The sequence below is a fragment of the Apis laboriosa genome, unplaced genomic scaffold (genome assembly GCF_014066325.1).
Source record: "Apis laboriosa isolate Shangri-la unplaced genomic scaffold, ASM1406632v1 scaffold34_cov151, whole genome shotgun sequence".
Classification (NCBI taxonomy): Eukaryota; Metazoa; Arthropoda; class Insecta; order Hymenoptera; family Apidae; genus Apis; species Apis laboriosa.
In genome coordinates this window covers 5,798,662-5,867,795 of record NW_025222928.1, presented here as the reverse complement: position 1 = coordinate 5,867,795, position 69,134 = coordinate 5,798,662, and the positions used below count along the sequence as shown (strand labels likewise).

Below are 69,134 nucleotides of genomic sequence, written 5' to 3'. Positions count from 1 at the left end.
AAAAAAAAAAAAAAAAAAAAAGAAACGCGTTGAATCTGTTGCACAATCGTAATAAGCGAGACGATTTTTTCGGCCAATTTGAGACATGTTTCAAGCCGAACGATTTCCATCCGCTCGATCAAAAAGTATACAGATGCCATCATGTAGTCACAGCAACGCGTGTGACAAGTACAATCTGACAGTGAGAATATTTTTTTATCGTCACCATAGATTAAACGAGAAAGAAATATATTATTTTACTGTTCTATTTCTACTTCGACGGGAAAAACGAGGAAAAAGTATCACGTGATCACGAGAAATGAAACATACAGTCTGTTTTCGTCGTTCTGAATGGAAAAGCATAAAAGTAAAAAAAAAAAAAAAAAAAAAAAAAAAAAAAAAAAAAAAAAAAAAAAAAAAAAAAAAAATTATGAGAAAGGAAAAAAGAACCGTGTTTTGCGTAGAGAACAGAAAAATTTAACATATATATACATATATATATATATATATATTCGTGGCCGCTCCTTTGACTCGATCCATGTTTGTCAATTGGCAATTATCATATTGCCATTACTCTTTATCCCAGTTTTGGTCCTTTCCTTGCTCTGCCTGCGCCATTTTTGTGATATTACTATTTTTTATAATTACTTAAGGGCTTGGAAGTAAACAAAAGTATAAAGAAAAAAAAAATCGAGCCACGTGCAATTTCTCGACTTGAGTCTACAAATTTTCTCTATCTAGATTTCACAGAAATATTTGAAAAAGTATATATTCATTATCATTATTATTCTTATTATTAATATTATAATTATTATTATTAGCAGTCTTATTACTATTACCTGTTTTTATTATATTCAACATTGTATTGTAAATAATACATATGAAACAAACATCATTGCTAAGATCATTTCTTCACTTTGTCACACTATCTCTGTCGCTGAATTGACTAGTGTTTAAATAATATATTCGATTTGATGCAAACATACACACAAAAGCACGAGATATATATTTATATATACATATATATTTTTTAAATAGTTCCTAAGCTAGAGAATGTTTTTCAGTGATACACAAACAAACACACATTTGAATGGACATTTACATGAAATATATTTATAATAGATATCTCTCTCTCAGGTTTCCCTATTCAATTTTATACTTAACAATTAAATGGAATTTTCGATAAAAGAATATTTGATACATATTGTCGTAGCATCTTGTGTATCATTGTAAATATATGGTACTATGTATAATTTGTCGAGTAAAAGAAATATTTTGTGAACGACTTCCGTCGAGATTTCACGTGGCTCGCAAATTATTTATTATTATTGCTCGGAACTTTCACTCAATATAAGGACATGGAGAAAATTTATAATGAAGTACGACAATGAATGGAAAATAAGTAGTGTCGTGAACAAAAAAGAAATAGAATCGTCTATTTATACATAATATTATATTAAAATAAATTAATTATAAAAGAGAGAGAGAGAGAGAGAAAGAAGAAGAGAAGTTGATTGATATTTGACAAATTTCCAAGTTTTTTCTATTTGCAAAGAGAGAGAGAGAAAGAGAGGGAGAGAGAGAGAAAGAGTAGAAGAATGCGTGAAAAAAAATCCAGAGAATGATTGCGAAAGCGAATAAATAAACATAGAAGAAAGAAGTGAAAATGAATAAGTAAAGTATAATTAAATGAGACAAACATAAGTAAATATATTGTTGTATCTTTATTGTTGTTGTTGCATGAGACTAGCGTAATAGACTGAGCCATTACACGTGGTTAAATAACTATTAACGTAATATTTCTTAATTAATACTATATTATTGTAATTATTATACGATGTGTATTATATTTAATCGTAATGTTTCGTGCGGGCAGTGTTCGGAGGGAGTTCCCATCCTTTAGGACATTTTTAAAAAAACGCATGTATTCACTTACTATATAATAATTAATAGTAGCTTTGCCATTTTTAATCCATGATAGCCTTTTATCGTATCTATTATCGTTCTCTAAAAATTACAACATTTTTTTAATTCTGGATTACGTTTTAATATGTTATGATATCGTAGAGGATAGTCCACGATTGATTAATTTAATTTCTTATAACGTGATCAATCATGGCCGTATCAAATGTCATTTTAAATTATAGAAAACGTAGACGTGATCCTATATAATATCTTTATATATATATATATATATATAATATATATGTATGCGTGCGTGTGTGTTTGTGCGTTGTGTGTGTATCTGTGTACGCACGTATGTTGTGTGTAGTGTGTACATATATAATATATAAATTTTCCCATTCCAATCGAGAAGTATAGAAACGTGTGTCGTATAAGTATTTAATTTTTTCATTTGTCAATTTCTCGTTTGTTAACACGTTCAGGATGGCTTGTTTATTGTTGAGTCATGTGATCGATGTGATATCCACCAATTATTTATCCATTACTCGTGTATGGACGATTAAACAAAATTAGAAGATTGTGGATTATCGCATTTTTTTGTATCGTCTTTTATAAAAAAAAAAAAAGAAAGAAAGATACACGTATATTTAATAAACGCTTGGATTAAATTGTTGAATCATCCGATGATCCTAAACGTGTTAAACGATTTAAATATTGTATAATAATCTAATGTAAGGATAATAGGCAAAAAAGGCATATGGCATGATAAACATCTTATAGTTTAATAATGATGAGAAATGTCTCTGTAGGTTGTCAAATCCTTCTCGATTGGATCGCGTGAACAAAGAAGAGAAAAAGAGGAGATAAGGTAAAGAATCTTTTTCTTTCGCCTAAAGGATCGGAACTTCGTGGGGCTGTTCCTAGTACCTGATTATCCTATCCTTGCGGCACGAAAACTCTTTTCTTTCCATTGACGAAACAAAAACAAAAACAAAAAAAAAACAGCAACAACAAGAAAAACCATCCTCGTGATAATCGAGTTCTCTGTTCTCTCGCGTCTCGCAAGCGCCAGCGAATTCCTCTGTCCAGTGTTCACACTCGGTATAGAGAAAGAAAAAAAATATCGTAAAACGGTGTTCTTTTTATTGTTGCATACCTTGACTGCCTAGTACTTAAGTATACATAATACATGCATATATATATACATATAGGTATATATATATATATATATGTGTATGTATACATATTAACACATCTGATAGATAAAGAAAACTCGAGATTAGAGATCGCAAAAAAAAAAAAAAAAAAAAAATGAGTTTTCTTCGCATGAAATTTTCTTATAAATATTGAATATAGAGAGAGACTGCTCTTCGTAATTTTTCTTCTTTCTTGACACGTTAATATGCATACACATGAACACGATGCTTGTCAAGGTGCAACGAAAGGTGCTGACGAATGCTTGTTTGCGAAATTTTTGTACGTTGAAAACGTGGAAAACGAAACTTTTCAACTCGTTCGTTCTCCTCGACCCGATGGTGCGAATTTCCAAATCTCGCACAACGAACTGAACGAATAGAGAAAGAGAATAATCATCGCGACGGCGAAAGTACGAACAAGAATTCAAGAAAAGGGAAAAAGACAACCAAAAAAAATAAATAAATAAATAAATAAATAAATAAAGTAAAATAAAACGAGTGAGAGGAAACGAGGTGAAAGTGATGAAAAAAGCCGAGAGAAAACTTTGAAACACGCCACTCTTGACTTTTTATTCAGTATTGTAATATCGATATGATAAGCTTCTGGCAATCGTCTCATTGTGATCGGTGAAAATCTTATTTTAAATGCTATATCGTGTTTGACACTTTATTACTATTATTACGATTATTATTATTATTATTGTTGTTGTAATCAACGAACGGAAGGATTCATCGTTCGACTTTTTATCGGTAGGAATTGCGATCCTCGGGGCCCAGAATCAAAAAGAAAAAAAAAAGAAAAAAAGAAAGTCGGCTTTTTATTGTAATACGAAGCAAAAAAGAAAAAAAAAGAAAAAAAAGACAAAAACAAGTAAATAAAGAAGAACAAAGAGGAAGAATATTAAAAAAAAATAATAAATAAATAAATAAAACGAAGCGAAAACCAAACAAATAACAAAAAAAAAAAAAGAAATGGAACAAAAGAGAAGCCATAGAGAAAAAAAAAAGCGTCACGTGAGCACGCAAAGACCGCTTAGGAAGATATCGATCAAATAGATGCGAATAATTTCTATTTTTCATTTTCTCTACGCGTGTGTTTCGCGTTTACGAAACAATATTATTACGAGAAGAAATAATCATGGCGCGCCAAGAGAACATTTGTCACTTTTCTTTTCGTTCTTCTAGCGTTAAGAGATCGAAGAAATTCTTTGTGATCGAAGAAGTGTATCGTTGCGTTTTACGATTATCCCCACTGTGTGGAGAAAGCATCCATCGATCCTTCGCTCGAGAGGAGTAATATTCTGATCCAGTCAGAGACCTCCATTGCTCTCCTCTTCGTCGATACACGAGTAATATTGTACCTCGACATATGCACGCGCACAAAATCGATCCGTCTCTCGATTATTTTCTCTTGGCTCTCTGTGTGCTACGTGACCATGCCATTGGAAATAAATCTTGAGGAATAATAGCATAAAAGACAACCTATACGAGTGTCCCTTCACTGTCCAGATTTTTCTATCGAATGTAATCTTTCTTAATTATTATTCTCTCTCTCTCTCTCTCTCTCTCTCTCTCTCTCTCTCTCTCTCTCTCTCTCTTTTCTCCCTCCCTCCCCCTTTTCGCTTGTAAATATTTCTCGTATCGCGTGCTGTTCCATCTTTTAGATCCGTTAGATTATTGTGTCATTTACTTTTTTTCATTTTAATTTACGAGTGATATTTATTAGATAGCGTAAAACTTGACATTCCCCTGTTACGTTTTTTTATTTATTTTATTTATTTCAAAGAAATAAGCATATAGCATAGCTCGTTTGAATAAAAGATATTGAATGTANTTTTTTTTTTTTTTTTCTTTTTTTTTTAAGGAAAAATGTTTCTTTTATCCGTTTGGTTTTAAAAAATCGTCAAGCTTCTTTTTTATCAGTGTTTTATTTGCGAAGATACTCTTTTATTCGTAAATATAATAAGTTTGAACTGTCTTTTTTCAAATAAATGTATGTAAAAAAAAAAAAAAAAAAAAAAAAAAAAAGATTATTATATTTCAGTTTTTCGACAACATTTCAAGAATTACAACGTGTTATTTCCAAAATCAATTGATCGTTCGCAATAAAAAAAAAAAGAAATAATTAAATGACACAACGAATATCACATATATCATTTAACGAACGATAAATTGATCTTGGAATGAACAAGTGCCATTCCAGAAACCTTGACCCTCTTATAAATCACTCTCGACTCACCCTCTTCAAGATCGACAGACACTCTTCTTACCAACACATTTCCGTCTCTCAATCGGAAAAAGATAAATACCGCGAATTTCGATTTTTTTCGAAAAATTCGAAGAATCAAAAAAAAAAAAAAGAAAGAAACTTAACTTAAGATTCATTCGCAATAAATGATCGTTGAACGGCATCGTTCCATCGATTCAAATTTCCCGTTCGAGGGGAAAGAAAATTCGCTCGTAAAGATCGCGAGAGGCGATCACGAGCGTCCCATTGGATGGCGGTGTCCCATTCGAGGGCAGTAAAACGACCGTAAACGTTTCTGGCTTATAAAAGCGTGGATAAAACGCGTTTCCCACGCGTCCAATCGGTCTAACGGCCGGCTTAAGTGATTGCTTCTCTTCATTAGAGGCACGATAGAGTCCATCTCCTCTCTCTCTCTCTCTCTCTCTCTCTCTCTCTCTCTCTCTATCTTCTCTCGAGAGAAACTTGAGGGACAGGTGCGGTAATGGCCCGTATCCGAGCTGGATATCCGCGTCTCTCTCTCTTTTCCTCTCGCTGGGAAAGGGGAAAGGGACGAGGAAGGCAGTTGCAGTCGATTTAACCCCTGCGCTCTTCCCCACCACCCCAGAGACTATTACGCGAATTGATTCGGCATCGACTCTCCGTTGGCCGGGGTGGGCAAGCATCGTTTAGCTCCTCGTTTCTTCCATTCTCTCCTCCCCTCCCCTTCCTTGTCCTAACGCGAAGATTGTTTCTTTTGGGGGAGAAGGGGGGAGTCTGTTTGCACGGTGAATCTGTTCTTTCTTTTCCTTTTTCTTTTTGAACGATTTTAACATCGACAAAATTTTAATATGGATTNTTTTTTTTTTTTTTTTTTTTTTTTAATTCGTAACTCGCCGGTATTTTGGATAAAGATAAAGAATTTTTTCCTCTCCTTCTTTTTCTTTCAAAGATTTTTCTGTCAGAGGTGAAGGGAAAGTTTGGAATTGAAGATAGAATTTAAGAATCCTCTTAGAATGGAAGATCTTGAAAAAAGAAGATTAACATTTGAATTTTCCATTAGTTAAGATATTAATATACGGATGATTGGAGCAACACGTAAGAGGGAGGGGGGAAAGGTAGGCGAGAACACTGGAACAGTAGAAAATGTAGAGATCAATCGTGGAAACGGAAAGGGTGTTGGAGAAGTGGAAAAATAATTCACGCGGGCACGCGGCTACCCTTGGTACGGCACTGACTGGCGGGCCAAGGGGCTGGTTGGCTGCACCTTCCTTCCTTCCTTCCCCCCGCCCCTTAATCTAATCCAAGGATAATCTAAAATTCATGACACACATAACTGCCAGGCGATGATATATCTGGTGGGGGTGTAGAGGCAACGTCTTTCCTCTTGCATCCCTTGGTCCATCCGCTACCACCCAACCCCTCCCAACAACTCGACCTGGCACAGCTATAGCTATATATGATTCCGAGTTTCTCGCAATCACTGGTATTATTATTTAATGCATCATGGTCGGGTACATGCTCGCCCTCCGGTAAATCGCGATATCGCGCGGCTCTCTCCTATTCATCAACCGCGAAATGGCGCCATTTTTTTTTTCCTCCCCGCCTCTTTCCCACCTCCGGATTTGGAAAAGGTGAGAATATTTATTTTTATGAAACTCTTCAAGAATATGTAATACTCTTATTACGTTAATAGTAATAATAGTATACGATGGGCACAATGTTTATGATGTAGATAATATTATTTTTTCTTTTTTTAAGAATATTAGAGTTAATTCTTGCGCGAAATATGTATGATTATTACTTTGAAAGACGAAGAAGAAAGGAATATTTGTGAATTTAACTTTTATCGAAAAATCTATAGCAAAAAAGTGAATATATAAAGAAACGTATATAAATATTGAATTTCTGATGAACAATATTTTCTTACCGAAAAAAAAAATATATATATATATATATAACGAATACAGAGATTCCAGATTTAAATCTTGAAGAATTAAAAAACACGATTAAGAATTGAACGTATTTCAAATCATTTTAACCTCGAGAAACATATTTCTTTCCTTCCGTTGAAAGAAGATGGCGAAAGAAGCAAGAATCGAATCGATCAACGTTAATCGCGTAAATCGATCGGATTACCGCGAATAAGGGAATGGATAATTGTTTTATCGTTTTCCCGGTTTATTTGGCCGCGGGACACGTTCTTTTCCATCGCTCTCCGTCGAAATAGAATCACGCTCGAATCGAGTTAATCGACGGTGTGCAATTTGAATAATTTATTCGAGCCCGACTAACCGAATTGTTGCTCATTACGCGTTCATGGCTTGTCGGTTAACCGATTGATTATCCTGGAACGGTGGTACACGCTACTCGAAAATCGGGTAAACACCACCCGATTTAACAGTGACGGGCTCTCCGATGGAGGTCGCCTTCGTCGTTGATAATTATTCTCGCTGCGTTGTGAACACAGGATTCCGAATTATCGACCGTGGGGAGTGCAATATTTAATCGCGAATTATTGGTCTGGTTCGATGATTCGTTTACGTCGTTAATTCATTAATCCTCGTGGACGCGTCCACGGCTCATCTCTGATTTTATATATAAGAAATTACACGCCATTAAACGGTGACCGCCATTTTCAAATTATTATTCGAAATGAATTTTTTATGATTATTGGACTCTTTTCGATTCGACTCGATTCGAAAATTGTTGTGGGAAAAAATTATTACTATTTTTTCTTTTTTTTTCTTTTTGGTCGAGTCGATTCGTGATTCGGGCGAAATAAATAAATTCGCGATCGAATCATGAATTATGGAGGAGGGGGGAGGGGTCAAGTAACGACGTTTACATGGCGCAAATAACGTGATCAGCCATAAGGGGCCGCGATAACCGCGACGATCCATTTTCATTCCCCGCGTGATTATTCTACGCTCGTCGACTCGTCGACTTTTCGACGAAGGGCAGCTGGTAATTGATGATCGCCACTGGTTTTCGCGGCCCATTATATCTCAGTTACCCACGCCACCGACAGGATGGCGGAGCGGTTTCAATCGTCCTTTCCTTTATGCGCAATAAACACCGTCTGATGATTAAATATTTCCACCTAAAGATCTTTAAATTAATCGTATCGGCGAAACGTTTTAATAGCACGAACGGAATTAAATTGAACAGTGATTTGATCTGGAAAAATATGAATGGCGAGGAAAAATTTGTTTGAAACAAAGTGAGTATATGATTTAATTTTATTTTAATTGTCAAGTAAAAAAAACGATTATTATCGATGCTTCGAATTTTTCTTATTATTAAAAGAATATACCGAGGATCGTTCTTCGACAGATTTTAATTTTTTTTTTTTTTTTTTACTCGAAATAATTTTAATCTAAACGCATATCGAAATTTATAAATTTAACACTATTATTTTTTAAATTGATCGCGAGGAATCGCGCGTGTCACGATACGATCCCAAATACAATTGAGACTTGTGAGTGTTCTCGATCCAGTGCAATCAGACACGAAATATCAATATCATTAACGATCAGATCGATCAAGATCCCTGGAAACAGGGACATTTCTACGAACGTATATACGTAAATAGGTAGAATCGCGTCGGTTCCTCGATAGAGGAGTCGAGGAGGGAGAGACGCACGTCAGAGGAGATTTTCACGGCACCCCTTGGCGCCCAGACAAACGACGGCCAATTTACGAGCAAAAGAGAAACTTCTTTAAACTCGGATTAAAATAAGCGACGAAAATGCCTTTTCTTCTCCCTCCTCCTCTTCCCTTTCGCTCCAACCTTCTCTCATATCCACCCTCGAAATTCATTTCGCCGCTGAGACATTATTTTATTCGTCGCTACGAAGGGGGAGGAAGGGGGAGGGGGACAGTTTTCGGTGACGTTAAATTGATGCAGGGTCAGCTATATTATACAATATGATTATACAAATGATCCATACTTGATATTTCGTTAAATATCCTCCGCGTATTTTTGGATCGTTGTTGGTACAAGTTTTATCAACGTCGTATCGATCGCAATTTCGTTAATAAATATTCTCCACCAATTTTGGATTATTCTTAATAAAAAATGGCGATCGAACGATGATGAATCTCGTAACTCTTGCGAATTCTTCTCTCAGAAGAAATTAAATTACATTTGTGTGGATAAGACACAAAAGAGAATCGTGGAAAAGATGGAAATCGAACGAAATCCGGAACACCGATACCGAATCCAATTCTTTCTCGTCCCACGCGTTTATAATAAAATTTTTTCACTCAGAAACATCCCCTAAACTCGAAATACGTAGCCGATAAATTCGTGCGAATTCTCAGAATCCCCCTTCATCCCCCTTCCTCCATACCAACACGCTTCTCGTGTACGCAGGGGAGGGGGGAGGAGAGATTTGTTCACACGTACTCGAGTTCCAGTTCGGGATTATAGTTTGAAAACCGAGCAGTGGAGCAGTGGCGATGCGCGGGAATCGTTTTGTTTTTTAATCAGATGGCGCGTATCGAGCGAGAACGGGACGGGCGCGGCGGCAGGATAGGACAATAACGACGCCCTCGGGAGCGTCCAGGATGAATCCCGGCTAACGCGATTAAGCGACGCGCAACTGATTTCGCCAACTGGTTGATTTACCTGGGAAACGCGTGCACGCCGGGCCGGCCATCCACAATTAAAATACATTAACGGAAAACGAATGGCCGGCGATCGAAGGTTCGACCTTCGCGTGATTGATGAGGAGAAAAGAAAATTTTTCCCTGCGCTGTGTATCAGGAATTTTTATTAACGAGTTGTATCGTATCGATGATGGAGTTGGAGTTGGCGTTGGATATATTTAAGTCGATTTGGATTGATTGTTGATTAAAATTGGCGAGTTTTGAAAATATCTTTGATCTAGGAGAAAATTATAAAAAGATAAAAATTATATTTTCGTAGAAAATCTATTTTAAGAGGTTAAGGAAATATGGTGAAATGTAATCATATCTTGTACTGGGCATACTATCCTAAATTTTATTAACGAGTTGTATCGTATCGATGATGGAGTTGGAATTGGCGTTGGATATATTTAAGTCGATTTGGATTGATTGTTGATTAAAATTGGCGAGTTTTGAAAATATCTTTGATCTAGGAGAAAATTATAAAAAGATAAAAATTATATTTTCGTAGAAAATCTATTTTAAGAGGTTAAGGAAATATCGTGAAATATAAATATAATAATAAATATAATAATAAATATAATAAAATATATTTTTGCAGAAAATCCATTTCAAGAGGTTAAGGAAATATGATAAAATGTAATCATATCTTGTACTGGGCATACTATCCTGAATTTTATGAACGAGTTATATCGTATCGATGATGGAGTTCGAATTGGACAATATTTAAGTCGATTTGGATTGATTATTGATAATTGGAATTGATTAAAATTGGCGAATTTTGAAAATATCTTTGATCTAGGAGAAAATTATAAAAAGATAAAAATTATATTTTTGCAGAAAATCTATTTTAAGAGGTTAAGAGGAAATATTGTGAAATATAATCATATCTTGTGCTATCCTGAATTTTATGAACGAGTTATATCGTATCGATGATGGAGTTTGAATTGGACAATATTTAAGTCGATTTGGATTGATTGTTGATTAAAATTGGCGAGTTTTGAAAATATCTTTGATCTAGGAGAAAATTACAAAAAGATAAAAATTATATTTTCGCAGAAAATCTGTTTCAAGAGATTAAGAAAATATTGTGAAACATAAGAAGAAATTCGTCTTAGAAGCTACGATAGATAAATTCAAAAATTCAAAATCTCGAAGAAAGATCCTTTTTTAAACTAAGAAATTAAAAAAATAGTACTACGAAATATAGAAGAAACTTTAACCTCTTATGTTTTTTTTTACATAAAAATCCTCTCACAAACGATAAAAAAGATCGCGAGATTTTTCTTTTCACCTTCCACCCACTTTTGAAAAAAAAATTAAACAAATATCCAAGTATAAAGTAAAATACCGTAAAAATATCATCAAGAAGCCTCTACCTTTTTCTTTACAACGTCTCTTCAAACCTAAAATAAACGGATAGATAAAAATCGGAAATGGAGAACGGTGAAAAGTGAAACTGATAATTAAAAAAAAAAAAAAAAAAAAAAAAAAAAAAAGAACGAAGCTTAAAGAAATATTATTGTAACGCGGGAGCGCGAGGTGGATGGTAATGGCGCCCGAGGGACGAGAGGGGTAACGCGATTAGACCGGGTGGAACGATTCGGCCAGCTTGATTTATCCGCGTACCAACGCGTTATTGCATTAGCGCCCCGGCGACGATGCCACTGGCCAGGGCATCGTCCCGGGGACGGAAACCCGTGGCCACCGCACAAGGTCCAGCCGTCCGTGAATCATCCCTAAGAATTATGTCTTGGACGATGGTGCCAGGACAAGCCGATTTGTCGGCTGGCCGTAGAGCTTCCTTAACTTCGTAACACCAGAGAAATGGAGGATTATAAGCGAGTTTAGAAGCGAATTTCCTCCTCCCTTCTTGCTTCGACCGTGGAGCAAGAATCGGATCGTTCGTTTCCTCGAGCAAGGAGATGGAGTTACAGTGAAAGAAACAAACTTTTTCGCAGAAATTTTTTTCTTCTCGAAAAGGGCGAAATGTATGAAAATGGTGAAAACGGTGTTTTGGATCGGATTACACGTGGTGAGAGAAAGAAAAGAAGAGGGGATCGAGAAGATGATGTTTTCTGAAAGTTTCTTCGTCGCATCGACGAAAGATTTCGTCCGGGATGAGCATCGAACCGCTTCTCTCTCTCTCTCTCTCTCTCTCTCTCGCCGGGGTAATAATGAGCAATAAACAACCCACGTTTCGATGATTCAAGTTTATATATTTTAAAGCTAATAGTATACAGTGACAATCATGTATCCAAGAAACAGTCTCGCCAAAATCGAGTCCATTTTTCAATTTAATCCGCGTCGAAATTTCGAATATCCCGCGTCGCTGCGAATTTTCGAAAATTCTCGAACCGGTTCCCTCCCCGAAGCTTGAGAAAAATGTAATCGAAATTTAATCAATAGGATAACTTTCTATGGTCGCGAAACCAGAGATCCCCATTCCCCGCTCGCTTCCAAGCCACCCCCCACTCTCTACTACGAATCTCCTCTGCTATTTATATTTATATTTATATTTATATTTATATTTATATTTATATATATATAATACTTTATATTGTATAATACACACTTCACCCCGAATCGTTCACTTTATACACATCGAGACTTCCGTTTGTACTTGTCGGACACGCAGACGTGACGAGTATCCTTACAAATTTATCACCATCCTTTCAACGAACGAATAAACGACGATATTCTCTCGAGACAACCAATATCCAGAAATTATCATTCCCTATATGTGTATATATATATATATCGATCACCAACACTGTTCAACAACGATGGCGAGTCCCAAATCAAACGTTGCCAATTTTCAAGACAATTTTCTATCCATCTCTCCCCAATTTCGATTTCCAACATTGATCTTAAACTTGAAATTAAAATTCTCATCCCTCTTACACGTCCATCTCACGCACAAGATAATGATCTCTCGTTGAAACGTACGAAACCCCTCCTCCCCTCCCCTCGATACTCACCACCGTGACGAAGAAGACTCTTGAGAGAGAGAGAGAGAGAGAGAGAGAGAGAGGGGAGGGAAGGATAGAGAGATCGGCGATTCGTCCGTTTTTACGCGGGCCTGTCGAGTCCAAGGGCCTCCTGGTGACGTCTCGCCTTCAACCTGAGATCGGCGATGCTGCTGTTCTTGGAGCGCGCCGCGGCCGCGGCCAACGAGGCCGCGAGGCTGAGGGGGTGGGGGGGATGGTGGCTGGCGGCGGGTGGCGGGGGCGGTGGGGGCGGGAGGCAGAAGAGGCCGCCGGCAGCCGCGTAATGGAGGACGGCCGGATCGAAGGCAGAGGCTGGTGCGGTCGTTATGTTGCCACCTGCACCCTGGATCGGGGGGTGCAACCTCAACGCGGGAAGGTAGGGCGCCACTCGACACGGTTCCAACGTAGCCGGGGGGCTGCGAGGCGCCAGCACCATTCCACCTGCAACGCCTTCCATTCCAACCAACGTGTGGGTTATTTCGTGTGTTGTGGTAGTGTAATGTGGTAATAATGTAGTGTATGTGCGTGTTGTAATGTAAACGATTGTTTATTTCATTTTTTTTTTTTTTTTTTTAGTATTATTTAATCAGTTATTATTTAGTCAGGCATGAGAATGTTTCTTGTGAGGAGAGAAGAAATCTATGAGTTTTCTTTCGAAAACTAAGCTAAGCTGGATTTCTATTTTTCTTTTTTAATAAAAGGTTGTTATATTTATATGATATTATATATCGTGTTATCGTTGTCGTCTATGTTAAACGACAATAATTAGAATTTTTCGCTTTTAAAATTTTGTTATTATTATTATTAGTTTCTTCTAGAGGAAAATAATTATTGTGATATTTGTTTGGATAGGAAAGTGGATGAAAAACGAATGGTCGGGTTCGTTTTACCTTTGTGCAATTGGCTCTCGTGCTTGCGACACTTGGCACGCCTGTTCTGGAACCAAACTTGAACCCTCGCCTCGCTTAAACCGAGTCTCTGGCTAAGTTCTTCCCTCATGAACGCGTCGGGATAATGAGTCTCGTCGAACAATCTTTCCAATTCGGCCAATTGTTCCAAAGTGAAATTCGTTCGAGATCTTCTCTGTTTCCCGTTCCCGTTGCCGCTGTTCCGGCAATTCGACCCTGGAGAAAAAATATATTTTCAAAACTGTGGGTGATTCTAGAGAGGAAAGTTAGAAAGAAAATTAATCGATCGAGTTTTCTCGAGTAATAATTTTTCTAATTCTACCTCCTCTTTTTCGTTCCAGGGATTTTTACGAGGATCTTTAAATCGCGGGAGCGGTCAAGAGGAAATTCGAAATTTAATCACCGCATAATCGTTCACAGGTCATTTCTTCAGGCCCGGCGACATCAACATAAATTCCTTCCTTTTTACGAGGATCTTATTCAAATTACGCGGCGAGAAGAAGTTTCGATTAGTCGAAATCAGAGAGACGTCTCGTCGGAATACGATTTACATCTCTCTTCGCGAAAAACATTGAAAAACTCTTCTTCCTCCTTGGTGGAATTAACATAATTACTCCAATTTTGGATTTTTGGATTAAAAAAAACGAGGAATTTTCCGTATTTTATCGCCAAACCCGTTCTATTTTATAATTTAAAAAAACCTTTGTGCGATTATTTGATCGAGTCGATTTTTGAAATATTCAAAAATTTAGGAAAAATCAATACCACAGTTTATGCCATAGAAAATGAAAAATTTCACGTGGACCAGATCGACATGCAAAAATTTGATCGAGTTAAAATTTTCGAAATATTCAAAAATTTAAGAAAAACCATCATCACAATTTATGCCATAGAAAATGAAAAATTTCACGTGGACCAAATCGATATGCAAAAATTTGATCGAGTTAAAATTTTCGAAATATTCAAAAATTTAAGAAAAACCATCACCACAGTTTACACCATGGAATATTGATTAACAAGATGAAGAATTTTCTATTTCACGTATTCAGATCAATCGTGCGATAATTCGATCGATTTTACGATTTTTGAAATATTCAAAAATTCAGAATACAAAAATTCAAAATAAAAATTCAGAATGGAATATGATTAACACACCACGAGAGGATGAAGAATTTCCTAATTTCGGATCGGCGGTCGGTATCCTCCTCATAATTACTCCGCTAACAAATACTTACAAACCCAACAGTCTCTTAGGAAAGGTCCAATTATCCCCCACCCCAACCCCCTACCCCCCGTCAACTAATTTCTCCTGTCCATCCCAGATCTTAAAAACTGTTCGAGAAGCCTCGAAAGGAGCCGCAACTTGCTAGCCTCCGCTGTTTGGAAGAAGGGGGAGGGGAGGGGAGGCTGCGGGATAATTAACGGGCGTACGATTTAATTAACGGCTGCTTAATGCAAAGTAACTACCTAGAAGTACTCGCGAAGGTGTTTCCAATGGGGTGTTTCCTTGCGGGGGTGGTCCGTGGCCTTGGTCACGAGCAGGGACTGAGAGGGGGGAGTGGAGAGAGGGTTTGGAGGGGTGGATTAAGCGCCTCGCGTAACAGCCCTTGACGAAGGGGACGTGATTTATATAATTTAGCAAAGTGGTGAGCAGCTACGCAGCCTTGTACAGGGTCGTTAGTTACCCTTCCGTCCCCTCCTTCTGTTTAGTCTCTCTCTGTCTTTCTGATCGCATCTCTCTCTCTCTCTCTCTCGTCTTTCTACCGTCTGTCCGCCAAGATTTCCTATCTTTCTGATAAGATGGATCTTACACTTACGTGTAATCGTTTGTAATGATAATTAAGATAATTGAGAGAATTAAGAGGAATCGTTTCGTGATGATAATCTTTCGAATTGATTAATAAATTTCCACATATTCTGTAAATAAATAGATGGAATAAATTTCTAAGGATTATTTGTATGTACAGAGAATGAAATAATATTTCTAGGAGAATATTTTTGATCGTGATTGAAATCTTAGAAACGAAATTACCATTCGATTAACGATACTTTAACACCGATAACTTTATACCAACTCGATTACAATCGGTTACCAATCCATTCTCCCCCCTTCTCCCCCCCCCCCCCCCTCAATGACCGACATCCTCCTCTCGTTATCCGCGTGAAATGTATGTGAAATCTCGTTGGTCGATTTTCGTTTCGCGCTCGGAGATTTTGGGACGAGATAAAAGTGAAGAACGAAATTGCAGAAGAGAGGGGGGTGAAAAAATAAGGGGAAAAACGAGGTCTCGATTAAAACTCGAGGAGAAGTTGCAAGGATCACGATGAAGTATCGCGCTTTAATCAATTAGCGCGTAGCTACGGTAATCCAATCGGAGGCATGGCAGAGCGGATCCCCCCCCTCCCCCATATGTATATCCATATGTACAGCGGTTTAAAACCCCCTCCTGGTAAAATAACTCGCGCGGTTTCCGTTCTCGTTCCAATCATCCGCCCCTTCATCGTCAAACTACCCCCGCCGCTCCCTTTCACCCCCACCACCCGTCTGGATTTCTCCCGTTGTCGATCGTTTTGACGATATCTGCCGCCACTCGATATCTGCCCGTTATATCCATGCTTTGCGATCTCATGACCGATTTCTCCCCTTCTTTTTTTTTTTCTTTTTTGGAATTTTTCGAATATTTTCTTTTTTTTTAAATCTCCATTTTACGAAAGTTATTCCTTGGAAATCTGGATCATTCTATTTTACAGAATGTAGATATATTTTGGGATATATACGTACCCACGAATGTTATCGAAACTTTTGATTTCTTTTTTTTTTTAATAAAAATCCAAACACGAATTCGAAGTAATAATACAGTGAGATTGTTAAGTCTTGTCCAAACTAGTCATCAGAATTCCCCTTTCGAAGATTTTTCAAGCACGTTCTACGTTTCAACTAATAAAATCAGCAATGCAAGAGCATATCCTTTTACTCGTTATCTCGAGTAAAAAAAGTAAATATGGAAGAGCGGACATGGACGAGCAAACGAGTAATAGGCGCGAACTCGCGTGTCGCGACGGTCGGAAGGATAAAGCGGGAGATAGAATGGGGAGGGGAGGAAGAGAGAAGGAGCGAGCGATAGTGGAAAAGGCGAAGCAATCACACTCGGACACGAGGGGCCGCTAATTCGATTACTAAGAGCGCTGCCCTCTTGGCCTGATCCGCCGGTCGAACCGCCCTAGCACCGGCCTCCGCTTTTCTCTCCCTTTCCAAACGAGTCGAGATATCGCGGCCATCAGGCGTATAAAAGCGTCGGGACAACCATGGTTACAAACAACCTCTTCCCTCGGTTTTTTTGTCGCGTGCGCGTTCTAACTACATATGCCACGTCCATGTTTTCGTGAATTACTTGGAGGCGAGGGAGGATGGAAGAGGCGAGAAAGTGGTGCGTGGATGGAGATCCTTGGAATTTGAAATGAAGATCGAGGTTATGTGTGCAGCTACGAATAAATGTTGTTCGAGGATTTTAATAAGTGATTTAGCTTAGAGAGTAACTTTATTCGAAATTATTAAATACTGCGTTCGATAATGTTTCGTTACTTTATCCTCAAATTTTATATACTCTAAATTTTGGATTATTCTTCCCCTCTTTTTATCGTATTTCATTATCCCTTTCTTGCTTGAATTAACATGAAATGCGAATAAAATATATTCAATGTTTTTATTAATCGATTATAAATCTTATTATCTCTTAATTTTCCAAATTTCAAAATCGATCGAAATGGAATTATTTGTGAAGAAAATATCCAAGAATACAATAAAATTTGACATCTGAATGAAACGTCAAATCTATGAAGATGTGATTATAATGAATTAATGCCACATCTAATATTCTAATAATTAAACACATCGAGACTAAAAAATTTGAAAGTGCACTATTTTTTATAAATATACCAATCAAATCTGAAACTACTAATACAGCCTAAAGAAAGCAGTTAAAAATACCGTCTATTTCTTACTTCGAGTCAAATTTGCACGATTCAAATTTCACTCAAATTCCATCCATCCGAATCAATCGTTTATGTTTTCCACCCAAAACCTGTCCAGAAGAAGATTCACGAGGAAGCGAGCCGAGGATTGGCCTGATAGATAAATATGGGGAGAAGAATTCGAGGTGGGTCAAAAACTTACGGGGTCGTAAACTTACGAAAGAGAGGGAGGGAAGGGGGACTTTGACCAGGGGGCGGTCAAATACGAGCGGGTGGCGGTAAACGCCGATGGCCATTTGGGAGAGACGCGTCGTGTGCGCGAGCAAAGTGTTGCCGAACGAGGAGGAGAGTGTTGCACGGTGATCTACCGCGACTACTCTCTTTCTGCGACGATATTTGTTATGTCGCGTCGTTCCTCCACGGCTGCAGGCCGTGAAATATCGCGGCCATCCCTTCGTGACTGTCCACGGACGTCTCGCGAAATCGTCCAATTGGATCGATTGGATCGAATCGTTTCACTCCTGGACGAAATTGGAAGGAACTCGGGGAAATATTAACACGTTGCGTACGCCACTCTGCTCGCTCAACGCGCTTCCAACACGTATTTTTGAGCGTTCTAAAAAAAGTATATAGCATGCATATATATATATGCACTTTTTAACTCACATTTATAATGTATTCTTAAATATTATTCTATATTTCTTATACATCTATTTATTGTGTATAGACTTTTTTACATTTTAACTATTATTTATTATATAAGTAAAATTAAATCGATTAATTATTTTTTACTTTACAAACTTGAATAATATTTCAGAGTATGATATCTGGTAAAATTCTTTTTTTGTACTAAGCATATATATATATATGCACTTTTTAACTCACATTTATGTATTAATGTATTTTTAAATATTATTGTATATTTCTTATATATCTATTTATTGTGTAGGTTTTTTTACATTTTAACTATTATTTATTATATAAGTAAAATTAAATTGATTAATTATTCTTTACTTTATGAAACTTGAATAATATTTCAGAGTATGATATTTTGAAATATTCTTTTTTTATACTATGCATATATATATACATATTTTTTAACTCACATCTATAATGTATTCTTAAATATTATTGTATATTTCATATACATCTATTTATTGTGTAGATTTTTTTAAATATTAACTATTATTTATTATATAAGTAAAATTAAAATTAATTATTCTTTACTTTACAACTTGAATAATGTTCCAGAGTATGATATCTTGAAATATTCTTTTTTTGTACTATGCATATATATATATATACATATTTTTTAACTCACATCTATAATGTATTCTTAAATATTATTCTATATTTCTTATACATCTATTTATTGTGTATAGGCTTTTTTACATTTTAACTATTATTTATTATATAAGTAAAATTAAATTGATTAATTATTCTTTACTTTACAAACTTGAATAATGTTTCAGACTATGATATCTGGTAAAACATTCTTTTTTTGTACTAAGCGTATATATATATGCACTTTTTAACTCACATTTATAATGTATTCTTAAATATTATTCTTATACATCTATTATATTTCTTATACATCTATTTATTGTGTATAGGCTTTTTTAACTATTATTTTAACTATTATTTATTATATAAGTAAAATTAATTGTACTTTACTTTACAAACTTGAATAATATTTAAGAGTATGATATCTGAAGCATTCTTTTTTTGTACAATGGCATAATTTGCAATTGTATCTGTTTCCTTTTTCAATTCGACGAACAGACTTTACATTTTTGTATCGGGAATTTCCTCTTGCTTCTTTTATTGCTTCGAGTGTCTTTAATTCCTCGATTAATTCATCGATCGAGTCGAAAAAACATTAAAAAGTGACATCTCGTGATGCAATATATTAACGGAGCGTTGTTGTTTCTTCTCCTCCTATTCTCTGCGAATAAACGTCTTTTTACACAAGAAATAACGTAAAGAGATAACGATTTTGGACAAATATTTTATCAGGAAAATTATCCAATTTGTAGGATTTAAAATCGTGACTCTTAGATATTTTCCTTTTTCTTTTTCTTTTTAGATACCCTGCAAAATTCTCAAAAATCAAACTTATAATTTTCCAAACCCTTTCAATATCCCAACCTTCCCTTCTCCCACAACGGCCCGCAAAAAAAGCCTGAAAGAAAGCGAGGGAGGGGGGGGGAGAGAAATCGAAGCTTCAAAGCTCGTAATTCACGAAAAAAAACGTGGAGAGCCCGGTGACAGAGATGGAAGAATGGCGGACAATGCGCGCCAATAAAAAATGCAATCGACAAAGCGTTACATAGAGGGCGGTTAAATTGGATGGAAGGTCTCGGATGGAAAATCGAGTTTGAAAAAAAACAAAAAAAACTGACGCGTTCAAAGGTAACCAGAATGCCATGGTTGGTTCCTCGCCACGATAACTCTGGCGTCTATTGCGGCCGGAAACTCGCATGAATTTATGGTTTAATATGCGGCCCGCCGCGTTAGTTGTGTACGCCCCCTAACACGCTCGCCTCCGCTGGATGGAGAAAAAGGGAAAGAGGAACAGAGAGAGAGAGAGAGAGAGGTTCCATTCTCTCGGGGGTCCATAACTTTTCCCGATTAAGCGCAAATCAAAAAGCAATCTGCTCGGCCGGCAGCCATCGGACGCGGCCAAGTAGAACCATAAATAACGGCCGAGTTTGAAGAAGCGGCGAAGAAGCGGGTGGAAAACTCGTTCGAATCGTTTTGGTTTTTCCGAGAGAGAGAGAGAGAGAAAAGGAAGGGTATCTTTCTTGCGAAGCTTCCTTTCATTATTTATTTCATTCTTTTATAGTCCGGTTTTGGTGTTGAGTATCGTGTAACTGGAGATTGAAGATTGATTAATTATTGGTGATTACAAGTTGGTTATATTGATATTGTGAAGTGGAGAGAAGAGGATGTGTAAGGCATATATGTGCGAGGTTGGTAAAGGAATGAAAAAATGAAGTTATTGACGTTCAAGTGGATGTTGTTGAATTGGAGATTGAAGAGGAGGTTCAAAGTGAGAGAATTATAAATTGAAATTGAATATTTTTATCATTGAATATTGGATATTGGAGTGGAATTGTGTTATTATGAAACGTAGATTGGAGAGAAAATAAGTATGAAATTGTTATTCTTGTCATTATGTAAATTGAAGTATTGAAGCAATAGTGCTCATATTATAGAGTGGATATTGAAGATTGAACAGAAAGTGTATGCAATAAGTTGGCATCCAAATGGATATTGCAAATTGAAGATGAAGTTGAAATATAATGGAATAAATTAAAATTGATATTACCATTGTTGTGTATACAACAAGTGAATATTATGAGATTGAGAAGGAGAAATACGTGATAACTTAAAGTTGATATTCTTGGATAATATTTGGAAGGAATTTTTATGGAGAATATCTCTTATTACTTGGAAGAAATGCAATTTTTGGTGAAGCCAAAAGGAGAAAATTTGAATTGAGAAATCTAACTGACTGAAGTAATGTTGAATTTTTCTGAAATATTTGGATGGAGAATCGATCGAGACGGAAAGTCGTGACAAAGGAGGATGACAGGCAGGAAGAAGAAAAGTGCAAGTGGTGGTCGGTGAACGGTCGTTATTGAAGTCGACTTGGCATCTGGGTAAAATTGGAGGTCGGTGATCGTTACGTTGTGAACGGTCAGCTATTCCCAATCACTTCTGAGCTTTATTGGACGACGTGTTGAATTATAAACGAAGATCGAACCCTCCGACGATACGTGCCCGAGGTTCCTGACCTTCTTACCATCGAAACACAGAACGAATATCATCTTTAAAACCTCTCGTAACACCAATCGTATCATTCTAGGTATAAAATATTCAAAAATATAATATTCCATATACTCGAAAAAATTATAACAAATATTCTTCCTTTTCTAGCAATTAGATAAACAATTTCTACACTTGGAACTTAATATTCTCATCAATTAATTTAAGATATTTTATCTTGGTATAGTCAACACAAAAATATCTAAAATAATTAGAATCCAATTATTTTCCTCTTACAAATATTTTCTTTAAAATCTCTCGTATCATAAAATATTCTAAAATATAACATTCCATAGAATTGCATTTGCAACTTGATATTCTTAAGTCAACTCAAACAAACAAACAAACAAAATATCTAAAATAATTATATAATCCTCCAATCATTTTCCTTTTATAAATATTTAAAATCTCTCGTATCATAAAATATTCTAAAATATAACATTCCATAGAATTGCATTTGCAACTTAATGTTCTAAGTTAGTCAACACAAATAAACAAACAAACAAAATATCTAAAATAATTATATAATCCTCCAATCATTTTCCTTTTATAAATATTTACTTTAAAACTCTCGTATCATAAAATATTCTAAAATATAATATTCCATGCTCGAATTGCATTTGCAACTCGATATTCTCATCAATTAATTTAAAATATTTTATCTTGATATAATCAACGTGAACAAACAAACAAAAAATATTTAAAATAACTAAAATCTTCCAATCATTTTTTCTCTTATTAATACTTTGTTCAAAATCTCTCGTAATATCAATTGTATCATTGTAGATACAAAATATTCCAAAATATAATATTCCATGTGCTCCAAAAATATTCTAGCAACTAGAAAAATAATTATTAATATATTTTTCTATGCTTAATTTGCAATACTCGATGTACTTAAGATAATTTACTTTGAAATAATCAACACAAACAAACAAACAAAAAATAATTAAAATAATTAGAATCCTCCAATCATTTTCCTTTTACTTTCTTTAAAACTTCTGGTATCATTGCAGATATAAAATATTCTAAAATATAATATTCCATACTCGAAATTGCATTTGCAACTCGATATTCTTACTTTCTTTAAAACCTCTAGTATCATTCTAGATATAAAATATTCCAAAATATAATAGTTCCAAAGTACTTCAAAAATAATTCACAAATATTCTTCCTAACAATTAGAAAAATAATTATCAATATGTTATTCCCTTACCTTTGCCACCTTCTTCCTGCATCAACGACTTCGAAACCTGTGACTGTATCTTCAAATCCGAGGATTTCGCGTCGTTGGAAGCGTGATTCTTCAATTCGATGCAAGTTTCAGGACTGGCCGACCGATCTCTGGAGATGGGTGGGGGCGATGGGCTGCATCCCAACAATTTCCTCACGGACAGCTTTAATTCGGGCGTCTTGAGGGGCGGCAGGGCGTCGGTTGTGTTAATCGCGTCCTTCGCCTCCTTGCTCTTGGTCGTGACCGAGAGGTCTTCCGGTTGGAGGCGGCCTTCCGGCGACGGCGGCTCGTCCACGCTGCTCCCCTCGACGCTCGACGGATCCTGGACGGATTCGCGTGTCGCAGCGCCGACATCTGGACAACCATTGCCGGAAATCAGTTTCTCTACGCCGCTTTCTCTCGAAAAGCGTCTTTCGAAAGAAGAAATTTCTGTTGGAATGAAACGACGGAGGGGAAGGAAATTCGGACGACACATTCGCCTCGCGAATGGCGAAGAGAAAGGAAAGCGAAAATTGTGAATTTGAAGAAGAAATGATTTTTGAAGATTCGAGAAAAGAATTTGCAGATTGGATTCGAAGAAGTTATTCGGATCTTTGAAGTACTTATTATTAGTCGTTTCGACGTTTAAGTGGTTGGATACGAGAGAGCATTCGAAAAGAAGTAGCATAAGTCGAAGCGTCAAATTTTAAAGAGTTTGCTTTCAAACTCTTGAGGATTCAGGATTCCAACTGTTTGTTTGACAATCATTTTAGAGGTAGAAGAGGCACGTTCGCGATATTCTTGGAGACAAATAGTGGGAAGCGAATCGTGCATGAGGATCAATTGATTACTGAACTCACTGAATAGGAAAAACGATCGTATCGGAGAGATCTGTTGGAACTTTTTTCGCGAAGACAAGAACTGCACGAAATACTTCCTTCGTTTCTTTTCTTTTTTAGATTCTTTCTTTAGTTGCACACCAATCGATCGACGATTGACAAAGAAAAAAAATGGAATTGATTTCTTTTGTGGAACAACAACAATACGCTTGATAAAACTTCATATATATATATGCAAACTCTGACAATACAAGTTATCGTAATTTTGTCGAACGACCATCAGAGCTGTCGTCTCGATGCCATCGATATTACGAATACTCGATTATATTTCGTTTGAAGAGTAAAAAAGTGTTTCAATTTATTTCTCTTGCTAACCAAAATCCCCCAACTTTGTCGTTCAAGAAGACTTCATGTATATATTCATGTACCACCTACTTCCAAAACCTTCACGTTCCTTCGATCATCTTCCACCATCGCGGAACAACCACATCCACCCACGCAATCTTTGTGTTTCGCACTTTCGATCGATCATCCACCCACCCACACTAAACACACTAAACCGAGTCACCACGTGACGAAGAACCGTTTCGAAACCAAGAAATCACCAACGAAGACCAACATGTAATCTCGAAGAGAGGAGGAGACTCGAAGATCGAGAGGTCTCGAAAAGAGGAGAAGAAAAAAAAAAAAAAAAGAAAAAGAAAAAAAAACTCTCTCGAAAATGATATATATGAAAACGTACTCGATTCGTTCTCCGCAGGATCCCCGAGCAAATGCGCGACACTCAGGGTGATCCTCGCGGAGGGTGGCCGTTCGGTGGTTGTCCTGCATGCCGCGTGTTCGCCAGCCGCGTTGTCGAAGCTCTTGGAGACGAACTGGGCGAGCTGCTCCATCCTCGCGGAGAAGACTCGCGCGACGACGCGGCACTCGCGTCGACCTCGTCGCCGAGGACGGAGAGCACCTCGAGGGGGTGCACGGTGGTGGTTCTAGGTGGTAGCCTTGGCGCTCGGCGTCGCGACGCCACGCGTCCCTCAGGACGCCATTCGGACGCCGGCCAATCCGCGCCCTCGTAGGCGTTTCCGCTACGCCCTCGCCTCTTCCTCCCCCTCCCGTTTCCACCACCGTCTACCTCCACCCCCAACCCCGGCTCAAACCCCCACCGCCCCTAAACCGACCCTCATTAGCATTTGCGCCCGCTTTTCCACCCGCGAAGCGCAAACTACCCACCTACCGATAGCCCTGCTCGCTGCTATGTTGCCTCTCGCTTCTCCGTCTCTCTCTTCGCTTCCCAAACTAACACCTTACTTGTCGCCGTGTCTCTCTCTTTCTCGCTCTCTCTTTCTTGTCTCCGCGCTTCTCTCTTTGTTTCGCGAACTAACACCTAGCGATAGCCCAATTCCATCCACTGGCCACCGTTTCAACGTGTCTCTCCTTGTTTCGCAAACCGACGCTTGGTTTTCTACGTTGGCCATCGTTTGGATGCGTCGTCTGCGTCTCTCTTCCGTTTACGCGTTTCTCTGTCTTTTGCGAACTACCATCTAGCGATGTAGTCTTACTTGTGTTGGCCACCGTTTCAATGCATCTCTGTGCGTCTCTCTTTCTCTCTTTGTTTCGCTAACACCTATAGCGATAGTCCAATTCCCTGGTCGCCGTTTCGATGCGTCTCTCTTATGTTTATGCGTTTCTCTGTCTTTTGCTATCTACCACCAACCAATAGCTCGGGTCAATCTTTTGTATCTATGCGTTTCTTTCTTTGTTTTGTAACTAACATCCAATGTAGCCCAAGTGTGATCACGTGCTTATGTTTCTCTCATGTATTTCTTTGTCTTTTGGAAAGTAATATATCGTATAGGTATCCTTGTATTGAGCGTTTGAATGCGTTGCTCTTTATTTCACCAACTATCATTCAGCGATAAACCTGATTCCCTATGTGTGTCTCTTTTGCATCTACGTGTCTTCTGTCTCTCTTCGTTTCATTCACGGTACACATTGACAGGTAGACATCACGAACAATCCTCATTTCGGCAATCACTCACTCGGTGGCGTTGGGGTGTTGTGTACTGTGTGGTGGACACACGTCCCTCGTGGATGATAGGTTAGGTGAGAATGATGCTCGTTCACGATCCCTGTCGATCATATTCATGTCGTAGTTAGTAGATGGGGTACGATGATCGGTTTTAAATGATTTAGTACTGTTGATCGTCACTTCCGTGGATATTTCGAAGAGGAGATGATGTAGGATTTAAAAGATTTTTGAAGTTGGATAAAATTGGATTAAATTTTGTGTAAACTTTTGTAGATAGATAGATGTTGCAGATAGATGTTGATGGAATTTTTATTTACAATTAATTTACATTATTGAATTCTATTTTTTAACAGTGTCGTCATGATTTTGCAAATTTTACAATTTTATAATAATTTTATAAGGAATAAGAAAAGAAATAATATATAATCTTCTTTCATTTAAAATTCGCAGTAACTTAATTTAGATTCATTTTCTTTCTTTTTTCTTCAAGCCATCGCAAATCGAAACCACTTTCAATTTCACCCTCCATTGTCGAATTTTTTTCTTCTTTCTCCCTTAGAAAAAAATCCTCGATACGAAATTGAAATTCAAGAAGCGACGGAATCGAATCTTGAGGAAGGGGATGGCCACCAGTTTGGAGAGTCGAAAATATTTGCGTGGCAACGTTTTACATCGAAATGGACGCGTAACTGGCCTTTTGACAGGCCAGCCGCGTTCGAATTGCGAGGCCGGGACGCGGCGTGTCTCGTGTTTGCCGCTACCAAACTCGGCAATATTTAAATGGGATTGCGTTCGGCAATGTAATTGGTTGGGCAAACACGGCCCGTGAAACGTTGGGACGGATATGGATAGACAGTAACGACGGGGATTGGAAAACTGAAAGGGAACGATGTAAATCCACCTTGGTTGAGAAATCTAGAAGAAAGGACGATGATGAAAAGGAGATGGGCGCGAAAGAGAAGAAAATAATCTAGACTATTGTTTGATCAAATATGAGAAATAAAGAAACGAGAGAGATAAAAATTTGAAAATTTCAAATAACTCAAAAAATTAAATTAATAAATTTCAGAATTAAATAACTCGTCTTGATTAACTCGATTTAGAAAGAAAAGTATAAAAAGAGAACAAAGAGATTACATCGACAATTTACCTTTCGAAAACTCTTTTACAAACAATCGATCAAATCGTGACACGGTATGGATCACGGTATCCCGATGATCAAAATACAAAAGCCAAAGGTATCCAGGTAGGCAAGTATCCTTGAAAGAAGCTTGGAAAAAAAGAGATCGACGACGAAGATAGAAGCAGACGGGAAGGAGACGGATGCTGAATGATGCTTCCGTTACCGTTGAACGAGAGAGAGAGAGAGAGAGAGAGAGAGAGAGAGAGAGAGAGAGAGAGGAACGAGCGACAAAGGTAACGAACAAGGAAAGGAGATGTTCGAACGGGGAAGAGAATTAACGCTCGTGTAACAAAGATAACGCGAGGCGGGATTGGCGCGGGGAGAGAGAGAGATGTATACATATATACAACGATGGAAACGGTAGTAGAGGGAGAAACGGTCTATAACGCAGGCAGACGGAGCCAATCAGGGCGCAATGCGATTACCTTAACGAGAAATCCGATTACTTATTCATTCGCCTAACTCGAAATCAGTTTAACTAATCGTTTAATTCGGTAGCAACCCCTACCTGCCTATCCCTCCTCCACCAACGTTTTCGAGGCAGACACGGGCCGAATACTCCTCTCTCTCTCTCTCTCTGTACGCATCGCGTATACTGTAACTCTATCCTCGTCCATCCTCGCGTCTCAACCTGCATGGATGCTCGTTGGGTGTGGTGGCCATGGGACGGATGGATCTCTCCCTCCTCTCTCTCTCTCTCTCTCTCTCTCTTCTGCCTGGCCAAATAGACCCGCACACGCGCAACCACGGTCGTTTCTACACTACACGTGCCGTGCCCGTTATCCCTTGGCTAGACAAGGAGGGATGCGCAAGCAAGGTGGGGAAATGGAGAAAGCAGAAAGGAGAGAGAGAGAGAGAGAGAGGGGCCTCATTCAATTCAATTACGTAATGAATTGTCGTGTCTTGAGTAAACACCCTTCCTCACCGCGACTCGCCGCCGGAAAATCGCCGGTTGGGGGATATACCCTCCTCGCGCGGAGGAGGGGATGGAGTGGCGGTGGGCTGCGTGCAACGTCTACAGCGTCGTTCAGCCGCGGGGGTGATACGTTAGGAAGAGGTGGTTAGTTAGAGGTGGTGGACCGATTTTAGCTGATGGTCAAGGGTTGATCGTTGCGTTTTTATGGTGTTGGCCATGGTTTTGGGTGTTGATTCGACGATCGGTTCCACCGTTTCGTTCTTTTCGAACATATCTGATCACCTTTGTCGTCGTCTCTTTTTCAGTTTGTTATAATTATTAATGCTGTTTCATTCGATTTAATATTCGAAGTATATATGGTTATGGTTTATAACATTAGAGAATAACGTTGTGTGAAATTTCGTTAAAAAAGAGAGAACGGTTCTTGATGATAATCAAGATAGATCTATCTTTGTCTTTTTCAGTTTTGTATTAAGATTTTGTAATTTTATTATACAAGTTATTCGAAGTATGTATGGTCGTCTTAACATTAAGAATAATGTTATGTTAAAACTTAAAGTGAGAATGGTTGATTATTAAATTTTTATTGATCGAGGGTTTGATTAAGGTTGACAAATAATATCATATAAACGTTCGATTCGCATCTTTCGTTATTTTTCAGTTTTATATTAAGAATAATATAAAATTTCAATTTTAAAAAGTGAGTCCGATTCTCAATAATAAAATTGATTAAGTTTTTATTAAGTTGATCGATGTTTCGAATATTTGATATAGTTTCATTAATTTCCAAGTATAAATTTCTAATTGAATTTACATAAAAATATCTGTTTCTATTTTCCTACACGAATAAATTAATTTACATATTTAAGTTATAATTTCTTAAAAAAAAAAAAAAAAAAAAAAATAATCAATAACCACACACGTAAGAAATAAACACGCATCTTTATTATAAACGAAAAACTTTATTATAAACGATTATTATTATTATTATTATTAATGATCGATAATGGCCCGATAATTTGTGAAAGTTTGACGGATCTCGTGATTTTGGCGCGAAAATCACACTTCTCTCTCTCTCTCTCTCAATAAACGATAAACCATGGAATCATGGAATACAGTGCGAATACAGTGTGTGTGCAACTCACACACCACTTATGAGGCATACTGTAAGCAAAACCAGAGAATTCGGTTTAAACCGAATCAATCTGAAACGCTTCGAAATCTCTTCTTCGTGTCTTCTCCAAGTTTCCAACCTCCTCTTCGCCTCCCCCATGCGCTCACTTCCCGCCGCTCGTTTTCCACGGGCAGGAGAGCATCCATAGCGTGGATCGCGCGCGATATCGACGTTTCCGGAACGTTTCTCGTTTCATCGGTTCGCTCAGACAGGCTGAGTATCGGTAATTCCGATGCTTCCTCCTGAAATTAACAGTGGCTGAGGTTAGTCGAAGGTTTGAACAGGAGGAGGCCGGAAACGGTGGGTGATCAAAGGAAATCGAATAGCGGGGAACTTGGTTCGAATCGTTCCTCTCTGTCTCTCTCTCTCTCTTTCTCTTTCTCTCTCTCTCTTTCCACGATCGTTTCTAATTCGTTGAATTAGAATTAACATGGGAGGAATTTTAATTTAATGAAATTTTAAGTAATCGAGGGAGGATCGAGTTTGAATAATAATCGAATCGATCGAATTGATTATTGATCGACTAATGATAAGTATTAATAGATGATAAGGGAAAAGATCGAAATTGGGGTGAGGAGGAGGAGAAGGAGGAAGAGAGAGTGGAAAGGTTATGCGAGAAGTTTTAAAAATTTGAAAATTAGAACAATAAATATCGATGGACAAATTATGAAATAGTAGGGGCGTAATCGATATTTCGTTGTTTCATTTTGAACCAGTTTCATTCATATTGAAGGACCAAATTTCCAATGTAAACTCACACGATAATAAAAAGGACGATTTTCGTCCACAAAAAAAAAAAACTTACCTCATCATGGCATCCTTCAGACCCAAATTCCAAATTTCCGGTGTAAAATTCATAAAGGTATCGTTTTCAATAACAACGGAACAATAATCGGTGAAATAATCAGTTATTAGAAAGGGATAGGTTATCTGGACAAGCTGGACGAATTTTTCGCTTAACCCTTTTTTTTTTCAACCAAGATACATATAATATGTTTATTTTAATTTAAAGAGAAAGGATAGATAAAATAATAGTTTTCGAAATAGGATAGATCGGGATCCTTTTTTATATAAATAATATTATTATATTATATAATATTATTATTATATTATAATAAAAGATCAACAACAATTTTTATCTATACTTTACTATATCTTGGCATAAATTTGTATCGGTCTCAAAAAAAAAAAAAAAAAAAGAAAAAAAACTCATATTAGAATTATTTTATTAGAATATTAAGAAAGTTAAACTCATATATTTTTTTTTTTTTTTATAACGAAGCAACGCATATTTAATGCATAAAAGAGTTACTATTCTCAGGAAAACTATAATCCCTCAATATTGCTCAGAAGTCGTATGATAACATGTATCGGGCCCAAAGTAGATGCCCGATCTTTCTGGTTCTGGAAGAAGAAATCGAATATGGTCGAATATGGTAGCGGTAATTGCGGATTGCCTTCGCCACCTCGCGTAGATCTCGTTTGCAAGGGTTGCGAGTCGAAGTGTATCGAATTCGAGGAAATGAAAAAGAAGAAGAGAAAATTTTTCACGTTTAAAAAGAGGCCAGAGCCGAAAAAGAAGCCGGATAATTGCAAGGAGGAGGAGAAACCGGTGGAGGAGAAGTACACGTTGTGGGAGACGATCTTTGGGCCAAATCCAAAGAGGTTTTGGCCTGATCCGTGTACTTGTAAACTGGCGCTCAGGGAGAAGAGAAATAAAAGGATATGCGATCCGAGGTTGCAGGATTCACGATACGAATTGACATGTGGGGATGTCTTCTTGTATACAGAAACGATAAAATCGTGTCCGAAAGGTTGCGTGGAACCTCAACCGAAGTCTCCACCATCCTACAAGATGCCTAGAGCGGCATTGTCCAAAATGTTGAGCTCAACCAGTTTGGTAAGCGTTTGTTTCCTTATTTTCTTTTTTCAACGATAATTAAACGAAACTTGGAAATAGATTTTTTTTTTTCGAGCGAATTTTTCAACGGATAAGGGAACAATAACAGTTTCGCTTTTAAAGAACTTTCGTGGATTAAATTTTGTATCGAGAATAGGAGGTTAAAGTTGTTTGTTCGCGATTCGATAAATAAATTAATCAATTTATAAATACAGACATCGATCAACCGCATGGTAATGAGTCAGCAAAACGAGAGTAAAGAAAATACGAAACATTTGGAACCGTGTAGAATGCCGTATGATGAAATGAGGCCGGTTGAGAAAAAAAGAAAAGCATTCAATTGTCTGTCGGGAGTTCGATCGGAAGATATTATTCAACCATTGAATAATGATTTTCATTCTCGTAAAGTTTCCCAACAACAAGTGCCGGAAAAACCAGAAATATTGAAAATTTGTGAACGAGCTAGACAAAAGAAGGCATCGTCCGATAAGAAAAAAACCGATTCGAATGAAATGGGTAAAAAATTATCTAGAATAGAGCAATTGAAAATGCAAATTAAACAAAAAGATATGTTTGATTATAATTCGTGTTCTCCTTCTATTTGAATGAAATTGAAATTGATTTTGCTGTGACTAAATAACCAAACGTAACTTCAAAAACAAATTTGGAAACGTATGTTGGAAACGTATAAAGATTTAAATTATTGTACGATTAAATTATATATGTGAAATATTATTCGTATGTTCAAAAGAAATAATTTGTAATATCGAAAAAGTAAAGAAAAAGTACTGAATAAACCAAATTTTTTATAGAATTAATTTTATTATTGAAAATTGTTTTTAATCATAAACAAGTATTAAATCATATAATTTGATTATTATAAATTTTAATTACAATTATTATTAAATATAATATAATATAATGGATAAATAAATAAAATTGTTCGAATCGATCCGAAGATACATACAAAAATACACTAATATCCCATATATATCTCACAATATATAAAAATGTAAATATATATATATATATTTATTATTATATAAATTCTGTTAATACTTTTAATCAATTGATTAGGCAATACTATAAATCTTATAAAGCAAGTATAAACAAGGATAGAGCAAATAGTGGGAAAAATAGAATAAAAATATTGAAATCATCTTCAAAATCTTGAAAATGAAACACATAAAAAAAGGATACAAAATAGTTAAAAAAAAATAAAGATAGAATGAGAATTAATTCCTAACACCATCTTTGGTGTCAAAGATAAGATAGAATAAGAATTAATCGTCAACGCCATCTCTTGAATGTTAAAAAATAATTCTTTAAAGAGATATTTTTAAGAGATGACACTAGCAGTCTCTTCTCATCTATTCTCTATTCTTTTTCAATTATTTTTTGTCTTCTTTTTTGTGTTTCATTTGCGGCATTCTGAAGATGGCGCTGATTTCAATATTTTTACTCTATTTCTGTTTCCCTCTCTCATTATTTGTTTTCCTTGTTTATATTAATTCTTGATGAATAAAGAAAAAATATGGGATGTCAGTTGAATATATTTTCATCATTTTTTCTTCATAATTATAATGTGTTTTAATGTAAAGAATATAGATATTATATTCTCGGTTTTACAATCTAATTCGTTAAAACGGGAATTTTGCAAAACATAGTATACTTTGATACATGACGCGAGTGTTTTGACGCGAAGCACGGCTCGGCGACAGCGCAGCAGTGGAATTTAAACAAACGAAAACCTTTACAATGGAGGGAAAAAGAATTTTGAATCATTTTATTACTATCGAAGATTCGTTTATAGAATCTATTTTCTCGCTATGCGTAATTTTATAAAATATTTTTAATACATATAATTAATTATATGTTAATTATTCAAATATTAATTATTATTTAATATGAGATAACAGAAACTTAATATGATATAATTTTAGTGAAAGATTATAAAGAAAATATTATATTATAAATATTTTTATAAATAAATAAAAATAATAATAATTATAATATGTATTAAGGCTCTTAATTAGAAAATCGCGGGAAACTACAAAGTCATATAATGCCATCTATGTTTGTGAATTTCATTCAATTCTCAATACGGTAGGCCGCCTATGAGCTACAAGATTTCCTTCGATGGCGGCGTTGTTGCTGTGTGTGAACCCCTACAGAGCTGGCTACGGGGCAGTCAAATGTCTCGTAAAGGAACTCCCTCCGCTTGCAAGTCAAAACAAATCCCGCGAATCTTTCGTAATCGACGAGGTTTGTGTTCGGTTCGCGGTTGGGCGCACGGAGAGGTTGGCATTGTGGGTGGATCGGTAGGTTACAACCAATTAAATTTGCTACCCGCTTCACCGGATGAGGACAAAAGAGAGGAAACAAATAAAAAAGAAAAACAGATAACGAGGAGTGACGACGAGAGTGTACAGTATCACGAAAGAGAGTGGATTGAAAATAACCAAGTGACGAATAGTGTTACAGGCGAATCGAACGTTGATGTGATCGGTAAAGCTGCCGATGTCGAGACTGTAGCTGATATTGAGAAATGGTTAAAAACGCGGACGGAATCCGTGTCGAGCATGGACCTCGACGCGATCAAATCTGGAGTCGAGGAGGGCGTCGACCGATACCTGGGCGAGGAACTCCAGCACGCTTTTCTGGAAAAGGACCCTGACGGATTATCAATCGACATCGATTTGTCTGACAAGAAACTCAATTTAGGTTATGATCCTTTACTTCATGAGCTCCAAAATGAGAAGTTACTCGATGAAAAAGATAGCTTTATACTACCAGAATTTCAATTGGATCATTTAGATCCATTGGCGTTATCTCCCGATGATATGATGGTTGCCGGTGAAATTTTACCGTCAACGAGTGCTCAACCTACTTTAAGTGTCCCTAACAGAGATGACGAAGAAATATGTACAGAGACTGAACAAACTTCGCTTATGAAGAAAGCTATGATTCCAGATAATCAAGAATTGCAAAATAAATCTACACAAGTTGTTGTAGATGATTTTCATAATATAAATAACGTGAATAAAGAAATTGAATTGCAAAAAGATAATAGCTTGTGTAATGATACTACGAATCTCTATGTACAAGATCTCAATTCAGAAAATACTATACATGAATTGACAGATACAAAATTGGTTGATGGTGATTCTGAAAATGCTATAATTGAACAATTAAAAACAAAAGCTAAAGTAAAATTAGAACCACGTATTATTAAGAAACGTAAAAAAATATCGGAAACAATAGAAAAGAAATTAGACAATGAAATAAAAATATCTGAAGAAGATGTTGTAGATACTGAAGATAGTACAATGGCTGTTGTAGCTATATCAACAGATAAAATTTCAAATATGACACAAATTGTTATAAATACAGGTACTGAAGAACAGATTTATCAAGGAAAAACTTCTGAACTTATAGAAGCTACAGGAAATTTTCCAAAATTACCAAAAATTGAAACATCAACTGTGTGGAATGGAACAATGGAACATAGTACAGAAAATCCTAGTAATCAACATGAAATGGTGATATCTAATGCTTTAGAAGAATTAGGTATTACGGATGATAATCTACAACCAATATCTGTGAACGAAAATGGAAAAATATGGCTTTGTCCACGTGATGATTGCAATAGACAATTTAGTAAACTTTATGCTCTAAAAGGCCATTTACTAGCACACTATGGTGTAAGACCTTTCAAGGTATATAAATTGTACATATTATTCACAAATCTTTACAATTTTTATTTATTTTTACTTTCTTCTAATTTCTCAAATAAAGATTTAATTAAATAGAGATAATATATTTATTTATGTTTGTTTTTTTTTTCAGTGTGATTTTGAAGGATGTGCTTGGGCATTTTATTCAGAATTTAAACTCAAAAGACATAAAGAAACACATTTGAAACGTAAAGATTATGTTTGCGAGGTAGAAGGTTGTAATCGTCGATTTACTACAATTTATAATTTATGGAGTCATGCAAAATTGCATAGTCGCCCAAATAGAATATTATGTCAAGTACCAGACTGCCAAGAAAAGTTTCAGACAAAAAGAGCCTTGGAACTGCATATGAAGACTCACGATCAAAGTCATGCTCCATATATTTGTAAACATGAAGGATGTGGCAAAAGGTATTATAGTAGTAATGCTTTAACGTCGCATCAAAGATGCCATAGTTATAAAGAAGTAGATGTAAAATGCTCGTGGCCAGGTTGCGGTAAAGTATTTGATAAGCCTTGTAGGCTAAAAGCACACATACGTTCGCACACTGGCTGTAAACCCTATCTTTGTACATTTCAAGGTTGCCAATGGGCATTTTCTTCCTCTAGTAAATTAAAAAGACATCAAAAGAAACACACTAATGAACGGAAATTTGTATGTGATGTTCCTTCTTGTGGGAAAGCATTTATGAGATCAGAACATCTTAAGGAACATAGATTAACGCATAAAGAAGGAAGATATTTTCAATGTTGTATATGTAATGCGAAATTTTCGGCAAAAAGTAGTTTATATGTTCATATAAAGAAGCATCAAGTTAAAGAAGAAATAGAGACAAATACACATGATAACATCAATAGTCAAAAACGGAGCAAAGTGAAAGATATACAATGTTCCAGGGTAAATCCGGTTGTGAAATCAAAGAGAAAGTCAATAGATCTGAATATAAATGTAGCTTGCCTGAACACATCTATAATAAAAGAAAAAACTGAACATAATAATACAATAATTCAGGATAGTAATGAAAATCAAATTAAAAACGATACAGTGCCTCCACGAGATCAATCTAAGACTTTATATCATTGTCCAGTTGAATCTTGTACACGTTCGTATTCTACGAAAGCTACGCTTAGAGCACATATGTTAAAGATACATGGTACTCGTGTTGAAGAGTGCGATAAAACAACTGGTAAAATATCTGGAGATTCTGTGTGTAATATTGATTACATTTTATATACTGCTCCTTCGGTATCAAAACCTACAGAACAAATGATAATGGTAGCACCTTATGATGCTGTTATTTTCAGTACTTCATCGAAAACAGATCGTTCTCTTCCTGAACCAGAACCACCACCTCTTAATAATATAGTAAAAACATCGGAACCTTCTTCAAATATTACTACACATAAACAATTATCTAATCAACATATGAAAAAAGATCAAGGATCTGCACGAACTGATTTAACTTTTTCCGACGTGTGGAAATTAAAAGCAAACGGTGCTGTGTTAGATTCGGTTGTCGGATCATCCGATGTTGTAGTAGGTACAAGTGATTTAGAAGAAGGTTTATTGCTCACAGAGGAATTGCCTTCAATGTATTATCAAGATGATGTAGTAGGAACAGAGTATCAGGTACTATTACTTGATTCAGTACCATCTGAAAATACTATAAATCTGCGAGAACTTGAATAATAAGTGAGTGTACTTTGAAAATGGGTGAAAAAAGCTGATCATTGTTATCTTTTAATATAGGATAAGTTTTAATATGGTCTGTGATCAAAGGCTTGTTTAGCCTTACATTCATTTATACTACAGTCCATAATTGCTTCAAATCGTTATTTTATTAATAAATTGTTGCTATTTTTCCAAAAAGTTTATTCATTGTTCTTCTATTGTATATAAAATTCCTAAAACCTTGTGTATATAAATATGTATAATAAAATTCGTTTACTAGAATTAAGATATTGAATATACATATTGTAGGATGTGAGTAGTTTATACGCTATACATTTCATACATTGAGAATTTTTACTAATTGTATAATAATATAATTCAATAATCTCAATTTAAAATTAAAATATGCTGAGATGTAAATGAAAAAAATTAAAATGTTTTTATAAGATTGGTATACAATAATTAAAAAATGTTGACAAAATACAAACTTCATCAAACTAAACTAAATGCGTATATGTGTGCGTGTATTAAAAATATGTTTAATACATTATTTTCTTTATAATAAATTTTTATATTGCTAAAATTCTATCTACAATTTTTGTAACTAATAATTAAATTATTTATACCGTAGTATATGATTTATTTGTTTAATTAAATTAAATTTATATCAACTTAAAGTTTATTTAAAAATAATTCGAGGAATATTCTGTAATAATATAAATACAATTATATAAATCATAAATACACAAATACATTTTTACGTTTTACAATTTCGTATATATATTTATTGTCGAAGTCTTATTAAATATTTATTAAAGAATGTAAGAAAATCACTTTCATTTTCCTTTACACTATTTTGTAAATAAAAAATTAATTTATCTTTAAAAAAATATATAAGGAAATTACAGTTTTTAAATATATAATTGTAAAATACAAATAATACGTTTTAAAATTATTATAAAAAAAAATTGCCTATTATCGCTAAATTTTAAACAATATCGATATTTTTTTCTCTTTTAGACATCTGTGTTTCTAAATATGATCTTCCTAATTTTTTGTCAATTTTCAAATACAATCTATTCTTTATTATATCTAAGAAACACATTAAAGAATGCAATATGGTTATTAATACAGCTTCACCTATACATACCAATGAAGCTTGAACGGGTTTTTTCCAGTCAAGAATTTTATAGATATAATGGTAACCATTCTTGTCTACTCCACCAACCAAATAATATATTACTGAAAATATAATATACAAAATAACTAAAATTAAACACCACCAGAAGTTCCTTAGTCTAAACGGAATGCTCGTGATACAAAAATCTATTATCATTAAAATACTGTTACATATGTGTAACATAATATTTAAAGGATCCAAATAATGAATTGTAGGATCATATATACTACTCCAATAAGTAATTGTAATTACAATCGCTGTATTAGTAGTTATAACATAAAGGAACAAATAAACTCTGTCCATCGATCCTAGCATCAGCGTAGAAGGATCGAAGCCCGATACTTTTTGCAGATTCCATCTTCTTAATACGAGAAAACCGCCAAGTAAAGCTTGAGTAAATCCTAATACTAAATCCCAGTTGGTCATGTAAATTGGCCATTTATCGTACGCTAACATAGGTTTGTAACTACCAAATTCGAAAATTGAACATATGACAATACAAGCCCAGGCCATAAAAATTAACCAACGATATAATAGATACCAGGTGGCTACATATTTCTGACATTTTGGTTCGGATAAAACTCGTGGATGCAATGGTTGATTTTTCTTAAAAAACCACTTTTTTGCTCCTTCTTGACACCAGATTTTATTCACCATCGTCCGACGACCTATAAATAAATGATTTTTATTATTAAAATATAATAAAAATAATATCATAACTTACTATGCAACAAATTATTTTGAAATTTCGAAAGAATACTGAGCGAAATACGTGTTAGAAATTATGAAATATTAAAAATTGCATTATATCCTTCACTACTTGCGTATAATCAAATATAATGACCAAGATAATTAGATTTCTGTTATTTCCATTTTTTTAATTACGCTATTTGATATCTAATATGATATCTAATTAGATATCACATTTTACTATATATGTGTATTTGTTTCGGTCGATTTTCATTTGTTGATTTTAATTCAGTTAAATTTGCCGCTCAAATCCTGATTTAAAAGATCATATAAATGTTTTAAATTATTGATATATAATTTGTATAAAATTATATATTATTTATTTACATATTATAAATTTTCATAGAAAATATGAGAAAATAAAAAAAATTGTTATCATTCTTGAATCATATAATAGGTATTATATTGTAAAGAAAGATATGACAATCGTATAGTTTTTTCGGAAATCGATCATATATTAAAAAATACTTACATGATGAAAATTGTATGAATAAAAGTAAAAATCGTTTTAAAATCAACAGATTCCTGTATAATATTGATACCATATTGATATTTTACGAGTTACGAATTTTTTTAAAAATCAAATATGTGAAATAATACATATCACTTGTAGAAATGACAACATAACCTCTTCATATGAATAGAGAATCATTGCAGCCATACTGGTTTTATTCAAACGATTTAATTTTAAAATAACGCTTATTTGAATATTGTTATTTTCAAACTTGTATAAAACATAAATTTTTAATAATAATTAATGATAGTATTAATATTACATAGCTTTTAATTTTTATAAAATGAAGATAATAAATAAAAATGCAATATTATGAAATTTTAATCATTTTCTGTTTATATATATATATATCTTATACTAAATAAAGTATTTATATCATAATTTAAGTTTAAAAGTTTATATTAACATCAAATTTTTAATAAGATAAGTATTGGAGATAAATTTTAATTTTTTATTTTTTTTACCTAAATTTATCTTATGATACATTTGAAAATTATAATAATTTTCGCGATAAATACATACAATATTCTATTTTTACAATATCAACATTTTGAATGATAGGAAACTATATATTATTCCAACTTATGTTAAAAAGAAATAATGTTTTAAAAGTTATATAATTTTGTATTATCTATGTAATCAAATATGTTTAAAAATACAACTATGTAATACGATTTTTAGATTATATCTATTTAAATAACAGTTTGATAAAAACAAATGATAAAAATAAGTCACGCCGTTTATTCGAAGAACTGAAGTGACTGAGGTGGAACAACCGTGTAAAATCTTTAATCACATTGTCCAGACACCGGCGCAGATGGAAGCTACTTTGAACTAATTAACCCTGTTAACCCAAGGCGCTGAGGTTCGCACGGACACCGCTGTAAATTTACGTAGCACGCATGTATACTCTACATAGATAGTATGGTTAATTGGTCAATACAATTTCCTCTTAATTTACTACAATTTTCTATTATTACTACTATAATCATATGAATACAGGTCGATTTCGTTACAAACAATTAAATTAATTAATCCTTAAAGCTTTCTATTTATAGGACAATTATTTATACAACAGATAACAAGATTAATAATAATATAGGAATTTTTGAAAAGAAATTTTTGAATCGTATATTGGATTAATAGATTGATAATCAAATTCAAAAATTGATAGCGCGTGTAGAACAAGTTTTAAATGAATATTGATAATGAATATATGAATTGATAAATTTAAATTGATACATAACATTGTTTTATCAAGAAAAATAACTTTTTGTAATAAACATTGAAAAAAAACTGTTGCACGAAAATTTGAAAATTAAATATTAAATAAAAATATTTAATTGAAAAATATTCAATAAAGTTTATTATTAATATTTTTAGTGAATATATAAATAATTTATTATTATTATTATTATTATTATAATTATTATTATTATTATATTATTTAATAATGTAGTATTTAGATAGATAGAAGTAAGAATATATTAAAGAAAAATACTGATTTCTGAGTTAAGAAAACTGAAGTGAAAATTGTTTTAATATCAATTGACTAGAGTTTGATATATTGATAGTGACGTCAGTCACAATACTTGTTGTCAATACGATACTCTATAAAATTTATTATCCACATTAAACCTTTAGACCTTTAGATTTACATTATATCTTTAATTATCAAATTTTAAAAAATTAATTTTAAATAATTATTAAATTATAATAATTTTCTTCATATATAAAAAAAAAAATAAAAATAAAAAAGAATTTTGCTTTAAAGTGAAAAGCAAAAAGAAAAACATAAACGAACCAAATTGTTGACAAACGAAGAAGAAGATAAACTTAAGGCGTTGAAAGCTGCGATCAATGTATTTTTCGATCCCGTTCGATCCTCGATCAGCATAAGTATACGATCTGCCTGTACGATAGCACGCCTGACCTGTCACTGACCAGTCTCCTAGTCAGTCTGTTCAAAACCCTATACCATGAGAAATCAATCAAATCCGTACGTTACCCTTTCCCTTCCTCCATTCTTTCCTAACCATGTATTTAAACCGCCCCTGAACAACCGAGCTTCACTGCACATGGAACGTGTAGCATTTCTTTTCGCCTAATCATCATGGTTGATAGCTACTTTTAGGGTGTCTTTAGAATAAAGTCCTTCCCACTTTATCTCTTTCATACTAAATATTGAATATAAATTTATAGTTAATAATATAATTAATAACTTTCCTTGATCTATTTTATTTATAAAAATTAAAAAAAATAACAATATTTCTCTCATTTTTGCATATCTAGCAAAACATATACTAAAGTCGTGTATATGTATAGAACAAAGTTGCTCGAAATAGTCATTTTTGATAAAATATTTCAAGATAATTGCAATCGATTAGGATCTAAGAAATCTGCAGATTTATCTTTTATTATATAGATTTATACGATTAAAATCAAAGTTATGATTCATAAAATCAATAAATGTTTAAAACATAATAATGTAAATTTACTAGAAGTCAGCGCACGTATTATTCTTCCGAATCATTTATGAAATGTAGTTCATTCTACAAACCAAGAAACAAAGAAGATTCTTTGAAGGCACACCAAAGAACATGTAATAAAGTATAAACTAAAGAGGCACAGTAAAACACGCTCTTCTTCTATGTTTTACACAAAACAAAAGGTATGTGGTTTTTGTATTGCGATTTCGCACATAAAAGTTAGTTATGTCAAAGCTATAAAATAACTGTACAATAAGCAGATGAATATGACTTGTAATAAATTTTGAATAATAATATTCTTCAATTCCGTTTTACTGAGTCTCTTTGTTTTAAAAATTCTTTCCATACTTTTGCAAATATTATATAATATCAAATGAAAAATAATATGTATATATATATATATATATATATATATATTATTTTTCATTTGATATTTTATATATATATGTATGTATACACACAACACACTGTTGAAGAATACAACCATAAACTTTCACAAGAACTTCAACTAGATCTTTCAAAAATCCAAAAAAAAAATCTTCTTCGACACTTTTTTTGTGACACTGATTGAGAAGCGTGTATCGCTAGCACGTATTACACCCGGCATGAAATTCGACTATTCAGTAATGAAGATAAAACCTGAGTCCTACTGAGTCGGACAAGCGGTGCAACGTAAGAAGAAAAGAGAAAACGGAAGTGAAGGAAAGAACGAGGATAAATATTCGCACCGCATAGCGTGAAGGTTGGCGAAAACTGCAGATGTTCTTTGATTCTGCCATCGATGCAGGAAGTCTTCTCCTCGTGGCCCTCTATTTCCTCGCACTCGGGAGGCATTTGAGTCCCGGTCTCCTGTTCAACGTACCGCTTAGCCCGTGACTGCCCGGCAACCGGCTCCGCGTGCTTTAAATCAATATCAATCGCTATACACCAGCTGTTGCCCCCGTGTTTTACGGCACTGTACGAACACCTTTTCGACACGTTCTGATAATAATTGCTAGTGAATTTTCTCCCTTTCCCCGTGAACGACTTTTGTTAGTACGAATCAATGCTGGATGTATCATTATTTAGTGGTTTAGGTTCATTTTTATAAAAAATATTAGTATCGAAGATATATAATCTATAATCTAATATATAATCTGATTTTTTTAAATTTTTCAATATAATTTTTTTTATATATATATATTGAAATTAAATGATTAAATGTAAAATCTATAAATTTAAATTGAAGAGATTTAAAAGATTGAATAATTTGGAATATCAAATTAAATTTATATAATAATAATTTGAATTTTAAAAAATTCTTCGCCCATTTTAATTTTTTGTAATATGAGTATTAAATTAAGTTAATGAGCCTAATATTTGTTTCTTTGTTTAAATTTTTTTTAATTTTTTCAATCAAATCTTTTTATGATAATTGATCCATTAGGAAGAGAACTATATAAAATATGTAAATAATTCATCATTCAATTAAAATAAAAAGCATTGTAGAAATTAAAAAAATATAAATTTTATAAAAAATAACTTGATAATTAATTACAATACAAATATTTATTGAAATATTACATAGATTTATTCCACTCTAAATCAATCATTCTTGATTTAATGTCAATGATAATTTTTAATTAAAATGTTACATATGATAGAAAAAAATAAAATTAAAAAAATTTATATATATATTATAGATTTAGTAGTTCATTGAGAAATGTAAAGCTTTAAATTTTACAATTTTCATTCAAGAAATACGAGTAGTACGAATCGAGCTAATCGATCAGTAGCGATCATAGTAACGGAGTGCGTAGTTCGTTAACTTGAACCGAAGACTACTATATATTTCAAACTATATAACTATATACTTCAATAGATTGTTATTTCAATTTTTATAATCATAAATAAAGTAAATCAGATATATCAAAAACTGAAATTTTCTTCTTATTTATTACTTAATTTTCTTTTTATTTATTATTATTCGCAAAAATTTTTCGATTTAATTTGTTGTAAAAATAATTCAGAACTTTATATATATAATATATGCAATTATCAAAATAAAATTTTGATTTGAACAAAAAGCTGGAAAAAAAAGTTCAATTAAACAGAAACTGAATAATATTATTTTTTATTATGTTGATTATGCTTAGATTATGATTAATTATTATGATTAATTATTATGATTAATTATTATGATTTTTTAGATAAAATCTGAAAAAAAAATTCTTCGATGCTTGAAATAAGTCTCTTATGTAAGTCTTTTCTCAACCAGTAAAAACGCATGCTTTTTATGCATCATTTTTTCCTTTTTTTATATAATAGTTACAATGATATTCATTCGAAATTACATTTATGTTCACAATTTTTCTAAAAATGTATTTACTTATAATTTAATATGTAAAGTATTATAATATATATAAATTTAAAATAAATTATTAATAGATGTATTGATTATTTAATTTAATTTGTTTCCATTTAAAATAAAAAATTTTTGTGTATATTTCATATGCAAATTTAATTACATTATGAAGATTTCATCTTCATTATATTTATTAATTACATTCATTAGAATTGAATTCTTATTGAATTGTTAAAAATTCTATTTATTTATATTTATTTTGTAATTGAAACATTAAAATTATAATTTTTATTATATATATTTCAATTTCTAAAAAATTCATTTTTCAAATTAAAATTTACAAAATAAGAATTTTTTTACAATATATTTAATTATATTCAACATAACATTATAAATATAATCTATTTTTTTAATATTGACAAAAATTTAAAGTCTAATATGTAAATAAAATTAAAATAGAATTAAACTAAATTAAATATATAAGAAAATTGAATAAGAATATACATAATTTATTATTATTATTATTTATGAATTATTTATGAGATATATATTAATAGTTAAGAATTAAAATAACTTAGCGAAATAAGCGCGCCAAAGCTTGGAAAAGGATTATGTTTTTATCATCTTCGTGATTCCTTTGTCTCAAAGGGCCGATGTCGATCACTGCTTATACGTAGCCAGTATAGTATTTACCATGTGTGACTAGTATCTTTTTCCACACTTATGCTATTGTATTCGCCAAGTATAGTTTAAATCTTCTTACATGTACAAGTATCTACATGATTTAAATTGTTTTATACAATTTTATATTTTTTTTAATTTTAAATATATAATGTTTTCCTAATAGATATATTTTTTTCATTGCTCAGAAAAATTATAAAATTGAAATTTTATTGCATTTATTGTATTATAAAAGAAAAATATATAAAAAATAATATGAAAAAAGAAACTTATTCTTTATAGTTTTTTGGTTCAAAAAATTTGTAACTTTTTCTATATCTTAGATTTTGTTTACAACTAATATTTAAAAATATTAAGACATCATTCACAAGAAAAAAAATTGAACGGTCAAGGTCTTACACAAATATAATCGTTGTGTAATTTGTTTTGACGTTTATGACGACGAGGGATATGGAATTAGGGCTGTAATGGGTTTCTCGAGGTCAAATCGGTTTTTCGATTTCGAAGGATTATAAACCGAACAGCATTTCGAAGAATACTATAGTTAAGTTTATAACAAATTATGATAATTATCATATTATAAACATTTAAATAATTAAAATAAAGTTGAAACAAAAAAATTAAAACAAAATGAAGTAAACAATTATAATAAAAGAATATGATCATATAAATGATCAAGTGAAAGTCTCTTATTTTAACCGTTCAGGATAATCTTCCAGAAAAAAAAGATTGTCCTGAAGTTGAAACGCGATTGGTCGGTTAGAATCACCAGACTTTCCAACACATGCGCAATCTTCTAACACTTAAATATTCTATCTTTTCAAATAAATTTATTTTTTAAATTAAATAAATCTTTTAAATTAAACATTCTTACTATAAAATGCATGTAATAAAGTATTGAAAAGTGAGTAATAATAATACAGCAATTTTACTGATTAGAAATACGATATACTGTAGCCTTTTAAAAACTTTAAAAACTTGTTAGTACATAATTTTGATTTTATCTTAAATGACCATATTAGTAAATCGGTCACTATATTGACTATAGAACAATTTAATATGTATTTGGTATTACATAACTTTATAATAATATAACAGTATATGGTCAAATTATCTATATTTTTTTTTCAAATATATTAATGATGTATTTGTTCAAATTTTACATCAAAGATGCAAATATTTTATCTTGTTTCACATAATCAATATAATTTCAAAATTAAAAATTTTGATAAATTTTAAAAAATAAAAAGGATTTTCTAAAAAAATACAATTTCTTTATATCTCTATCTTTTTTCTATAGTTATACAGATCTCCGGTTACCCACCATACTACGTACGTCTCGTAAGTGGTTTACGTGTATCATCAGTTACCACGAGTAAGACGTTTTATTCGATTAATATTGTGTTCAAGAATTCACAGATACTTCTTTAAACGTAAAGATATTTTCTTACTTATAACTGCAAAATTTATAAATACAATATCAAATTTATAATACAATATCTGTACAATATTACTATTATACTTATTATTATGTTTGTTTTAACCTAAAATTAATCTACTATTAATTTTATAAGTTCTTTAAAAAATATTAAATATTATATGAATTATATACAGGGTATTTATAAAAATGTGAGACACTTTTGAAGGGTGTATTCTAGACATCAAAAACGATAAAAAAAATTCTTATACATGTTTCCGATAAGGATTGATTAACAAGTTATAAGCATTTTAAATTTATATTAGATAAAGTGAGACGACGGAAGAGCGAGAATGTTCAGCTGGGTATACGGCAATACCGTGTTGCAATATCGCTTGCATAGCGAAGCCCTTCACTAAAAGTAAATACATTGATATTCTTTTATATATAAATAACTATTTTTAAATTTTAATGTAATATACAATGTTCACATTGTGTAACTGTTTATCTAACAAAAATTTATTTTGAATAAGTTTCAGTAAATTTTAGAATATTGAATTCTGAATATTGAATATTAAACAGAATATATACATTATTTTATTTAAATATATAGATAAGTTGTTGTATATTTTATCTAAATCCAAACATTTTATCTAAATTCAACTGAATCATTGACACAATTTATTTTTCTATTTATGATACTCAATTTACCAAAATCTATAAGAATAAATTAAAACACACTTCCATAGAATTTCAAATTAGAAAAATTGAATATGTTTTTCTAGATACAATTTGCTTATTCTCACATGTACAAAAAAGTTATTAATGATACTTGAATCAATTTGAATTCAATGCATCAATTAAAAAATCTTTGTTTTTATCTTGTTTGAATTCAATGTTTTTTATATTTTCTATATTTATTTTTTATATATGAGATTATTAAAAAAAAATAATAATCGAAATTCAATATTTATATTTTAATTATATCATATTAATATCATGTTTTATATCTAAAAAAATCATAAGTATTGGAATTTTTTTTTTTTCATTTATTATACTGCACACTAGCGATATTTTTATTTATTATTTATTTTAATTTCTTTGAATATTCCAATAATTGATTATTATTTATTATCATATAACTTAATTTTATATGAAGATTATTTAATTAAAATTTTAAAAAAATGTTTTAAATTTTTTAAATTTTTAAAAAATGTATTTAATATGTATTATAATATGTATTATTATTATTATATATGTATTATTACAATAATGTTATTAACAATTGAATCGTGAATTATTAGAAAAAGAGATTACATAAAAAAAAATGAGATAATAATATCCGAAATTAAATTTTATATTTGTGTATTATATATGTGTGTATTAAATACAAGAATATGAAAGCCTAGATTCATTTTATCTATTCATATCATATATGGTATGAATTCGTTGGTATTTGTTTCGTATTGTTTATATCAGAAGTAAAAATGTAAAAAAGAAATTATTGAATTTGTAATATTCATTCAAAACAATATAATTGCAATATGTACATATTTTTTATGAATATGTAATATTTATTCGTATTATTAATATGTGATATCCAAATCCATTTTATTATTTTTCTCTATAAGAATAAAAAATATTGAATGCAAGTAAAATAAAGATTGTCAGTGATTTTATTACTTTATATTTAATAATTAATAATCTAAAATTCAAATTGATTTAAATATCATTAATATTTTGAGACTTTTTTTATATATAAAAATAATTAAAAACTATGCATATAAAAAAACATTCAATTTTTCTAATTCTTATAGGAGTGTGCTTTAATTTATTTCTATGAAATTCAATAAGTACGGCAAGTTAAATGAAATATTCATCTGTGATTTTAAATGAAATATTGTGTAATGATTATACAGTAAATATTATTATAGAATTTACTATAATTTATTTGAGATAAATTTCTAAATAATAAGTTATATAAATTTCAATTTGTACAGTTAAAAATGATTTCTTTTTTAAATAATAGAAAAATATTGCATAATTATATTATACGATATTATACGATATTTATATATGAAATTTAGAAGTAATCATTTGTGTATAAAAAAATATAAGTGTATTTACTTTTATTACTTTTATTGAGGGGCCCCTACACAAGCGACATTGCAATACGATACTGCCATACATCCAACTGAATGTTCTCGCTCTTCCACTGTTTCACTCTATCTAATACAAATTTAAAATATTTATAATTTAACTTTTATCAAACATATATGTTTAAAACATTAATATTTTTCAATCATTTTAATGTTTAAAATCCATCCTAGATATTCATATTTTCATGAATATCTTGTATGAATTGAACAATTGATTGAAGCTTTTTACTTATAAATAAAAAAGAATAATATCAAAAATAAAATATAAATAAAATATATCGATTGATACAAATATCGATTATCGTAATTGAGCAGAAATAAGTCGAACAGCAATGGTCGATAAAAAAGATCTCTCATAGCAAATCGATACACATGCGCAAATAAGTATTTAGAGGTACAGCCATGATCCAAACCGAGAGCTTCTATTTTATAAATACACCACGCGAAGGAAACAACACAATGAAAGATCGAGTTTCGTGGTTCGTCGGTTTACGAGACGGCGCGCCCTTCGTGTACCAAAAATAATCGAGACATCTTGCCGCTTTCTTGAGCTTCAAAAAGGTTTCGCGACACAAACGTGCGGTCACCGATTCAGATCTACCAAGTTCAGAAAACGGAATGAAATGATGTGTTGGGGTTTACGATAGCTTTTTTGCGGTTAAACTGGGGTGTAATGTGAATCTTGATCTTCAAAAGAATGGAACGGATATTCGATAACCGTTTGATTATTCTTGCAATTTGTCTTCTGCTATGCACCGACTGCTTGGCTAAAGATTCGTACATGTGAGTAATATTAATATTTTGATTATTAATATTTAACAGTCTTTTTATATTGGAAATAATTTTTATTTTAAATAAAAATATAAATAAAAAAATATATAGCTATAAAAATAAAGAATCATTAACTTTATGTATGATTTTTTGTCATATTTGCACGTTGTGTATATTACATATTGAAATTGATAGTGCTTTAATACAAATCGATTTTGTAATGATATTCATTTCTAATCAATTATTATTGATTTCAATTGTTTCGATTAAATATTGATATAAATTTGAAAATATTTTTAAAAAATATTAGAATACAAATTAAGAGATACATTTTATCATTTCACAGAGTCACACGATGGGCAGAAATTTTGGGTGCTGAGTTATGGGAATTAGCAGAAAAGGTGGCACGACCTGAAGAACTATTAAGTGTAAGTTCAATTATCATTTATAGCTAAATGTACATAAGTTCACGCGATCGCGTGTCCTTCCTTTCTTATGCCTGCCATTAATATCGGCTGATTCGTATAATTTTTCTTACGCCTCCATATATTATTATTGTCATTTAACATAGATAATAAGCACCAGAAAAAGATAAAGAAAAAAAAATACCGAGGAAAAGTGAGTACAAAAGATAAATAAGTAAATAAAAAAAAATTAGATAAACAAAAGAAATTAAAGATATTCTAAAACAGTAAAGATGGAATATGACGTATCGACCTATGATAAATTATCAAAATTGCTCGGATAACTTCCTTATTTTCATTAATCATCATTGAATGGTAATTTATTAATGAAACAGCTTGTTATCAATTCACCTTAACTCAGATGACCTTTAGAAATTAAGTGAAATTAAATGAAGTTGAATGTAATCTGTACACAGAAAGTGTAGCAGAGCTTTCATGCACAATTTTCAGATGCCGCCTGTGATGCGTTTAACCAACTGCTTTGTCATATATTTTTTAAATAACACAAAATACAAAAATATATTTTAAATAAATATTTTTAAGTATATATTTATATAGAATGTAGTATTTTTGAGACACAAAAATTTGTTTTAAAATAAGAAAGTTATTAATTTTTAATATTAAATATTTATTCAAAAATTATTTTTTATACATAATTCCATAATAAATTAAGAATTAATTCTATAATGTGAAAGAGATTGTCAAAAATATATAAATAGGAAAAAAAATGCATAATGATCTTATATTGCTACCAGATAGTAATTCGTTATTCATGAAAGTAAGTTGATGTATGTAATAAGTACAACAGACTATTACGTTCATTAACATCCGAAATAGAGCATCGTAGATATGCATATTTCAAGAATATGGCTGTGAAATTCATTAAAATAGAAAAAAATTTGATTTGCATTGTTTAACAATAGATTTTGTTTTTATAATAGAAACAATGTAAAAACATAGCTGCTAAAAAGCGAGGTGGAAACTTGAAGGATTACAGTTGACATTCATACTATTTTAACGATATTTATTGTTTAAAAATCATATCGATTATGTATAATAATACTTAGATTTATAGATTTTAGCTCAATTTTTTATTTTTATAGAATGTTATTTAGTGTTTGTTTTTTAATATTTAATTGTAATTATTTATATGAAAATCCATGCAATCACAAAAATAAATCTATACTTATACTATTTATTACATACGACATTGCAATTAACGTTATGGAAACATTATTATTTTTATTTTAAAGTTTCTTCCTCTTTTTCCTCTGGACATTTTGTTTCGGTATAGAAAAACGAACTAAATTGGATTCATAACATCTTGTCTAAAAAAATAATATAACAAGACAGGAACAGACATACAAATAACGATTTTAGTGCAAGAAATTAATAGTAACATGGGATGAGAAGGAAAAAGCAGAAGAATTCAGGTTGCAAAGAAGACAAGATGTAACTGTAACTCCGAATGAATTGCAGAAATACAAAGCCATGAACACACGAGTGGAAAATAAATCTGGGGAGAAGCTGGTGAATATAATCAGCGAAAACGTTGGCAGAATGCTCCGGAGGAAGATGGATGCGGTGACTTGTATCCGGATGGCAGCTGAGGAATACGCTGAAAATTGGGAAAACGATGAAGAGGGAAATTTCACCTATGTCTCTGGAAAATATAGTCAAGTGTTGAACACAAATCGAACACGACCGAGAATTCCAAAAAATATGAAGAAGAACATCGACGCGTACAGGTTCATAAGAAATAGCGTTTAATTGCTAAAAATTAACTTAATTGTAAAATTAACTAATACTATACAATATAGATATTATAATATTATGCATAAAAAATTATTTTTCAAATTATCATTCATTCGAAACATATTGAGAGAACAATTTATAAAACTATCTTAAATATCTAAGTTTATATAATTAAACGTGAATCATCTCATGAGATCAATTGATCATGAGATAAAAAATAATTATGTAATTATTCTATATAGTAATTTATGTATTTTAATTAATGATAATGCATAGAATTAGATTAAAAAACTTGAAATATCTATATTGATTTGTGGGTGAATGGCCAAGCAATGCACGAATTTGCATTTGCCATTTGAAATGTGGAAATCAAATTAGGTTTAAATAAACAAGCTTTTATCTATGTATTCAAAAATACATTCAAATGAAATGATCTCTCATTTATCTATCGACAAAAGTAATTCGTTTTTCATTAAAAAAACATAAAAATGTAATTATTAAAAATATTTACAGAGAAATGAAGCTAACATCTGATTCGCATTTCTACAATATACCAGTAAATACAAGCTTTTCATCGGTGCATATACCTACAAATGTGTACGATATGTCACCACCTGTGGTCAACGACATTAAGAAAACTGAGATTCTCGACAATATCTTCCGACAAAACTACGAGTCAGATCCAGCTTTATCTTGGCAATATTTCGGCTCTGTCACAGGAATGTTGAGACAGTACCCTGCCATGGAGTGGAAAACGAATCCTACACTGGAGATTAGCGCGGACAAAGCGGAAGACGAGGAAAAAAACGAAGACAAAGATAAAAATAAAAACAAAAATGAAGACGAAGAAGAAGAAGACGAAAAGGAAGAGGCTGACATTTATGATTGCAGGGTACGCAGTTGGTTCATTGAAGCAGCAACTTGTAGCAAAGATATGGTAATCTTGATGGATACTAGTGGTAGTATGACAGGCATGGGAAAAACTATTGGTAAATAAAATTATTAATTTTTATCATTTAAATCATTAATTTATTATAGTATTATTATAGTATAGTTATTATATAAGAAAGTAATTTGAATAAGAATATTTTCTAATTATAAAATATTATATATACATATTATACATACATTATACACAATTAATTATACATAATTAAAAATTTATATTTAAATTTATATATAAAAATTCCCAGAATTTAAAATTTATCTATACAATTTATCTATTGCGAAACTATAAAAATACATATAATCATTATATATATGTATATATATATATATAATTTGTATATATAATCGTTTTTTATACATATAATTTATGTATGGAAAAACTATAATTGTGAGATTATTGCGCATTTAAGAAAAATAGTGTATTATCTAAATTGTATCGCGCAATCTTTTATTATAATCAGAATAATTGAATCAAAAAATATTCCCTAATTAATTAGTTGCTGTTTCTAATTTTATCATCTTTATTCTTATATTAAATGTTCAAAATATTTATCTCTTCTTTTTATAAATATTTTTTTCAGCAAGAACAACAGTAAGCGTAATATTGGATACACTTTCAAATAATGATTTTGTGACTGTATTAAGCTATGCAAACGAGACTTACGATGTGGTGCCATGTTTCAAGGATATGTTAATTCAAGCCACTCCGGAAAACGTGGACACTTTCAAGAAAGCTCTAATTGATGTTAAAACGGAAGGACTCGCTAATCTAACAGAAGCGTTCACCAAAGCTTTCAGCCTTCTAAACACCTATAGAGAAACACGAGGATGTGGTGCCGATACATCATGTAATCAATTAATAATGCTCGTCACGGATGGTGTTCCTGGAAATTTAACAGAAGTAAACCAATAGTTTTTTGTAACATATGTTTTTATGTTATTCAACAAAATCACTAATTATCCTTTTTAATTTTATTGCAAGAAATAATTGTATTTAAAAAGATAATTAATAATATAATGATATATTAAAAAAATTTCTTATAGAATACCTATAATACAATTATTTTTCTATACATTCATATAAATATTATTATTCATAGTTTTGAAAAAAATCTAATTATTTATTATATCATACTATTTAATTTTTTACATATTATTAATCTATTTTGAAATACACACGGATACATTTGATCAAATAAAAAAATTATACTGTTAACATTAGAATTAAGATTCAAGCGTAATTTTTACGGAGCATTTTCAGTTCTTTTCTCTGCAAATAACTCTTCAGTGTTATGAAATCTCATTCGAACCAATGAGGATCATAATTATCTCTATCTTTCTACTTTTCTATTTTTCTTTCTTTTTCATTGCTTTCATCGTTTTCAGTTCTTTTCTTTCCATTATCTCTTCTCGCTCTCTTTCTTTTTAGTATTTTATTTAATCTTCTACATTCGCTTCTCTTTCTTACTCCATATTGATGCATATTAACTCTCTTTTAGTTGTGCTTCTTTATCGCTTTTTCTCTTCTTTCACTTAAAAAACGAATCAATAATAATAAATATAGTTCATAACGTTAAATTTTATTTTCGCGATTATTATATATATTTTTTTTTTACTAAATATTAAAATAAATTTTATTTTTTTTATTTAAATGAAATAAAGAAAATCTTTTAAGTTCTATGAATTTTGTTTAGGTATTTAAGACATGGAATTGGCGCGAAAATGATACTCACATACCTGTACGAGTATTCACATATCTCTTGGGAAAAGAAGTTACCAAAGTTCGTGAAATTCAGTGGATGGCCTGTTTAAATCGCGGTTACTACACACACGTTCATACATTAGAAGAGGTTCGAGAACAGGTGTTAAAATATATACCTGTAGTCGCACGGCCTATGGTCCTTCAAGAAGTAGTGCATCCTATTGTTTGGACACATGCTTATGCAGATATCACGGTAAGATAACTGTTTAAATTAGAATAATTTTATTTGAGTTTAAAATCTCTATAATTGAGATGATAATGATTACACGCATATAATCATTTCATTTATATTTAATTCATCATTAAAATTTTATGACTATTAAAAAATACATAGAAAATTTTAGGTGATTGAGAAAAATAAAACATTTGATAATTTTAATTGTGAAAAATGCACTTATATACTTTCAAAAGTATCTGTGGCACTGTTCTCTATTTGAGTTTTTCATTTTGTACAAACTATCCTCAATTCTGTAAAAGTTCTGATTCGCCTTCCATTAGAATCCAGCACTCGCCACTTGGCTGTGGCTGGTGATGCAACACGAGGAACAACAAAAACGACTTCAAAAACATCTGAAAGGAAAACGATTGGGCGTGCAAATAAATGAGGACGATTTCTACATACAACAGGTTCAAGCAACAATCACGCCTGTAGCTTTAAAGCTGCCTTATCGTGCTCGATGCGCTCTTTCCCCTGCCATATACTTAAACAAATAGTGCCGTTAGATATCTAAGTTTAGGCGAATCCTGCAAATAATTTATCAATAGCCATTTAATTTTATTCATATTTAACTGTTTTTTTTGTTGTTTTTTTTTGAAAGTTTTTAGATTATTGAAAGAAGTGATTTTCATTGACCTATCATTTTGCATATAATTATAATTTTATTATAGTTATAGTCTTTCTTGCATGCAAAAATGAATGTAGATCAGTAATAAGATTTATAAATATAAAAAATTAGGCAAAAGCAAACAAGACTGCACTACTGTTTATTTAAAATTGATTCTATAAATTTTATAATAAAATATCAAGTATTATCATACTTCCGTTATAAAAATATGATTTTTAACACTCAACTTTGAATCGTAAAATAACATAAAACAAGTAGGATATAATATCGAGATCAAAAAAAAGTTAATTTTGAGATCATAATCGTTATAAATTCGCATTTGTTAAATAATTAATTTGTATATTTAACAGCTTGACAAAGACGAGGATGTTCGACAGGATGCATCCCTATTAAACACGACAGCTTGGCAGGAGTACAGGCTCCTTACATCTGTCGGTACACCAGTGTTCGACCGTAAAGGGAATCGCAACAATCGGACAAGAATGGCGAATTTATTAGGTGTGGCTGGCACGGATATACCAATTGACGACATCCGAAAGCTTACATTGCCATACAAGTTAGGCGTGAATGGATACGCTTTCATCGTGTCCAACAACGGATACGTGATTCTGCATCCAGATTTGAGACCCGTTTTCAAAGGCAAATTGAAGCTCAATTACAACAGCATCGATCTAACAGAGGTGGAGATCTTGGATGATGGTCGAGGTCCTAGGTACTACACAGAAAATCTAAATAGAATTTCTCTTATTTTTTCGCATAAATGATATGATAATGATATTCTTCACGAGTTTTGCCATTGATAATTCTTCAAAGGTATGGCGATTCGTGAAAGAATATAAATATCGCTTTCGCAGCTGCGACAGATCACAAACGTTTTAAGAAAAACTTTTTATTAAAATTGGAAATTGCAGAAACCCTGGACCAGAAGTACTGGAGCTTCGAAGCGCGTTGGTGGATCACAAAAGCGGCAGTTTGAAAAGTGTACCCGTGAAATTGCATTACGACAATAATCGTCGGGTGATTCTCGAAAAACGCGATTATTATTACGCACCTCTTCCTGGAACGCCTTTTGGCCTTGCGGTCGCTATATCATCATCGAACTATGGCAAAACTTGGATCAAGGTAATCCTTTCACGTATACACACGCATTGCTAGAAGTTTACGGAAGCCCGGAGTTTCTCGGCTAGTTCCAGTGATCCCGATGCCACAAGCTCGACTCGCGTTCTCGAGATTGTAGAACGTATAAACTTTGAGATTTAGAGCAAGCTTAGATGGTAAACACTGTCTGCAGGTGTTTCTTAATAGAAACGATCGAGCACGTTCGAAATTCCTTTTGGTAGCTTTAAAGTCAAAGATCAATGTGTTCAAATGGCTTTAAATTTAACAGTAAAAAAAAAAAAAAAAAAAAAGTATGCTTTAACATTTTAAATTAAACATTCCTTACGATGTACACTCTTCAAGGTTGGAGACGAAATACGGAGAAACCAGAACATGAACGTGAATATATCTGAATTCTTCGTGGGTAACAATTGGCGAGTGCATCCCAGTTGGGTGTATTGCCGCTATCATTATTTAGAGGGACACGAATTCGACAACCCTGAGGAAGAACTGAGACACTTTTTGAACTTATTAAATAAACCTGGTTGGAAATGGTCGGAGCAATACGAAGCTTATCAGATAAACGTAAACGAAACTAATTATGTTCCTAATTGTGGTAGACAAACATTGTCACACGATGATTATTATTGTAATAAAGAATTGATGCAACTGTTAGTTTTTGATGCAAAAGCAACGAACGCTAGTTTCAATAACGATTTCGTATTGGATGATGCTCGAACGCGAAATTTAACCCAAATTTATGGAGTTTTCTTGAGATTTGTCGCTACTCAAAGTGGTTTAACTAGATGGCATTATTTAGATACAAACAAATTACCCGAGGATAACGATGGCATCGTTTTCGGTGATCTTCATAGAAAAGCTGTGAATGAACCTTGGTATAAAGCTGCTATTTTTCAAAATACATTGGACCCTAACAGCATATCTTTGTCAGGTGCTTGAAAAGGATATCATTTGATCAAATTATTTACTTATTTTTTTTTGTTATATATAACTTTTATTCTTAGTAGTAATTGAAAATTTTGAATAATTTCAGTTCCTTGGGAGGCAGGGCCAGATGCCATAGTGACAGTTTCAATTGGATTATTCCCAAAGGACGGCGGCAAAAAAGCGGCAGCTGCAGTAATCGGCTTTCAAATGCCAATGACAAATCTTCATGATAAATTTATCGAGCTAACCTCCAAGTCAAACAATTCGACCTTGATGAACTGTGCCCATATATGGATAGATTGTTATTTGCTCGATCAGAATGGCTTCGTGGTGATATCAGAGGCGCACAACAACACCGGTCAGTTTATGGGAACACAAGAAGGTGCAGTGATGAGCTCCATGGTTGGCCAAGGTCTCTATAATCCTATTGAAATTTATGATTATCAAGCATGGTGCGAGGAGGTGGTAAGTACTTGAGATTGTACGAGAATTATTCAATTAAACTAATTCAAAATCGTATAGCAAATAATTTTTCCGTGATCATCATCATCATCAAAGGAATCCCACTGTACTTCGCATTTTACACAAATTAACCTTTCAACTTGCTATTCAATTCATGTATATATATCTTTTTGATTCCGTTTTTCCCATCTAAGGGCAACGGATTCTGTGGCAACATCTCTGCTTTATTACTTTCCTTCGCTCTCTTACTACTTTTCCACTGAGAAAAACCTTGTTAAAAGCTTTATATATGTATCTCGAAAAGCATTGGAGTGTAAAAAGTAAAGTTGCAAAAAATGCTCGAGAAACAAAGTGAAACAAAAAAATCGAAAAGTTCTCGAAAGTTAGAGGAACCTGTTTCGCTCTCTGGTGACATATTTCTAATTCGCGCGAACTTCCACCGAAGAAAAAAGTTCTATCGCCTGCCGATAACTCGCCGTTTCGCAAACGGAACTCGGCCCGCACGAAATACGATTCCATCATGAGAATAAAATCCGTAGCGCATCGAGGGTGCGGCTAACACTTTGACGAACCCGCTGATATACGTCTGGAAATTGTTGCTCTGGTTTCTGCTGCGTTTGACGTGGTTCACGACCCAGTTCGTGAACTTGCCAATCAGCTATGCCAAAGTTCATTTCGACGAAGATGCTCCGGACCCGCCGCCCCCGCCTCGACCTTACCTCTATCATTATCCTTGCGACCAGAAAAGGATACTTTATATGATGAACACCACTGTTGCTAGCCAAGGAATCACAAATCATTCGGATTACTGTTCAAGGCCGTTCTATGCTCGTAGGGTCAGTGCTCTTTCATTTTAATCTCAAGTATATTTCAATATCTTAAATTAATTTTATCTAAATTTGCATTGTATTCGCGTAGTATTTTAAAGTAAAAAAAAATTGTTTAAAAAAAATTGTTTAGAAAAATATTAAATGGAAAATAAATGATTTTCAGGTACCGCACACAAATTTGTTATTGGTGGTGGTTGATAGTATGTACCCGACCTGTTACAAGAGGTTAGAAGTGACACCGGTGAACATTTCGCCTCTCGAGTATACGAATGGCACAGAAAGCGCGCCTTGTCATAAAATTCCACTAAATGATCTTAAGAGAAGGCGTCTAGAGGGCTGTTTCACCGAGCATCCTTTGGAATATGAGATCGAGGATTGCGGAGGGGCATCAGGACTGACTGTATCCTTGTTATTGTTCTTCACTGCAATAGTCAGAATTTTATGTACATTTGTGTAATTGTTCAAAGAAAAAAAATTGCTCATTCAATCATCATTTTATTAATTATAACGATATGAATTGAATGAATATTTATGATATGAATGTATATTATGTAAATGTTTTATAATATAATAATAGTGCCGAGATTGAATTCTATGGCTTGTAATAAAATTAAAAATGAAAACATTATTAAAGAATAATATTATATGAATAATATAAGATTTCTAACGGGAATAATAATTGTAATTTCTATTTATTTAAGATTAAATATAATATAATATAATTAGCATAATATTTTTTTTAAGCCAAACCTTGTTCCTTTTTATGGAGCATTCAAGAACAAATCGATCGATCGTAGAGAGAAGGAAAAAGAACATAAAACCTGGCGAAATATCCTCCCATCCATGCGAGATACAATTTTCTAGTGGCGTCGCGAGGTCTGTTGATAGGATGAGAGGCGCTTGCCCCAGAAAATTTAAGCAGCGATATCATATCATTTAAAATGTTTCGTTCCTTCATACTCTCTGTTATTCAATTCTTAATTTCTTGTCAAACTATTCCTACTTACTATAAAATAATTAATCAAACATAAATATGTTAAAATTAATTATTTAATAACTTCTGTTTTATAATTTTCAGTTAAACAAAATTAAAAAAAAAAAAGAAAACATCCTTTTCCTAAATCTGGATAATATCCTTGGACAGGTATTTCTTTACTTTAACAATAATATCATCATAATAATATTTAATCATCCATTTATTCTACGAATAATTTATTTGAATTAATCGAATTCTAATTCTTTTCCATCATTTCCATCCGATATTTCAAGAAATCCAATGCGAAGAATTTCTCCCTGATTTCAAAGATCTACGATTGGCACGGACAACAACATCAACGATAGAAAAATCTTCTTCCATTCTACCATCTCCCCTCCCCTCCGTTCGTCGACTTCAACGAAGCTTCGAGATACTTCGAGAAACGTTGGAAAAACAAGAGGCGAAGTTCGAGTTTCGAAGGTGACTTTTCCTGGAGGAGACAAACATTACTATCAATTTCGTAAGAGCGCTTATACAAGCGGCGTCGCGGCGTCGAGGCGGCGACGTCGAGTCTCGAATCTCGGGTCATCATCGCGCGCAAGTCTGGTCGAACGATCGATAAGCCATCGCCAGTACCGTGGTATCCGGAGTGGAACGGTGCGCGCACTGCATGGCGGCGACGTCGACGACAACGACGACGACGACGACGACGAGCACGACGACGACGACGACGACGACGGCCGATCCGGAGTAGTATCCTTAATGTCAGACGCGAGCCTCCTCTCGGCCTCAGTTTTGTTTACCGTGTCCTCGCGTAAACAGCGGAGCGCCGTACAAGACGAGAGTTATGAGGCCCCGTTTCCTGCCTGTTATCGTCATCCTGATCCTGATCGAGGCACTCGTCCGTGGTGACAGCATATCGTACAACACGTAAGTCGTTTCCACGAGGCACGTCGTTATATAGTCGTCGAGTATTTTTTTTTCTTCTTCTTTCTTTTTTTCTCTCTCCTCTTCGAGAATTCAAATTTTACGCTCGAATTCGGAATTGGCAGCAATTCGTCACGCATTAGCCGTCACATGCGCCACCCCTGATGTAAAACGTGGACCTTTGTTAAAACGCACGCATTCCTCGTTGGTTTGTTTTATATTGTATTTTTCGTGCGATTTTCTTTTTTGTAAGATGATTGGTTAGAAGAATTGGAAATCTTAGAAAATACAGGATATGAAAGATTGGATATGGAAGTGGGGAAAATTGAAAAATAGAGTTTATTAGTTTCATTGTTTAGATTTCTTTCACTGTCAGAAACGTTACGGTTTCGATGGATAGTAAAGATATTTGGGTAAATAATTTTGTAATTGTTTACTATTATTTCTAATAATATGTAATATAAGTATCGTTTAGGTGTCGTTTATTGTATACAAAATTTTCTGCCTATAAGATACTTCTTCCAATGATAGTTTAATCGTTCATTGATCATTAAAATTACAAATACATTACAATTTACATTGATCAAACTATCGTTGGAAAGAAGATTATTATTATTAAAAAATTATTTAGATTAAGAAATTATTTAGATTAAATAATAAATAAATATTGTTATTTACGAGTTCAAATAGCGATAAGAGAAAAGATTTTTTGATAGTTTCATTCGACACAATTTATTTTCCATACAGAGTAAAAACATGGGCAAACAAGTTAGGTTTCGAGCTGTCGCAGTTAGGCAAGTTTGTGACCAACGCGGACAAGTTTAACGACAGTTACAAACAGGCGGTGTTAAAGCCACGTGATGGAAATGCTCTGGTCCATGAGATCGCTAAAGATATCAAGGCGATGATGGAATCAAAGATATCGGCTATTAAGGTACATGTTCTGTAAAAACTCTCTACAAAAAAAAAATCTCTCAAAAAATTCTAACAATATCAAACACATTCCTCACTTTAAGAATATATATTATAACATTCTTGAAAATCAATACTCGCGTTTATTAATCTTATAATCTTGATACATTCCCTCTAGAGAATCATGGATGTCGCGGAAACTTCAGCCTTGTCCGCTCCAGATGTCGACCCCCCGGAATCTTTCAACTATACCAATGCAAAGAATAACACGATCGACCTGAAACATAGTGCTCACTTCGGTGGCCAAGTGAATTTGGATAGATCCGCTGTACACGTCCCAACCAATGTCTATGATCGAGCGTCTAACGTAATTAGAGCGATAAAATGGTCCGAGGAGTTGGACAAGACTTTTATTAACAACTACGAGCAAGATCCTTCGCTATCTTGGCAATATTTCGGTAGCGCGACCGGTTTCATGAGACAATACCCAGCGATGAATTGGTATATGGAACCCGTGGACTTGTTCGACTGCAGAACAAGAAGTTGGTACATCGAGGCGGCTACCAGTCCAAAGGATATTCTTATTTTAATCGATACTTCCGGCAGTATGACCGGAATTCGCAGAGAAATTGCCAGACACGTAGTGAACAATATTCTGGACACTCTTGGAAACAATGATTTCGTTAATATCATCACGTTCTCGAATATTACGAAAGAGGTAATGTTTAAAATAAAAATATTTTTCTATTAATCTGTTAATCGTGTACACTCTCGTCACGAAGAAATGTGTCTATTTCCTTTGCGTTGACGATGAGTTAAAAACGAACGATTCTTGATGAATATCAAGTTAACATTTTTTAAAGTTTTAAAGAAAGAGAAAAAAAAAATTAGTAAAAAATATTACACTGCAGGTGGTGCCATGTTTCAACGATACCCTAGTCCAAGCTAATTTAGCGAACGTGAGGGAATTAAAGAGAGCCATCTTAAATCTAGACACGGAGAAAATTGCGAATTTCTCGCTGGCCTTGACCACCGCGTTCGAGCTTCTTGAAACGTATCGAACCGAAAGGGAAGGGGCCAGGTGCAACCAGGCGATTATGTTGATAACAGACGGCGTTCCTTACAACTACAAGGAGATTTTCGAGACTTACAACTGGAGAGACAATCCCGACGAACCATTTAAAGCCGATATGCCGGTCAGGATGTTCACTTATCTTATCGGCAGAGAAGTGGCAGATGTGAAAGAAGTTCAGTGGATGGCCTGTGCCAACAGGGGCTACTTCGTGCATCTTTGCACTTTGGCCGAAGTTAGGGAAGAGGTACGTGAACATATTTTTCGCACTTTGAACTGGTCGATAATTTTTATGTTCTATTATATCACTTATATATTCAATTTGGTTAATAATATCGATCGAATCGAAAACAAACGATTGAAATTTCTTATCCTTAAGGTTCTTAAATATGTTCCTGTAATGGCAAGACCGTTGGTTCTCGGTCGTACGGATCATCCAACGATCTGGACCCCGGTCTACGCTGACGTAACAGATCCAAAGATGACCGACTGGTTGTGGGAGCAAAGGGAGAGCGAAGAACAGAAGGAGAGGTTCCTCAGACTTCACAAAAGGAGAAGATTATTGAATAGCGAGGAACGAGATCGCAGGTTCGTGAAAAAACAAAGGAAATCGCACGACCAAAGCGGCGATCTTCAAGAATACAGGCTAATGACTTCGGTTAGCATACCAGTATTCGACCGACGGGAAAATGCGGTAAGATTTTACTTTTTTACGCGATTAAGTTAAAACAAAAGTGAAAAAAAATTTTTTTGGAAACGTACTAGGTTTCGCCAATGTTCGATATCAAGCGATTTAATGTAAAAAAGAAAATTTTGAAATTCAAATTTGTTTGGCGCAATTACACGCAAGCGTGTATAATATATTCCAAAGTGATATGATTATGCGATATATTTAAACATGCATAAATAAAATATTTAGCTGTAGGTATATACTAAAAATAAAAACTGGAAAATCGTGTTATTATCGAGAATAGATTAACTTCTTCATCATCGCGCTGTACATCAGATTATCATTAACCCCGTTCTATTAATAACTATTTGCGATGTAATGCATTTACGTATGTTAACTTAAATAAAAATTCAATCAATTTGCCCGATTAGGCCATAATTGAATAATGGACAATCCTCAGAGATCTCATTTGTATTATATTAACGAATGAAATGAGATTAACGATGATGGTATTATTAAGACAGTCGAGTAAGTTCGCATTCACAATCATCGTTCTCCCTCCCCCCCCTCCCCCCCTTTTTTTCACCTCCCTCTCCTTCTTTCGATCGATCAGACGATACTCGACATGTGTCGAGTTTAACCTCTTTATCCATTGGCGGATGAACGTTTAATCGCGCGAAACCCCCCCCCCCCCACGATGAGTGCATTTTTTCCTTTGGTTTTAAGTTCCTGTTTGTCCACAGAACATCACAAGGCAGGTGCTGGTGAACGAAGCATACTGGGTGACAGAGACAAGAGAGGTTGGCAGCTAAAAACAAAAAACACAAGCAACGTTGTTTTCAATGCATAGAGCCCTGTACCCTCCTCCACATTTCTTGTATTCAACCTCGCGCGACACGACTCGATTCATTCTGGTTTCCATATTTGACAATGAAAAACGATTTTTTTTCTAATAGATAATAAACGATAATAAAGTATCGATTGAAACGAGATTTGATTTAAATCGAGGTAAAAAAAAAAAAAAGAAAAAAAGAAAGAAAGAAAGAAAGAAAGAAAAGAAAAGAGAAGAAAATCGAATATGGACATTCAGAAACGAAGTCAATGTCGTGCGATCTTTCGTTCCATTTAGGTCCACATTCATCTCTCTGGTATCTTAATTTGATCTAACACTAGTATTGAACTTAGTTTAATCATTAGGTAGGTTTAGGTATTTTAGTCTACCCTGTGTCCTGTTCGAGACGAGTAGAAAAAACGGATAATCCCACCCGCCTGTTGGATTGCAAACGGCGATATCTCCTCTTTATTATTATTATTATTATTATTATTATTATTATTATTATTATTATTATTATTATTGAGATTCGTAGAAGAACTTCTGCAGTGATTACATACATATACCAAATATAAGAAAGAATATTTTGGTTGGATATAAAAAAAAAAAAAAAAGTACCAAGCACACATATATACATGGTACGATTTGATCAGTTTTCTTGAGTGCTAGATTTCGCTAGACAAGTAACATAGTAGAATTAATACATTCCGATAACCGTCTCCTTTTCTGTGGATAAAGACATTACAATTATTTTATTTGATCGCAATTATATTTGAATATATTTGTATAAAATGCTTGTAAAAAAACATTTTTCTTTTTTCTTTTATTTTTTTTATATATATATATATATTAATAATTAATACAGAAAAATAGACGGGTCTTGGAAGGATAATGGCGTGGCTAATTGTGATTTGATTATTAACACTTAGGATAGCCTGCGTCAAATATTAATTGTTCTTATTGTGTATCGTTCTTATTATTATCGTTATTATTGAGAACGTAGTTGAGCTAGTTATACGTCCAGCAGTATCGTCAATGAACATTATTATTATTATTATTATTATTATTACTATTGCTATTGTTTATTTTTTTAGTTTTTTAATACTAGATCGTGTGTCATTAGACGAATTCATTGTGATAGCGTTTATATTAAAGAGAAGGTAGATACGCTTATGGTTATGCGACTTGGGATGATGATGATTCGTAATTAACTTTAACACACTAATCATTATTCTCTAATTTTTTTTGATTTTGTTAAAACAAATATAATGATTGTTTGCGCAGACACGAATCGCTGATCTGCTTGGTGTTGCTGGCACGGATGTTCCTATCGAAGAGATACAAAAACTCATGATGCCACATCTGGTTAGTCTGGATAATTAGGATTTATTTATACTTTATATAAAATAAGAAATCGTTCGTTTTTTATTAATTCTTATTCATTCTTGATGTATATAATAGCTTGGCGTCAATGGATACGCATTCATTGTTACAAATAACGGTTTCATCCTAATTCATCCTGATCTCCGACCAGTGGTAAGAAATCCGTTTTAAAAGATTCCTTTTTTATTTTTCTCCAAATTAAAATCATATTTTAAAATCAAAATTTCAAAATCATCTCGAGATTAAAGATTTTTAAATTTAAAAAATAATAATAATTATTTAACGAGATAAATACACAGTTTCAGGGTATTCTAAAGCCAGCTTACAATAGCGTTGATATGGCAGAGGTTGAGCTTATGGATCAGGATAAAGAACCCAGAGAATTCGATGAAGGAATTATCATGGTAAGTTTAAATTATTTTCTGAAAAAGATATTAATTATCTGTTGTTAATAATAATTTGTCTACAGCTTCGAAATGATGTCGTCAATCAACAAAACGGTAGCGTGACACTGCACACGAAATATCATTACGATGATATGGTAAGTCGCGCCAAAAATTGTATAATATAAAACAACGATGGTATATCCAATATTAATACGTATTAAATTACTTCGTCTCTTAATTTGTGAAGAAACGTGTGGGCAGAATAAAAAGAAAATACGACTTCACCGGTATACCGAAGACGCCTTTCACAGTGATAGTTAGTCTACCAGAACATGACCACACCGGAAATTATCGCGTGCACGCAACCGAAGAAATACATCGCTCGCACGTTAGTGGTACGTGTATCTAAAAAAAAAAAAAAAAAAAAAAAATGTGTAACAGTCGAAATTTGAGAATACTTGTATTATTACAAGTATTATATATCCACTGGATTGGAAAAATTGCGAATAAAAAAAAGATAAAACTTAAAACAATTTAAAAATAAAAATACTTGGATGAATGAATAAACTTCCAACAATCAAGAGAATATTGTCTTGAAACTTTTCAGTTTGTTATTTGCAAATGAAATTCAATGTTTTATTCAATAGCAGACGCATATATATGCAATATAGAAAGTTCGATAGAAATTTGATTGCGAACTTTCCATTACGTATGCAAAATTGCGGGAGAAGTTCCCAACTTCCGCCTGTGTACATGTATAATCGAAAAGTTTGCGAAGATAAAGTTTTCTCTTTCTCCTGGATTTATGATAATGGCATATTTTCAAACTCTACATCTCAGAAATTGTTCAAATACTTTTATTCAAATAGTTATATAAATTTATAATTATTCAAATTTCTAATCAACATACTTTAATCCATTTCAATCATCTTTATTGTTATTTATATATCTATATTTATTTATAACATTTTAACGAGATAATTCATTTTATAGGTATAAACGTGTCTGATTATTTTGCTGGTACAAATTGGCGGGTGCATCCTCATTGGTTGTACTGCAAGTAAGTAAAGACATTTTATTTTAAAATAGTTATAAGATTTTTAAAACACTTAATTATATTTTGCAATTTTATTCATTATATCTATTCTTCAAATAAAATTTTAATGAATATTTATGAATTTTTTGATACAGGTATCATTATGAGGATGAACGATCGTTCAATTCCTCGGAAGCGCAACTTTTGCACTTCCTAGAGCGAACCCGCCAACCGCGCTGGAAGTGGAATGATATGAAACAACCCTCCCAGCCACCGGAATATTCAGCTACGAATTCCGGTAATGAAACTCACCGCAAATCGAAACGTAAGTATCCAATATATCGATACTGTCACTATACTTAATAATTTGAAACAATGACTGACGTATATACGTTTCATTTGGACAGCTACACCATACAAAATAGACAAAGATTCGTATTATTGCGATAGGGATCTTCTATTGAGTTTAGTGTTCGATGCGAAGGTAACCCAGTGGTTTGCGAACCTCAACATCACGCGCGAGGAGAAAGCGTGAGTATTGAATTTATTATTAAATTAAAATATATAATATACATTCTTACGATTGAAATACATATATTTTAAAAATATATCTACACATAAATACTACGTAAAACGTCATTGTATTCTGAGAATGTTAAATTTAGGATATCATTTTTTTCTCTTCGTGTTAAAAATTGCCAAAAATTTTAAAAAAAGATTTGTATAGTATATCTAAAAAATATGTACACATATACTCGGTGAACCCGTTTTCGTGCCCTCTATACTTTTACGTTTTCTGCACAGTTTTTATCTCTTTTCTTTCTTTTTATGTTTTTCCTTCTGTCAAAATCTTAACAGAAATGTATCTATTTCTTTTCTTATTAATGAACATTGACTAACTACTGACCACTTTGACGTCATGCAGACCTTTAGCTAGGCTGATGAATCTGCTGCCCAGGTAACGTTTATCATAAACGTACGTTAGGTTTTTAGAAATTAACCTGTTGACTACAGTATTTTACTGCTGTGTTGTCTGTATCTTTGTTTTGCATTTTGTACTTTTTATTTATCTTTATTTATTCTTTTTAATGTCAATTAGTTTATCATCTCTCTTATTGTAAAGAACATATATTTTTTATGTATTCTATATATTTTTTCTTAGACTTTCATAGCACTTTGCGTTTTATTTTTCTGTTATTCCTTATACAAAATGTAATTAATAAAAGGAGTTATCGACCAAGGATGAAAGTCGTCTTTCAGGATTGAAACATTGGAGAAGAAAAACAGTTTGCAAACTCAAAAATTGAAGAATTATTTTCATGAATTCGATTTATATCAAGCAGTAGTTATAATATACTTGTATACTTGTTTGTTATGATGATTTTTATAATATATATTATCATATTATCATAATTTTTTATAATATATAGTAAATATTTTAATTCAAAATAAATACATATATAAAAACAAAACGTTAATTTACGTGAGTAATCAATAGTAATGCAATTCTGCAGTATTTTAGAAAATAAATAAAAAGATTTTTAAAAAAAAAATTGTCTTTTCCACGTGTTTAATACTATTTTTCTTGTAGGAAAACGTTTCAACAACGTTTCGGTGTAACACTCGCTTTCATGGCTACTCATAGTGGTTTGACAAGATGGCAAGATTTCTTGTTAGACGAAGAAGGTGTTATTCCTGATGATCACTTTAGTAAAATGTATCCAAGAGCCATTGATGAAGTATGGTACAAACGTGCCGTAGAACAGTATTATGTGCAACCAGAAAGTTTCGTTTTTTCCGTGCCAATCGATGAGGAAGGTGCAGATAACACCACCCTTGTCACTGCTAGTCGTGCCATTTTTATTGGTAAAGAATTGTATTAATAATAAAAATACATGAAAATAGAAATAAAAAATTTGTAAAGAATCTGAAAAAATTAGAAAACAAATAAAAAGATAAGAAATCGTACAAAGATTAAGAAGTCAATTATTTATTTTTTAGATACTGAAAGAGCAAAGGCGCCAGTGGCGGTTGTAGGTTTTCAATTTCAACACACCGCTCTTCAAGGTCTCTTCCAGAATATCACATTCAGTTGCGAGGGTTCAGGGAAATGCCACACACATTGTGGTGCAGATAACTGGGCCTGCTATTTGATTGATAATAATGGATATGTAATCGCAGCCAAAGATAAATCTGACGCAGGAAAATTCTTCGGTGAACTGAGAGGACCGATCATGTCTAGCTTAGTAAAAGAAGGTGTTTTCGAAAGAATCAGAATATTCGATTATCAAGCAGTTTGTTTCAAGAGTACACAAACTAGTAATGATGGAAATATTTTATTAGCGGTAAGAATACTTTACTTATTAATTCTGTTCATAAAATTAATTTAAAAATTAAGCATTAAAAATACTAATTTTTTAATAAATCAATCGATTGCATAGCCTTGGAAACATGCGCAGAAGATGATTTCGTGGCTTGTTGGACAAGCAGTCTGGGCTTGGGCCAAAGCTGGAATTTGGGAATCCGAGTACGCATATGCTTATCCAAACGAGGATGAAGGTATCCATGAAGAATATCAAGATAATGAAGAGAAACCCCCAGTTGATGCAAAAGATGAGAAATTATTCGATCAAAAAGTTTTGATCAATCGAACAAGACCAGAAGCTTGTGATCAAGAGGTAAATTTTATGATATATCAACTATATAATATATATTATAATATATTTTTTTTAATTTTTTATTCTATATTCAAATTATATTATCTTTCTTTTAATTCTTTTAGGTATATTTGTATTTACGAAATGCATCTTTCGACATGTTCGACATAGATTCAGATGTAAAAAAAGATTGTATGAGGCCATATATCGTTCAACCGGTAAACTACAGCAATATGCTTCTTCTTGTCGTTAACACAGCCTGCACAGAGACAACTATACCTCCTTTGAGCGTCATTCCAGAAGAAATAATTTATGAGAATAATTCGCTAGTATGTCAGAAAGCACTCATTTCCTTAAAACGGAAGAGACCTCAATCTTGTATTCGCAGTCATTCGAGAGAGAGCGAGATCAAAGATCTTTGCGGTTTGGCTTCGAATATGACACCAAATATCTACCTCTTTTTTCTTTTGTCGATAACCTGTTCTCTGATTCAACGAATTGCCCTTGGTCAACATTAATTTTTTATTAGGATGATATATTGCTTATCG

The 69,134-nt window shown here is 32.9% G+C and overlaps 5 protein-coding genes across 13 annotated transcripts in view; 3 read left to right on the top strand and 2 right to left on the bottom strand.

The window, feature by feature from the left end:
• Positions 1–13,029: 13,029 nt before the first annotated feature.
• Positions 13,030–24,603, bottom strand: LOC122714717 (short stature homeobox protein 2-like). Its single transcript, XM_043936328.1, has 4 exons — positions 24,453–24,603; positions 22,875–23,246; positions 13,838–14,071; positions 13,030–13,397 (listed from the first exon to the last, which is right to left on the bottom strand). The coding sequence occupies exons 1-4, from the start codon at positions 24,601–24,603 to the stop codon at positions 13,030–13,032; spliced, it is 1,125 nt and encodes a 374-aa protein (XP_043792263.1).
• An 8,423-nt stretch (positions 24,604–33,026) lies between these two features.
• Positions 33,027–36,913, top strand: LOC122714711 (zinc finger protein 184-like). Its single transcript, XM_043936316.1, has 2 exons — positions 33,027–34,628; positions 34,759–36,913. The coding sequence occupies exons 1-2, from the start codon at positions 33,027–33,029 to the stop codon at positions 36,334–36,336; spliced, it is 3,180 nt and encodes a 1,059-aa protein (XP_043792251.1). The 3' UTR covers positions 36,337–36,913.
• A 197-nt stretch (positions 36,914–37,110) lies between these two features.
• On the bottom strand, positions 37,111–42,136 carry LOC122714718 (protein rolling stone-like). Of its 4 annotated transcripts, none has more exons than XM_043936332.1 (3): positions 38,721–38,861; positions 38,343–38,500; positions 37,112–38,166 (listed from the first exon to the last, which is right to left on the bottom strand). In XM_043936332.1, the coding sequence occupies exon 3, from the start codon at positions 38,153–38,155 to the stop codon at positions 37,307–37,309; it is 849 nt and encodes a 282-aa protein (XP_043792267.1). In that variant the 5' UTR covers positions 38,156–38,166; positions 38,343–38,500; positions 38,721–38,861; the 3' UTR covers positions 37,112–37,306. The 4 variants fall into 4 exon arrangements, with proteins under 4 accessions (XP_043792264.1, XP_043792267.1, XP_043792265.1 ...); XM_043936331.1 differs by having other exon boundaries at positions 37,113–38,166; positions 38,223–38,500; XM_043936329.1 differs by lacking the exons at positions 38,343–38,500; positions 38,721–38,861 and adding an exon at positions 41,980–42,136 and having other exon boundaries at positions 37,111–38,166.
• A 6,153-nt stretch (positions 42,137–48,289) lies between these two features.
• On the top strand, positions 48,290–58,395 carry LOC122714710 (voltage-dependent calcium channel subunit alpha-2/delta-3-like). Of its 3 annotated transcripts, XM_043936312.1 has the most exons (13): positions 48,290–48,635; positions 48,970–49,051; positions 50,567–50,835; positions 51,356–51,831; positions 52,372–52,691; positions 53,485–53,745; positions 54,051–54,179; positions 54,748–55,109; positions 55,309–55,519; positions 55,859–56,447; positions 56,550–56,908; positions 57,445–57,741; positions 57,899–58,395. In XM_043936312.1, the coding sequence occupies exons 1-13, from the start codon at positions 48,550–48,552 to the stop codon at positions 58,190–58,192; spliced, it is 3,735 nt and encodes a 1,244-aa protein (XP_043792247.1). In that variant the 5' UTR covers positions 48,290–48,549; the 3' UTR covers positions 58,193–58,395. The 3 variants fall into 3 exon arrangements, with proteins under 3 accessions (XP_043792247.1, XP_043792248.1, XP_043792249.1); XM_043936313.1 differs by lacking the exon at positions 54,051–54,179; XM_043936314.1 differs by lacking the exons at positions 57,445–57,741; positions 57,899–58,395 and adding an exon at positions 57,100–57,426.
• A 995-nt stretch (positions 58,396–59,390) lies between these two features.
• LOC122714859 (voltage-dependent calcium channel subunit alpha-2/delta-3) overlaps positions 59,391–69,134 on the top strand; it is an 11,334-nt gene continuing 1,590 nt past the window's right edge. Inside the window, exons 1-19 of one of the 4 annotated variants that reach the window (XM_043936586.1) lie at positions 59,391–59,641; positions 60,386–60,572; positions 60,729–61,268; positions 61,462–61,869; positions 62,002–62,316; positions 63,036–63,092; positions 64,409–64,489; positions 64,586–64,660; positions 64,807–64,911; positions 64,977–65,048; positions 65,141–65,288; positions 65,887–65,953; positions 66,085–66,254; positions 66,337–66,460; positions 66,855–66,887; positions 67,521–67,795; positions 67,931–68,274; positions 68,371–68,607; positions 68,712–69,134. The exon at positions 68,712–69,134 is cut by the window's right edge and continues 1,590 nt beyond it. In XM_043936586.1, the coding sequence (XP_043792521.1) occupies positions 59,559–59,641; positions 60,386–60,572; positions 60,729–61,268; positions 61,462–61,869; positions 62,002–62,316; positions 63,036–63,092; positions 64,409–64,489; positions 64,586–64,660; positions 64,807–64,911; positions 64,977–65,048; positions 65,141–65,288; positions 65,887–65,953; positions 66,085–66,254; positions 66,337–66,460; positions 66,855–66,887; positions 67,521–67,795; positions 67,931–68,274; positions 68,371–68,607; positions 68,712–69,104 (3,714 nt within the window). In that variant the 5' untranslated portion in view covers positions 59,391–59,558 and the 3' untranslated portion in view covers positions 69,105–69,134. The remainder of the gene's footprint in view (positions 59,642–60,385; positions 60,573–60,728; positions 61,269–61,461; positions 61,870–62,001; positions 62,317–63,035; positions 63,093–64,408; positions 64,490–64,585; positions 64,661–64,806; positions 64,912–64,976; positions 65,049–65,140; positions 65,289–65,886; positions 65,954–66,084; positions 66,255–66,336; positions 66,461–66,854; positions 66,888–67,520; positions 67,796–67,930; positions 68,275–68,370; positions 68,608–68,711) is intronic. The other 3 variants (XM_043936588.1, XM_043936587.1, XM_043936589.1) reach the window with 3 other exon arrangements.

Coding starts and splice junctions, on each gene's coding strand:
- LOC122714717 (XM_043936328.1), bottom strand. CDS start 24,603: ATGGAGCAGCTCGCCCAGTTCGTCTCCAAGAGCTTCGACAACGCGGCT. Junction 14,072..22,874: donor GCAGGAAGAAGGTGGCAAAG/GTAAGGGAATAA, acceptor TTTTTTCTCCAG/GGTCGAATTGCCGGAACAGC. Junction 13,398..13,837: donor CGAGAGCCAATTGCACAAAG/GTAAAACGAACC, acceptor TTGGAATGGAAG/GCGTTGCAGGTGGAATGGTG.
- LOC122714711 (XM_043936316.1), top strand. CDS start 33,027: ATGAGCTACAAGATTTCCTTCGATGGCGGCGTTGTTGCTGTGTGTGAA. Junction 34,629..34,758: donor ATGGTGTAAGACCTTTCAAG/GTATATAAATTG, acceptor TTTTTTTTTCAG/TGTGATTTTGAAGGATGTGC.
- LOC122714718 (XM_043936329.1), bottom strand. CDS start 42,085: ATGCCTCCCGAGTGCGAGGAAATAGAGGGCCACGAGGAGAAGACTTCC. Junction 38,167..41,979: donor GCCAACCTTCACGCTATGCG/GTGCGAATATTT, acceptor ATTTATTTATAG/GTCGTCGGACGATGGTGAAT.
- LOC122714710 (XM_043936312.1), top strand. CDS start 48,550: ATGGAACGGATATTCGATAACCGTTTGATTATTCTTGCAATTTGTCTT. Junction 53,746..54,050: donor ATGCTTATGCAGATATCACG/GTAAGATAACTG, acceptor GCCTTCCATTAG/AATCCAGCACTCGCCACTTG. Junction 56,448..56,549: donor TAACAGCATATCTTTGTCAG/GTGCTTGAAAAG, acceptor GAATAATTTCAG/TTCCTTGGGAGGCAGGGCCA.